General features: G+C 38.0%; 1 protein-coding gene across 1 annotated transcript; it reads right to left on the bottom strand.

The window, feature by feature from the left end:
* Positions 1 to 16,478: 16,478 nt before the first annotated feature.
* On the bottom strand, positions 16,479 to 61,168 carry LURAP1L (leucine rich adaptor protein 1 like). Its single transcript, XM_036434068.2, has 2 exons — positions 60,069 to 61,168; positions 16,479 to 17,244 (listed from the first exon to the last, which is right to left on the bottom strand). Exons 1-2 carry the CDS (start codon positions 60,369 to 60,371, stop codon positions 16,870 to 16,872), a joined length of 678 nt encoding a protein of 225 aa, XP_036289961.1. The 5' UTR covers positions 60,372 to 61,168; the 3' UTR covers positions 16,479 to 16,869.
* Positions 61,169 to 72,089: the final 10,921 nt, after the last annotated feature.

Raw genomic sequence — 72,089 nt, 5'->3', positions numbered from 1 at the left:
ATATAGCCCAGATGTTAGAATTTTCACACTAGAATTTGAAGCAGCTATTCCTTTGGTGTTCAAAGATATAAAGGATAATAGGTTTATAGTGAATGAAAAGATAGAACATAGTAATAGAGAAATATAATATGCCATAAAGAGCAAATGAGAATTTTAGAATTGTGATTTCAGACTGCTAGAAAGGGCAACAGGAAAACCTTTACTTCATTATCTTTATTTTTCACTTTTTATTATGGAAAGATTTTAAATTATATAAAAGGTAAATGCTATTTAATGGGCACCCATGCACCCATCACCAAATTTAAAAATGAAATTAATGTTAAGTAATTGTTTTGTGTATTCTCTCCCTCCTATAATTTTAGTAGAGCATTTTAAAGTAAACTATAGTGATCATGTCATTTTATCCATAAATACTTCAGTATATATCTCTGATAAGAAATTTTAAAATTGCATCTATTTTTACACATACAAGAATTATTATTAATTACTTAATATTATCTAATGTCAATGATATATTTAAATTTTCTTTCTCCAAGAAAGCTTTTCCAGCTGGTTTGTTTCAATTAAACTGTAACAAGGTCCACGTATTATATTTGGCTATTATTATTTTTTTGTTTTGTTTTGTCTCTTCTTTTGACAGTTTCCCTTTCTTCCCTTGCTTAGAGAAACTTAGTTTGGTCCCATAGAATGTACATACTCTGGTTTCGGTTGATTGCATTCTCATGTGCTATAACTTACTTTTCTACCTCTCATATGTATTCTATAGTGTGACAGTTAATTCTACATGTTTGATTAGTGGTTCCTGCTTTTATAGATACTAAAATTTAGGTGATGTTATTCACTTCCTATTGCATACCTTCATTAGGCTCAAAATGTCTGATTTCCCCAATTTTATCCATTACTTTTAAACTGGAATCTCACCAGCCTTCCTTTACATATGTTTTCTTTTCTATATATTTATGTTTTTATTCAAAGACTACATTTGTGGAGTCTTTTCCTAATTCTACCCATCTATTTTTAGAATAAGCAACTCTTTCCACTCTTCTGCCCTATCACTTCAAACATAATTTCTGACCTAATTTTGTGTGCCATCATCTTGAACTACTCGGCTAACTTTACATCCAGTTTCAAATACAGATGTGTTAGAGAAGCACACAAATCCTTCTTTTTAAAAAAAGCATTAAAGAGCTACCTTTGTTTTTATTGAAGGATGCTGATATCACAGAAGAGGGATTCCACTACTTAAACCCCAGTAGTACCTCCTTATAGTCTGACATAGACTTCCTTTTTCTTTATCAATTAACGATCCACTCCTTCTAACAGCTTCTTCATCTCTTAGTCTTTCTCCACAATTCTCTGGTGCATTGAAATTTAACCATTCTTTTTAATGTCTTCCTTCCATCATCATCACCAATCTGTAACCTGCATAATTCTTAAACATTTTTCCAAGTACTTGTATTTTTGCCACAAAGCTAATAAATGCCTCTCTGGGCTCACCATTTTGCAGCTACATCCATGACTTTTTTAAGGGGGAAAAAAAAAAAAAATATATATATATATATATATATATATATATATGCGCCGAAGTGACCCTCTGAATGGTAACTATGACACACACTGACCATCAAGGAGGCGGACACTCAATTAGGGAGCTGCTGAGCTGTGGTGACTTGGCAGCTGCGGTTCTTAGGTGACACACCCGGAACCAGAGCGGAGGGAGCCTGATTCCGGGATGTTTCACCCGAGAACTGTCCTCTGGCAGCCTGGGATCTCTAGGGGGGATGTTGGAGGTCCAGTTTCGGCCAAATCCCCTCAGGCCAGGCCTAGAGGACCCCCCTCCCTCCCCCCAGTGTACAAATCCATGCATGGGCCTCTAGTAGAAACTATATAATCAGTCCTTGCTTACAAATGATACTTCTTAGAAGGTCGGGAAAAAGACAAATATCTGTGTGTTTATTATTGTGATTTCTGCCACATTCATTATAGCTCTAATACTTTATCGTTGTCCTTTTTAAATGTGACTATAAACTACTTAAGATCAAATTGTGCTTTTTTTCTTTTTAACTTTACCTCCAACACAGCTGCCACCTCAGTTAGAGCACATCATAAATGAGTCTGCTGAGTAAATGACTACTTAAAAGATTAGATTTGTTTTCATAAAAAACTGTTTCTTATCTTCCCATGTTATCTCACTATTCTTCCAAATTTAAGTGTAGATCTAAAATAGATTAGTTGAAAATTCTGTGTTTTGTCAGAAATCCCAGCTAGTGTGACATTTTAATTCACATATTTTTTTTTACCAGTTTCCTGTTAGATGAAATTAGGTCTGATTCTTTTTGTTTTGTTTCTTTTACATCAATCTATATTCTTATTTAATTCCATAAACATACATAGATTAGGAAAAATGTACATAATAACAGTTTTCCAGTTTTCAAAGTTTTATAACTTTTAGAAAGGTTTATAGTTTTTCTTTATTCAGGTTTAGGTTGAATCATTTCTCATTAAAATTATTCTTAAATATTTTTTTCTTATTGTATGTAGTGTCTCCTGGCACATCTTTGAAATGACCTGACATATAACAAAATAATACATATATTAAAATATTGATCTACTCATTTACTTTATTAATTCCTTATTAACTTAAACTTTTAACATGATAGTTTTTAATTTTCTAACCACAATTTTTTATAACTTCCCTTTGTTTCTTTCTTTAATATGTTTTAATTCTGGCCTCATTTTTTTGTTTTTTACCATATAGTAGAGACAATTTGAATAATGACAACATGTTGATCATACTACGGTAATACTTTTTCCTGTTGATTTTAATGGCTGTTAAATCATTTTTTCTACTATTTAATAGAGTTTAACAATAAATTCAGCTAAACTAGAAATACCTTTGAACACATAATGAGAATAAATATTATAAATATGTAACATTCTAAGCAATGAATAGCTAAACATTTATGTTTCACCCTTAAATTGCTTACACATTACATATACTCACACACACATATATTCATGTCATATTATAGCAAATTATTTTTACTCTTTGCCCAAGGATGTTTATTAATTTGAGAGATATATAGAGAGGGGGGGAAGAGAGGGAGGGAGGGAAGAAGGAAAGAAGAAAGAGAGGGAGGGAGGGAGAAAGGAAGGAAAGAAGGAAAGAAAAGGAAAAAGAACCATTGATATGAGAGAGAAACATCAATCGATTGCCTCCTGTATACATCGAACCAGCAGTTGAACTGTTACCTTTTGGTGTTTGGGATGATGACACTCTAGCCAAATGAGCCACCTGGCCAGGGTTATAGCAAATTCTTAAGTATCAAAGCCTGTATATGGTCAATGAATATACAGGTTAAAGGAAAGGCTGACTGCTACCTGGAGAAGATAGATATTCAGAGATAAATGGTTTCGGATGGGTAGAGAGCAGAGGGAACGGCATTCCTGATGATGGAGAAAGCAAAGCAAAAGCATGGCTATTCTATTTTCAAGGCATATTCAGAGATCAGATAGGCAGACCAGTCTTCAAGGTGACAACAGTGCACATGATCCGTTCCCGGCTCATTTCCCTGGCTTAACTCTCTCCTGAGCCATGCCATTGCAGGTCTTTAGAACTGCCTACTGTTTTGAATAGTGGATGACTTTCCCCTCTTCCCCAGTTTGAATCCAAACCTCTTTCCTTTGTCAAGGCTGCGCACTTTTAGCTTTGTGTTCTGATGGAGTCTCTAGTGTGGTCTTTTTCTGATGATCTCCCGGCCTCTGGACCTTGGTTGTTTAGCATGATTTGTAGCTTTGCGACATTTTTATCATGGGCTTGCTATTGACATTTATTATCAAGAAAATATTTAGTAAGAATTTTATTATATGGTTTAATCTCTTAAATTTTTATGACATTCCTAATATTTTTGCTCTTCCCATAGGGAAGGATGTCTGCTCTTACTTTGCAAAGATGATGTTGGGCAGATGAAGCATATGAATGCTAAGGTAAGGAAATTCTGCAGTAGAAAGTTTTATTTGTTTGTTTATTGATTGATTGATCCATGTATCCTTATCCCCAGTAGAAAGTCCTTAAAGGGAGTGTGCAATAGTATAAAACTATAGAACAACTATGACTTAAAAGGACATTTTACATAAAAAAAACTATTATGTTTTATAGTTATTTCTTCAAAATGAATCTTATTAAAATATGAAATAGGATAGACTTTCATAATTAGAAACACAAGGCTCTGCAAGAATGTGTATGTATTTGCATTACTAAAAGAAAGAATGAATCACAATTTTATTTGAAAGTGAATTGTTTCATTTAAAACCAAGTAATTCCCAGGTAACAAATCACAGTGACCCCTGCGATTAGTTATCAGATTTCCCTGTAGAACTCTTAAGATACTATATATAGTTTTCATCACAGTATTGTATCTTAAGAGTTGCTACATATATACAGAAATTATATACCTTTCCAATTGGGCACTATACACTGCACTTGTAATGGTTTGGTTAGATGGTAAAAGTTCATAATGAAGAATTCCTTTAAAATTCCACCAAACACACAACATCACTTTTTTCGCATGCAAGTCAGGTTTTGGCGTGGGCTGCGGAGCCTCATTTTTGTCCAACCATTGAGGCCGCCTTTTCAAATTAACATACAGCACCCATTCTTCATCTCCGGTAACAATTTGCTCTAAAAACGGCAAACGGTTTTGACGAGAGAGGAGCGAACTGCAAATTGTGACTCTTTGATTACTGTTTTTGTCGGTCAACTCATGAGGAACCCATTTTCCAAACTTTTGGACTTTGCCAAGTGCACGCAGTTGATTGGAAATTGTTTTTTTGTGAACAATTTAAAGTTGTCGCAAGCTCTTGTTGGTTAATTTGAGGATTTTGCACCAAAAGAGCTTGAAGAGCTTCTGGATCAAAATTGGACACACGGCCTCAACCACTCCTGTCATCTAAATATATATATATATATATATATATATTGCATTTCTGTTCCCAATTCCTGAGTCAAACCTTGAAACTAAATTGAACCCTTAAGGCCTTCAAAGCCTGTAGGTTCAAATATGTTCCTCATCAAACACAAGAACATGAAATGGAAAAAGAAAGACTTTTTTACAGTGATTATTTTTATTTTTCCAAAACAGCCGTCAATGGACTTGTCTAGCTTTGCCAGTTCTTTGAAAAACTTGAGATTTTAGCATTTCTAATTAGTTGGTCCTCTTGCAGTGCAGAGATTTCAGCCATTTTCAGAGAACTGCCAGTCTTTCAGAATTTGGGGTTATTTTCATTGTGCCTCTCATTAACTCAAGTGGGAGCCCCTAGTCATCAATTAAATGAGCCTTTCACCCTAACTGCTGGCAAATATTTAAGCCTGGAACCATGCCAATGAAAATCTACAGGAATGTTAATGTTTCAAATTCTATGGGTAGTAAAAATTTGGAAGAAGGTAGAGTCACGATAGATTTTTGGTAAATCATTTGGTGAACTATTGAATTAAAATGATCTCTCTGATAAATGGTGTGTGTGACTATAAATGGTATCACCAGCCATCATTTAGTCACCTATCATTTTCTCACTGATTGATTTGATAAACCTAGTAGGAAAAGTAGGTCAGGTATGGTACATTTTTAACTGCACTCTTACATTGGGTTTGTTTTTCATTCTATAATAAAACTACCAAAGTAAATAATCATTTACCTGGTATTGTATCTATAAGGCACCTAAAATAAGAAAGTGACACATTATATAAATATTTTTCCATTTTTTAAAACATAGAGCCAAGTGAAATTTGAAACAGCAAATTAGCAATGTTTTGGAAAGTCTGGGATGTCTAAAGAATTTTCTGTGCACCTTGGTTGGTGCCCAGAAACTAAAATTTGAGAAAACAGCATCTGAATTTAGCATCTTCTCATCATTTTAAAGGCTTAATATTACTGTAAAGCATATACTATATAGGCAAAAATGTGTATTGCTTTTTAAAAATCCCCAGATTTATTAGCTGTATAATGACAACTCTAAAAGCAAACAACTGTGTTTCATGTGTGTAATTCATTGCTGGCACTGTGTTAACAGTCATAGAAATGCAAGTTGCACATTTAGTGCCTTTTCTCACAAGAGTTTTACAACTGCCATAGGAAATAAGGATGTTAGAAGCGCAGAATATTCCGAGTTCAGGAATGGTTTATATAAACAGCTCCAAGTCAGCAAAATGTTTTCCAAAACCCTTGTCAGATTTCTGCACACAACTTATTGGCCAAAATTTTCTCTCATAGCCCATGGCTAGCTACCAGGGTGGCTACAAATGCAACAGATTAACTTCTGCAATCTCTATAGAGGAGTTGTTTGGAAATGATTATTGGAATGGTCATACAATAGTATATGAATCTAAATTATATTCCCTAGGAGGGGCCTATCAGAATTTCTTCCTCCTTAGATATAAACGAATTCCTTTACTTAATTATTTATTATAATGACAGTAACATGATTTATTAAGTGTTTTCATGTGTAAGGCAGTATTCCAAGTAATTTCCAAATATTAACCCTTCAACAATTCCATGAGGCATGTTTCATTAAGCCCAAAGAAAAACGAAACACTTGCCCAGAGAAAACCGAGACACTTCTCTGTTCATGCAGCTAGGAATTGGCAGAATAGAAATACTCTCAAACCAGTGCCTTTTACACACTTCTACCACCCTTTAATTGCAGGTTAATGAATATCCATATCAGCCCTTAACTGTCTTTTTTTTTCCTTTTTATATTTATACTTTAAATGGAGTTTATTGTGGTGAGTATGGTCAGATCATTTTTTGAAACATAATTTAAAAAAAAAAAACTTGGCTCAACTGTCTATCATATAGTACAAGTTCCCCCAAATTCCTCATTTTTCTTATGCGAAGTGATGGATTACTCTGCATGTTCTCATATAGCCCTTCAACACCTAACACATATAGTCTCTGAATTAAAAAAAAAAAATAGATCTTTGAGGGTTCCAGCAGAAGACTTACCTCAGTCCACTTTTTATGACTGACAAAATTTTCAGATTGAAAATCATCATTCATCTGTTTGCAAAGAAATCTCAATAAAAAATACAAAGACAGTGTTTTGAGAGGAAAGCAAAGGGACAAGAATCTGGAATGCATCTGGGATAAGGGAGTAAGAGATTTTTATGAGTTCTCATATATATTCCTTTGCATGAGAAGGAAAATTGCAGAGTTGATAGCTAAAAACTATATTTAATTTATAGCTGGATTTGGCTCATGTAAAAATAATGTAGTAAATTACTCTGAGAGTAACCTAAAAATATGAAGAATGCAGCGTTTCCATACATGACCTTATCATTAGTTAAATATGAAATAATGCAGGCTCTGACAATTCTTCCACCCACGTTGGACAAACGGGCTCTGTGCATGATGCTAACAACTTGAAAGATGCCAGCCTTGGGCAGTGTTTGGAATCTGGCGCTCTAAGTATAGGTGGATGAGATAGGATCCCAGCACTGGCTCTGGCTTGGCTTGACCAAACCTTAGGTTAAGCATGCTACACATTAATCCCGAATGATGGATGAGGAGATCTGAAAGAATGTGTGTTTAATGGGAGTGTTCTATTAAACATTTAAACAATGATAACTATGATTACATGGAAATAGTGTAAAGTTGATGCACCAGTCAATAAAATCCAAATAGATACTATATCTTGCTGTGCAGGGAATTAAAACCTTGTGACAAAAAACATTTCTGTCTACTTCCTTTCTCTCCTTCTATAAGACCTCTATAGCATTTCTATACTTCTGCTTTGGAAAACTAGATTTAAATCTTTCTGACTTAAATGATATTGGACCATACCAAAGACATATTGGCTATAAGTATAACTGTATGCAGACAAATATTTTGATACATCTCAAGCTAAGAAAGACACATTGAGTCAGTGTAATGTTTTTTGTCCTATGATTTGCATGCTGTGAGAACTTTTGGAGTATGTGAAGCTTAAGTTAAAAATTTAGACCTGACCATTATGGTTTGAATGAACTTGAGTAATTTATTTTAGATATTTACCAAGGACAAAGATAGCATGGATTTGCTACCGTATAGGAGGTCATCAAAGTCTCCCAACAGAACTGTATTTTATGTGATGCATTTTCTGATATTCCATGTCTGATAGAAATCAAGGAAATCAGTATTTTTGTTCACTTTTTGTACTTATACTGATTCTGTTTAATAAATTCATCTTCTTGGAACAAATAACAAATGAGTGCTATGTTAGCATGGAATCTGTTGACAAACTCTAAACCATCAATTTATTAGCCTTAATTTAAATAGTCCTCTTGGAAAATGGCCCAGGATTAAAACACAATTTAATGGTGGTGACTAAGATTTATGCAGAAATGATTTTATTGTACTATGTTTGTCTTAACAATGAAAGTGTGGATAACATAAACATCCCTGAGGTATACTTTTGATATATTTCAAGGATATAATTTAGTGATTTTTGCATTAATTCAATAATATCTGTTTGCACATTGGACCATGGTCCTGATTTAGCATCTATCATACTATTTTGTAATTGACTTTCTTTATGTTTCTTTAGATTATAAGCTCCCTATGGGCAGGAAACATGTCTTTTTTACATAAATAACTAAAAATATTTTATAACAATTTTTATTTTTGGCTGTGGTTGAGGTAGCATTGAAAATAAAGAGAAAAGGAGACAGTGTTACTAGCTACAAGTGTGTTTTATTGAAACTAATAATTGTAAGTACTTTTATATATCCTTTTTTGACAGTACAGAAAATGTACTTGAAACTTAACAGGTCTCCAAACAAATGACCATCAAATAATAAACATTTCAAGATACAGTAACTCCAAATGTGTTGTGAATCATTAAATAAATAAACAAATGAAAATTATCTTACAGAAATTGAAATACCTAGTTTTTTATTTTTATTTTATTTTTTAATATCTAGTTTTTTAAAATTAAATATATTTTTATTGATTTCAGAGAGGAAGGGAGAGAGAGAGAGATAGAAACATCAGTGATGAGAGAGAATCACTGATCAGCTGCATCCTGCACGCCTCCTACTGGGGACTGAGCCTGTAACCTGAGCAGTTGCCCTGAATGGAGCCCAGGACCCTTCAGTCCACAGGTTGACACTCTGTCCACTGAGCCAAACCAGCTAAGGCCAAAATAACTAGTTTTTAAGAATGGCTGCTCACCTACTTACCCAGTGTGCTGGGAGATTGCAGGGCACACAGCTGATCTGCCTGATAACACGGTCCAACTCGCCCTCCTAAGCATGTGCTTCTCAGGAAGATATACTTTCAGGGCTTCCTCCCAGAGTAGAGGCTGATAGTAGTGACACTTTTGCCATGAGGAGCCCAGGAATGTTTATATAATCTATCATGTTTATCCATGAAGTCAGAGGAGTGGGAGTTTGGTCCCACAGGAGTTTTCTTAAAACATTATTTGTAAAAGTGTGGGCAGTTGGCCAAGTCTTCATCTGGCCTCTCCTAATTTAGCTCAGAACTCCTTCTTGTTCAGGTATGTATTTTCTTGTTTGGCGGTAAAAAGCATAGAATAAAACAGAGAAGGACACACTAAGGCACTGTATTTGTAAGGTAACACAGGGGAACATTCACAGGTTTTAAAGATTAGGATGGAGACAACTTAGGGATGTTATTACACTGCGTATCATAGTTAACTCTCTGTACCCCCATGATGCCTGCCCATTTCACATACAAATTGTATTCCAAATTTTCCATATGTCTCAATTCAATAAAGCCTCAACTTCATTGAGTTTAAAACCTCATTTAGATTTCATCATCTCAAAAGGCCTATACTTCTTCATCTAAATCATCTATCGTAAATCAAGTATGGGTGAGGCTCTAGGTTTAATCCATTCTGAGGCAGAATTCCTTTTCATGTTCAAAACTATGAAACTCAAGAAACAATAACTAAAATCCAATGGTAGGACAGGCGTGGGATGCCAGTTATAGAGATCTCTATTCAAAAAGGGAGAAAGGAAGGGAAAAACGCACCAACATCCCCAAGCAACTTTAAAATGTAAATGAAGCATCAATATTTGGTTTGAAAGCCTGGAAATAATTCTTTGTGGTTTTCAGCTCTCTCATCTGAATTTCTGACTTTCCCCGCTGAGGTTGAGAATCCAACCTCTAGTCACCCTCCAGTTTTCATCAAGGATAGCACATGTGTTTGATGCTGATTAGTTTTCCCAGCCTGGCTCCTAACTGTGAGGTTTTGGTGGGTTCTATAGCCTTTTTTCATTTTGATCTCTCCCTTCTAGTCCAACCTGGCAATGTTTCTGCTAGTATAAAATTTCAAGACCCTTATGAGTTTCTTTTGTATGTCACAGGAACCCACCCCATTAGAAAAGAACCCACCTCCTCAGTGGGCCTTTCTTAGATAATCATATCTTTATTTTTATTTATTTATTTATTTATTTATTTATTTATTTATTTTTAGATAATCATATCTTTAATCTTGTGTTCTGCTGACAAGGTTGAGGGAATCCATGAATCACGTGCCTATTCTCCTTAAAGAGACATCTCTGAGACTGAAATCTCACACCTTCTGAGTCTTCGGAGGCTTTAGACAAAGGCCGGCCAGCCACACCCTGGGCTTTGTATCCAGAACACTTCTTCTTAAAAGTGATGCTCCTGATTTCAGTGTCTTTGTCGATCTGGACAGCCAAGATTATTCCACTTAATCAAGTCCTGCTTCCTTTTTGATTAAGTTCTTCCCTTACCTGTACATCTTTCCTCTTGCATTTTACTGGAAGAAGCCGGGAGAAACCAAGCCACATCTTTAACCACATTAACGAATCACTACAAATTGAGTGGCTGAAAACAACCCTGTTGACACTTGATTTTAGCTGAGTCAGACCCATTTTAGACTTCAGAATTCCAAAGTGGGTGTCACTCTGCTAAAATCGGATGTCAACAGGGCTCTAGGGATTGCCCGTGTCTTTCCTTTTTTAGCTACTGGAAGCTTCTTGCATTTCTTGACTCGTGGCTCTTCTCTCACAGCCAAATGTATAACATGATCACACTTCTCTCCCTTACTCCACTGCCTCTTTTTTGTAAGGATCCTTGCAATTATATTGGACCCCCTTGGGTAATCCAGCATCATCTTCCCATCTGAAGACCCTTAACTTAGTCGCGTCTGCAAAGTTCCTTTTGCTATGTAGTTACAGATTCCAGGAATTAGGACCTGGGCATCTTTGGGGAGGTGCAGTTGGAGCATTATTTTTCATACCAAAGAAACATACTATGCAAATGAGGTCTTTAAAAGCGAAGTTTATGCCTCCTTTCTTTCTGCATCATCAGGACCTGGTATAGTTATTGCCTGGTACGTAGAAGGCACTCAGTAAATGTCAAGTAATTGTTTTAGTAAAAATAACTTGTATTTGGCATTTGCTACATGACAGACACCCTTCTAAGAGATACAGCAATGAACAAAACACAGTTCTCATTCTCATAGACCTTACTGCACTCTAGTGTGGTGAAGCAGAGAGTATATGCACACAATAGTCTTAAGTGATGGATGACGTGAAGAAACATCATCCAGGTAAGTGTAGAATTTGCCGGGTGTGCTATGTGAGAAGTCCTTTCAAACAAGGTGCCATTTGACTGGAGACCAAACAGAACAGAGGAATCCAGACTTATAAATATTTGGGAGAAGAAATATCATTAAGAGTAAATGGTAAATGAACAGATTTCTGAGGTAGGAACATGCAGGGGTTTTGAGATTTTTAAGGAATAGAAAGGATGCCTATGAAATTCATAATGAGAGGCGAAAGAATGGACTAAGAAGAGGTCAGACAAGTAGAAAGGTGGCAGATTTGGTAGCATTTAGTAATCTGTGGGAAAGAGTTGGATTACACTGAGAGGGAAATGGAAGTACATTGCATAGTTGGAACACAGGCTGGCAAAAATCTGACTTGTATTTTAAAAGGTTATTCTGGTTGCTATGTTGACTATTACCTGCAGGAAGGTAAAGGTAGGAGCAAGGAGACAAAACAGAGCTATTGCAGTGGTCCTGGGGAGAAATGATCCTGACTTGGCATAGAGTGGTAACAGTGATAATATGAATTTGTAGCTCATTCTATGTTTTATAAAAATTCTCACCTGATTATACTTCCATTGCTTTCCAAAGAGAGTGGAAGGAAAAGGGGGAGGTGAAGAGAAAGAGAAAGAGAGAAACATTACTGTGAAAGATACACATTGATTTGTTGCCTCTTGCATGTGTCCTGACCAGACTAGGATGCAACCTGCAACTCATTTTAGAGCCTGATTGGGAATCGAACCTGAGAACCTTCATTGCAAGGGCCAACACTCTTAACCAATGAGCAACACCAGTCAAGGCTCTGAATTTTTTTCTAAAGTAGAACACATGTGATTTGCATGAAGGATTGGTCATGGTTTGAGAGATGGCAGTTAAAAATGACTGCAAGGATGTGGGCTGAGCATTTGTTAGTGGAAGCTTCATGTTTTGAACAGGGAAAGACTACAGACCATAACAAATTTTCAGTTTTGGATATGTTTACATTCAGTTGCTGATCAGACATTAAGCAGAGATGCTCTGTGGGCAGATGGACTTGGAGACTTGAGTTCAAAGGAGAGACTGGGTCCAGAGGTGCACTTTTTGGAATCTCGGCACCTAGGTGACATTTAAAACTGTGGAGCTGGATGAAGTCCCAGGCAAGAGAAGAGGCGCTAACATTGAGCAGAGGTAGTCTCTTGTCTGAAGGTCAGAAATCTGAGAAGAAATGAGCCCCAGGGTATGCTCACAAGCAGGCAATGGGGAAGGAGGGGATCCAAGAGAGAGTGAGGCCAAAGGAAGACAGTCACTTAAGGGGCAAGCCTGGCCTGCATAGCTTAGTGGTTGAGCGTTGACCTATGAACCAGGAGGTCTCTGTTCAGTTCCAGGTCAAGGCACATGCCAGGGTTGCAGGCTTCATTTCCAGTAGGGGGCGAACAGGAAGGAGCTGGTCAATGATTCTCATCACTGATGTTTCTATCTCTCTCCCTCTCCCTTCCTCTCTGAAATCAAGAAAAAATAAAATTTAAAAAAGAAAGAAAAAAAAGGGGTAATCAGTCCTGGCTCTGTAGCTTGTTTGGCTGAGTATCATCCTGATTTGCCAAAGTTGCAGGTTAGATTCTTGATCAAAGCACATACAAGAATCAACCAATGAATGCACAAATAAGTGGAACAGCAAGTCAATGCCTCTCTCTCTCTCTCTCTCTCTCTCTCTCTCTCTCTCTCTCTCTCTCTCCCTCTGTCTCTCTCTCTCTCTCTCCTTCCCTCTCTCCCCCCTTCCCTCTTCTACTTTCTATTTAAAAGCAATAAGTTAAAAACAAATAATAAAAGTGATCAAATGTGTTCGCCACTGCTGAGATGCCAGTAAGATGAGTACCCCAAAATAACCCCTTAGTTTGGCATCATGGACGTGATTGTGTTCTGATGAGTTGGGGATACAGATGCCTGACTGAAGTTATTCATGGAACTGCAAGGGCCTTTATAATCCACCAAACAGCAAAGACTCCTCACTGCATTTCTAAACTTTGGCAAATACTTAAAACTATGCTATGGAATTTGGGGCTGACTGGTAGTATAAATATTGGAGTTTCTTTGAAGTTGAGTCAGGACTTCTGCATTAGTCATCTAGAGTTCATTTCTTTGCAAACCTCTCAAAATGTACTAGCTTTAAGCTGTCTAAATTCCTTACCTTCAATTATCTCCCCTCATAAGACAAACGAGTCTATAAAAATGGAGATTAATATAACGAAGGAAAATTCCGTTTTCCTGGGAGAACATGACTCAGTCCACGCAGAACAGTTTGGAAGGCACTTTTGCTTTAACATTTCTACCCCATTTCCTTATGGTGCAGACAGAGAGCGAGCATCAGATACTGCAGGTCAGGCATTAGTTATGGGGATTCCTTAGTAGAAAATGCATTTGTTCTCTTGAGACCAATGAATATGTTAGTAATTAATTAGTGTGGTATAAATTTCATAGTCCCATCCTCTTAGTAAAACTCAACCATCAAGTTGTTGGCTTAATGTGACTCCATATGTCAAAATCACTGAGTCCGTATTTGATATCTTTTGCAAAAAGTAGGCATAACTGTAAAGCACATAAAATATTGAAACTATTATAATAGAGCCAAAAAATATTATCCTTACATATGCTGCCAAAGTTTATTACAGGTTCTTTAAAATATAGCGTATAAATGAAAACTACTCCACATACGTCTCTCATAGTATATTCCTTTGCTTTTTCATTTCCTTTCTACAGAAGGGGGACTTCCAGAAGGTATGGCATAGACAAAAGCAGGGGAAGCTGATTGGAAAAAGGAGGGTGTAAAAGAAATTTGCCAGATTGAAGTTATCATCTGAAACTGTGATCCAAGGATGCAAATAATCTTCCATGTGTCTAGCATGATCTAGCCAAATGCTGGGTTTTGAGGGGATTAGAATTTGCTCTTGGTGCTTCATATAATCTTGCTCTTGGCCCACCTCCCTCTTATTGGGGACATTCTCCTTGCAGTGGTGTTGACATAGGGTTACATATTTCATTACCCTCTGTTTGAAATTTATCAGTCATATTTCTAAGAATGTTTTCTCAACTAGGTCATGTATGCTAAAAATTGCTTGATTTAACTTCAGATTAAATCCAAACAAAATAGCCAACCAACCAGCTTTCATTAAGGGAATGAAAAAGAAAACAGAAAGGGTGAAATATACAAGGAACAGTTGGCATGTGGTCAACTCCCTGATTCGCCTATAAGCACAAACCTGACTCCGGACATGTGATTTCAACAATGGGTTGGGAAGCTCAGTACTGGAAAATACTGATTGGAAGGGAAATGGTTGGTTACTTTTTTCTTTTTGTCACCGGCTTATATTTGCTTTCTCATTTGTGCTTTATTATTTAACTTCAATAGGTACAAAAGAGTCTACTGAGTATTATTGTTAGGAATAAGATATACCCAAATTCAAATCCCAGTTCTGACACTTACTAGGTTGATTTGACCCATTTACCTACCTCTGTATGTCTTAGTTTCTCAAACATAGAAGGTAGACAGTCCCAACATTATGAAATTGTTGTGATGAGCATTATGTTAAGAAGTTTTGAAAAAGGACCAGTGTAGAATATAGACCCTAAAGATTTTAATCGTAAATTGAGTAATATATGTCCTGGAAACAAACAATACATTTGACAAGTGTGTTATAGGTACATAGTAACAAAGGACATTTTGGGGAGACCATGTCTTGAATATGGTCATTTTTTGTTTAAATAGGAATACTTTTTTGATTCATACTGTAAAATATTTGTGCAGAAACATGTATCATTACATAACACAATTTGACATCTCAATAGATTAACTCACTAGGAATCATTAAGGTAAAGGAAATGTGGAGGAATAATAATATCACATCAAAATTAAGAGATTATTTATCCATCGCAGGACGAAATGATACCATATATGTGAATAGTGATTCTTATTTGCATGAACTATATTTATCCATCCATTCATATGTATTATCTAAGTTTTCATATATCCAATTGCAATTGCAAAATGCATATAAGTGAATGTTAACAAAATCTCAAAATACAATTAAATTTAGGACCCCTTAACCCAGGGGTGGGGAACCTTTTTTCAGCCAAAGGCCATTTGGGTATTATAACATTATTCAGCATATAAAGTTATCAACTTAAAAATTAGCTGTGATATTTGGTTAAACATTTAATTAACTCACCTCTGATGCCTTAACAGGGCCAGACCAAATGATTTTGTGGGTCTTATATAGCCTGCGGGCCAGACATTTCTCACCCTGAGGCTTGACTTCTAATCACATATCTGATCTCAATTATCTTTGAAATTTGGGAGAATCGAGTATTACCATACTACACACTCTACTGTTTCAGTTAGCATCACTGATGAGAAACCCTGACCAGTTTGGCTCAGTAGATGGAGCATCAGCCTGAGGACCATAGGCTCACAGGTTGATTCTAGTCAAGGGCAAGTACCTCTGTTGCAGGCTCCTCCCTGACCTGGGCCCTGGTGGGGACTCATGCAGGAGGCAAGCAATCAATGTGGTTCTCTCACATTAATGTTTCCCTCTCTCTCAAAATCAATGGAAAAATATCCTTCGGTGAAGATTAAAAAAAAAAAAAAAAAAGAAGAATAAATGAAAAAATCACTGATGAGAAAGTGCTGATCTATACTGTGAACACCAAGTTGAACTGAATAGATTTCATACAGTCTTCTTCCAAATGATTGCCATAAAAATGCATGAATAACAGTTTTGTTGATTTTTATGCTAAGAAGTTGTGGACTGGAAATAATATCTAACTTGGTCCCAAACATTTTGTTCAGTCTACTCTATAAATAGTAATAAACCTCAGTATCTTCTAGACAATGACACTTGGAATCATTTAGAAATTCAAGCAACAAAATTAGCTGTCATCAGACTTTGGTTTATTGCAAAATGTAGCAAACTTTTTTGATGTAATCCCTGACCCCTTGCTCTGAAAACAAAAGCGAAAACATAATTATTGCTCATTCTTTCCCCCTTCTTTATTTGTGCCACTGTAAAAAGAAGGGAGAGGGGGAAAAATCATTGTAATAAATAAAAATAGAGATGTAAGAGAGAAAAATAGATGAATCCAGATTAGAAATATTAGGAGCAACAGAAATATCATCAAGCAGTTTCAAAATATGCTTCTTTTTTTTTTTTTTTTAAAGGTTATCATGTAAAAAAAAAAAAAAAATCACACCAAAAATATAGCAGCAGAGAAGAGAGATAAATACAAGTTAATTGCACACAAATCCCATGCAAAAAACCTGGGTCCTTAGCCAAAGCAGTAGTATTCAGAATCCAATTTGGGAGGCTTGTGCAGCGCCTGCGAGTCCTCTATGACGGAGCTGTCACTGAACTGGTCCAAGTCCGATGGGGTGTGATGGCCTGGGACATCATCCGCCAAAGTGTCCAGATAGCTCCCCACAGAGATGCCGTCCAGCCCGTCGCTGCCGTCGTGCAGGCTGTTGTAGCTTCCGTGGAGGGAGGTGCTCTGACTCTCCAGTAAGCTGCACAGGCTGCCGCTGAGGCTGCTGCCTCGGCTGGTGATGGTGGCTTTCTCTTCAATCATCCACTTGATGGACTCAATGCTCTCATTGATGACAAGCAGCTGGCGCATGAGCCTGGCGTCCGTGGCTCTGAGATTAACCTGCAGAAAAGGAGGAGAGAGGAGAGACCTTCCAGTTAGTCTATGTTCTTGAAAGACCCAGCATTCATTCGGATTCTATCTTCTTCAGCCCATCATTTTAGATTCGTAGGCTAAATTCACTCGATCTTGGGATGTTTTGGAAAACTGCTGACCAAGGGCGGGAATACTAATCAAGGAACTCGCTTCCTGCCAGACACATCAGGCTCCAAAAGAGACAGTACAACTCCCACTGCACCCCTGACCCTGACCAAGAGGCCTGGAAATTTCATACTGAATAATATCAGGTTCTCAGCTTAAAAAAGTATGCTCTCTTTGGCCAGATGAATAGCTTATCCGAGTTCACTTGAGAATTTGTGTGTGGATGCTAAGAGGTGGGGAGAGGAGAAATGTGTAGAAATTAGGAATTATCCATAATCATTGTTACAGCTATTTTTTTGAGTGACAGCTTGCCAGACATTATTATAGAAGCTCAACCCTTGTTGTAGTAATTCTATACCATAGGCATATTATTTTATCCCCATTTTACAGATGAAGAAACAGAAAAGATTTGAGGTCTGTTCTCTTTATGATTTATGAACATATATAGTACTCAACGCCTTGTTTCTAAGAAGAAACAAATTGCTCTAATATTTCTTGAATCCAAAAGGGTACCATCATACTAGGCTGATACACTTGGCAAGATGCAGTGTACAGATAGTTTCTGTAGATTTATTTTGTTTCAAGTATATCAGGGGCAGCCCCAATCAAAATTGGGGTATGGAATTCCAAGAAGGTTCTAAAATTAAGAAGGTTCTAAGTGCCTTCTAGGTGTGTGTTTCTTCTGATAGTTCTAAGCTACCTTGGAGAAATCTGTCTTTAAAGCCACAAGAGATACTTTCTTTGTGGGTCTTATACTTTAAAGGGACATTTGCCAACATCAGTGTGTGGTGGTTCTGGGGAAGGTGGGAAAGGGGAGGCCTCAGGAACTCCATCATTTCCTTTGTTCTTGGAGTTGGAGAGATGTGGCTCCTATGAAGGCTGTGGTGCCTGGCCTGGGAGGCAGGGACACGTTTGGCCACCAGGGGTCCTAGTCACATTTTTTATGGTTTGAAATGGATTCCTCCTCCCCCCCCCTCCCCCAGTTGGAATCTTTTAACCCAAGAATCTAGGCTTTGCTAATTCTCTTTAACATCCATGGCTAATTCAAATTGATAGTTTTCTAGAATTATCAAAGGCACTCAGTCACAAGTGACTCAAGCCATAAGGGAGAAAGGAGCCTATTGTCTTCAACTATATGCATTCATTTTTGTAAAAAATATTTCCTGGTTAGGAGTTAATCCATAACTGGAGGCAAACTTTGCATATAGTGAATGTGCTGAACAAACATTAGGGGAGATGGAATTCCTACCAGGGACTTCAAAGATCTAAGATTACAGGGTAAAATATATATGTATGAATATAAAAAGCACAAAGTACAATTTAAAAATATTTCCTTTTGATAAAATATTCAATAAAGTGATTGGGTGATTTCCTTATCTTTTCCAAGAAAGCACTGAGAACAAATTCTGTGGAAGGTAACCAGTGAAAATCATTCCACTGAGGTGCTCACAAACAGAAGGATGTACACTTAGTAGGTCTAAGAGGAGAATTGTGTAGAAATTAAGGAATCATTATATCATCACATATTAGCTTTTCTATTTGTGGTGTCATCTCATTGACCTTGCAGTGACCTGTTGGGGAAGGAATGTTCCAGTTCACTCATACACCCCCATGAGCCATCAAGATACTGCAATATGACAAATATTTATAAATCAGCAACAATTTGCCTAAGTCCACTGTGGAGCTGAGAAAATCAGGATGAGCCAAAGTCTTGCAAACGTCTCCAGTCAGGCAACCGTAGCTGATAAAACACGCTGTGTCCGTTGCTGGTGCAATATGAAGGAAAGCATGTCCCGAGGGCTCCCCAAATGAGCACAGCTGCATCTGTTCGCATGCCCACCCTGTCCCAGGCGAGTGTCCCAGCCCAGGCTCCGCTCTGGGTGTGTCCCTGCTATTCCCCTCACTTGAAATACTTTTGCTCTCTTCTTCCCTAAATCCACTCCTTCCTTCAAGTCTCACTTCTTCCCTCAACCCTAATTGCTACTCCCAGCCTCCTCTGTAGTCCTATCTAATAAAAGAGTAATATGCATATTGACCATCACTCTGACACACAATATGGCTGCCCCCATGTGGTCAAAGATCCTGCCCCCATGTGGACACAAGATGGCCACCACAAGATGGCCAGCAGGGGAAGGTAGTTGGGAGGGACCAGGCCTGCCAGGGAGGGCAGTTGTGGGTGATCAGGCAAGCAAGGGAGGGCAGTTGGGAGGGACCAGTCCTGTAAGGGAGGGCAGTTGCGGGTGATCAACCCTGCAGGGAAGGGCAGTTAGGGGTGACCAGGCTGGGAGAGGAGGGAAGTTAGGCCAAACAGGCTGGCAGGGGAGCAGTTAGACATCAATCAGGCTGGCATGGGAGTGGTTAAGGGGTGATCAGGCTGACAGGCAGAAGCAGTTAGGGGTAATCAGGAAGGCAGGCAAGCAGTTGGGCAGCAGTCCTGGATTGTGAGAGAGATGTCCCAGTTGGAGAGGGTGCAGGCTGGGCTGAGGGACATCACCACCCCCTACCCCCCTGCACGAATTTCGTGCACAGGGCCTTTAATTAGTTTATATCTCACGGTTTAGCTTAATTTTGTATAGTCTTACATTGCTACCTATTATTGTGCGTTTGAGCTGTTTCTTTGACTAAATTTAAAGTGCCTTTAAGAAAGAAGCCATCTCTTCTATTTCTTCCATCTCTTTAGGTATGTCATAAGCAATGATTTTTTTCTTTTTCTTTTACAAATAGTCATAATTTGGGGGACCTCAAAACATAATAATTCACATTCCCAGGAAACTGTGTCACTCAAGGGTTAAAACACACTTAGGATAATATTTCAGCATTTTTTGCCTGAGCCACACAATGGCTGCATCAAATACAATTTAAAAAAAAAATCATTGCACAATATGAATAAGAAGGGAGTCGACTATGAAGTAACAAAAGCTTCCTTTGACCGTGACATGATTTATTTAAATAAAAAAATTCTTTTCTTCTGAAAGCAAACATTCACAGGCCATTGAACCACAGTTGGGGAAAGAAGCTGACGAAAGCGGGTCAGTTGGAACGCGTTGATCTGGCTGATAATGATTACAGACCGACTGTGTCTCCCTCTCTGTCCTTGGTGAGAGAGTAAACAGCTTCCCACTGTGGGAGCCCGGGGCCAGCCGGTTCACACGCTGCCCATCCATTTCCTGGAGCTGCAGGCGGTGGGCTTCACACTTACTGCTTTCTCCCGGAGCAAGGAGCGAGGCGTGGCTGGGCCACTGCTGATGAACCTTGGAAGAATGAGCAATCCACCACAGAATAAAGCACAGTCACCTCAGTCTGCAGCGGCTGCTGCCCCACCTTTCTCACTATTATTCATGTCAGTCCTTATGAAGTCTGAGTATTGATGAAGAAGAGAGTAGACAGAAGGGGGGAGAGAGAGAGAGAGAGAGAGAGAGAGAGAGAGAGAGAGAGAGAGAGAGAGAGAGAGAGAGAGAGAGAGAGAGAGAAACTGACTGACTGGCTATGTTGGCAGGAGGCCATGCAGTTCTTTCATTTGAGGTCCAGTAACCTCACTCTGAAAATGGCTAGAGGTGAGAGGCCCTCCTTATGATCTGAATCTGTGTCCTCGCTCTTTGGAGAGGGGATGTGATACACAGCCCCCAGACCACCTTTCTGGTTTTTCTGCTCCCTCCATAACATTCATCACTGGTTGAAATCATTCTGCTTCTTAACTTGTCTGCTTATTTTCTGTCTCCCCCATGGGCATGCGAGTGCCACAGAGTGCGCAGGACCTGATGTGTCCTCTTCACTGCGCTGTGCTCAAGACGTACAAGAGTGCTGGGCACATAGCCGGTGCTCAGTTAGTGTCATTCAGTGGCTGAATGAGTTGGTCAGATTGGACCATCAGGAGCGCCCCTCCCTTGAGCTCTGCTGTGGGCCCGTGACATGTTTGTTTCTAGAAGAAAATACTTTTTTGTTTTTTAAATTAAGTAAATGATGTCATGGTCAGAGGCAGCTTCTGGAAAGGGCATTTCAGTATTGACACGTTCCCAGCGTGCCACCCCACGCCTCTTCATTCACAGGCCTGGGACGCTGGGGAACGGTGCAAGGTCATTCCTATCTTCAGCGTGCAGATTGCGAGCTGGTATCTCCGAAAGGAAGTGGACGCCAAGGTGTGAATCACACGCCAAACATGACTGTTTGTTCGGAGGTAATAATGGGTACGAGCACGCCACAGGTGTTCTGCAAACACTTGCTGAAATGAGTTAAACAAAGGGAGCAAACACACACAGAGGACATTTACAAAAAAAAAGTTTGCACGAATTGATCCAGCAGAGTGGATGTCCTTTCCTCTCTCCAGCCCTGGCCCTTAGTTGCTGCACTTTAAACAAGGTGAATGCTGACATTTCAGTCCTTTTTTAAGCAGGAGGTGAGCTGGCTCTGTGGTAGAACTTGGAATGAAGGATCTTGAAAGAACAAATATTCTTAATAATAGACTTTTCCGGATCTATGTTTTCTCTCACTTTGATACTGAAAGAATTCAAAGGTTACGAATTGCCTCAGTGGGATCCCAGAAAGAGAGATGAGATGCGGTCAAATTTTCAGTTAAAGAGGGAGATGACAAACTGGTCCGCTTCTTTTGTGGTGGTAAATGAGGAACCTGCCCCTGCCTCTGCCGACCTACATGACCTTTGGGCAAAGTGGCCTGGCACAGAGGCCTGAGAACCACATCCTGGGTGTCCTCTGAGCGGCAGTGAGCCACAGGATTCAGGGGATGTGGTAAAACAGTCTGTGAACAAAGACTGATTTCTGCCCAGGAAAGGAGATTTCATTCAGCAGGGGGACTCAGCTGTCACTTGTGTCTGCTTCTGGCATTAAGATGTTATTTGATAAGAAGATTCTGTGGGACAGATCATCTCAGATTCTCCTCCACCCTGCCATTGTCTCCGATTCTTTGCCATTTCTGTGGCTGTTTGCTCACTAAACTGTTTCTGCTCTGAGAAAATTCTGCAAGTTATAGAGGAGACAAGTCACACCGCTTTTGCCGCTCAGGAACTCCAGCAAAAGGCTTAGCTGGCAAACACCCATGGCTAAAGCCGGAAGTGTGAGCTCCGTGTGAATGCAGTGATAGAAATTTTAGCTCTGACCATTTGGGTTGAAATAAAAATCAGATTGTGTTCTGCTCCAAGATAAACATGCATATCCTCTTTAACATGCCTGTATCTTGACTGCATGTGCATTTGAACTGCAGAACTGTGTCTTCCCGATAAGGACATTACTCTATCTTGTCAGACTGCAGCACCATGTTCTTCTATATCTCTCCAAGCTCTCTTTCACTGTGTCTCCCCTTTTATTTATGAGAATGGATTCATCAGATAAAAGCGAGCCATCTCGTAGTTATGCATTCCTACTGTAAAAGCTACAGTATCCATGACCTAAATGCCAGACGTCCAGCAGGCTGTCATAGGCATTAGAAGGGAGAAAGACTACTTTCCAAGCAAGTCCATAATAACGAACAAGCGGAAAGGAAGCCAGATTAGATTTGCTTTTTAACAAAATGCTCTAATCCCGGTTTCACATTGGAGGAAACCAGTCAACATTGTTTTCAAGATTTGTCGTTGGCGGAAGCTCTCTTTTCTAGCCAGATCCATTTCTAAATATACAAAAATAATCAAAAGCATCTGTATGTACTAAACGAAAGAGCTGTTTCAAATATGCTTGGAATATTGTTTTTCCAGCAGCTTATCCAGTCTATCTGCATGTTCACTTTGCCTAACCTTCTTGCGTCCAAATTTGCTCTCTCTCCAAATTCACCACATCCTCAATTTGAGGATCACAGATTTTCTGCCTGCCCACGGTAACATTTACAGGAGTTTTATTAATAGTTTATTTGTTAAGCACTCCTCTAACTCTTCTCGAAGAGGATGTTGTGAGTGCAGCCTAGAAGACAGTGTGCATTCCCCGCGCCCCCCCCCCCCCCCCCCAGCCTCTGCTTCGGAATGAACGCTTCAGGGGAGACGCCATCCACCAGTCCCTGCGGTTCCACCAACCAGAGTTCTCCTCCGTTTTCCCAGTCAGTTAAAAACGGACAATAAAATTGGCTTCTAATTGAGCAAGAGAGGATTCCGCTTTTATATCAAGTCAGCTCTGCCTCCCTCCATTTGTGTTGTTTCTTTGGGGAACTGAACGATAACTAAAACAGTTCACTCTTTTCCCAAGACCTTATAGAGGAGTTATTTCCCCAAAGACTAAATTACATACATAAAAACACCCTCAGCAGCACAGTTGACTGATGGATGTTGTTTTGATAAATTCAAAAGCTGCATCTGGTTTATGTGAAAGGGGCACATGTGACTCCCCCTTCTCCCTCCCTCCCCACCCCGTTTTATACATAAATTCCAACCACCCGGCCTGCTCCTGAGATCTGCACAGTTTCTGCTGGTTGGATAGGAGTTTGCAGTCTTGTTCCCTTAGGTTTTGGGTCCAGCAGATACTTAGATGTCTGTGAAGTCCATTCCTTTTCCATACCCTAATGTAGTGACATTGGTTTCCTGAGCACTTTCAAATACATACATGCAGAGTGCAGTCACCTGGGCTGAAATTCTTTGGAATGATGTAGCAGAAACACAGACTCCCCACATTTGTACCATGTGCATTTTTCTAACATGGAAGTTAAAATGGCATTTTTACATGGAAGACTAGGATATGTCAAGTGCTTCTCTGTAAACGAAGCAGCTGTGCTTACAGTGGGAGGGAAGGCAAGATGCAGGGTGGTGAGCTGGTAGATGTTTAACTGGCTCCCTGGAAAACCACACACACACACACACACACACACACACACACACACACTAGAAATTGTACCAGCGTAAAAGATGTGTAGCACACACTTTACAAATAACAGTAAAATATATAGAGCCTTTTATTGTGAATTTCATGTAACTAATTGAATCTCAGAGAATGCTTTTGTTCATTTTTGCTAACCTGAACCTGTGGTTGCAGTTCAACCACAACTCAACATATAGAACTCCTAATCCACGAACTCTTTTCCCAACAATTCTGTCATTAATTTTCATACGTGATCTACTGTTTGACTATTTCTCACGCCAGCACCAATTATATGTGCTAAGCCGAAACCTGTTTCAGCTGCAGCATTGTCATGTGCCTCAGCACTAGTTATGTCTGCACCTTGCTGGTTGGTCAGTGGTGTGAGCAACTTTGCTAAATTGGATAATGGGTTCTGAATATGTGAAGAACAGTTCCCTGTCTGTGTGTGCTGTTGATAATGTGATAGCTAAAGACTCGGCCCCCTTTTCAGTCTAATCTGCAGTATTCACATTTTTCCCATCCCTGCTTTATGACCAAAAAATCAAGGTCAAGTTCTGATTTATAGTGACTTCCAGTTTCTGTGCTGTTAATACTCCTCCCACGGTCAGTTTCACTCTACCAATGTGATATCACTAAGCATAGGGTTGGTAAGAGATTCTCAGCAGTGCAGCATTAGATAGTATTTTACCCAATAGAAACAATACATGTTTTTAAACAACCTCAGAAAATAACTAATAGTAAAATGCAGTAAATAATTACCAAGTGAAGTATTTTGAGTACTTATTACCTTACTTTTCATATAACTTATTCATTTGTAGGTTTATATAAGTACACACTTCAAGGCGTAAGAATGACTGTGACTAAAAACTAGTTTATAAAACTGAACATTTAACACACAGGCCAGTAGAAGTTGGCCCTAGTATCACACTGAAGGTGCAGAATAAAGGCTTAACCTAATCTACTACATTTTTTGATAAGTAGGTCTGAGGCTTTCATTTCTCCCTTAGGACATTTATTTTCCTATAAAGGATTAAAAGGCCAATGTAACTTTATCTTTTCCATAACTAGGATTTGAGGAAAATGTAAAACGTTTACACCAAAGTTATTAGTATTTTTTTAAAAATATATGTTTTTATTGATTTTAGAGAGAGAGGAAGGGAGAGGGAGAGATAGAAACATCAATGAGAGAGAAACATCAACATCGATTGGCTACCTCCTGAGCACCCCATCCTGGGGATTGAGCCCACAACCTGGGCATGTGCCCTGACCGGGAATCGAACTGGTGACCGCTTTGGTGCATAGGTCGATGCTCAACCACTGAGCCACACAGGCCAGGTGAAAGTTATTAGTATTTTTTTATGGAAAGATTTCAAATATTGAATATAGATTATTCATTTAAGCATCACTGAGATATAAAATGTACTTGGTAAAGGGATAATACATCTGAAACTCACTTAAGCATTTGTGCTTTGATATTATAATTTTTGCTGGATATATTTCTGATATAATATGCCACACACTTCTCTAGGTAAACAGAACCATGCAGAATCAAGTATAAACTGAGTATTTCTAGTGCATATTCAGCAGTGCCCTTAAGGGTGTTGAGGAAATAACATCGAGTCCCTTTTTTGATTCCAGGCATCCTTCCCACCCAAATATGTAATCTTCTCTTTCGGTACATTTTTTTCTTTTGTGCTTTCTTGATTTTAAGATTAGATCTGTTTGTCAGTCCTTACGTCTCCCTTTTCTTCCTCATTCTCTTAATTCTATTTCTAATCTGCTATCTGCAGCCATAGATTTTTCCTATGTGTTGAGGAGGGGGGTACTGGGCTGCAAGGAAGACTTACCTTTGCCCTCATTAGGAAGTAGTATTAACTGAGTAAAATTAGGGAGGAGATATTCTCTATAACAGGATAAGGTGCGTGGGGCTTGCTCTCTAGAACAGCTCTTCTCAACCTTTATTGCATATACCGATCGCTGTGGAATCTTGTTCAAATTCAGATTCTCTTCACTGCTCTGTCATCCTGCATTTCTAACAAGCTCCAGGCTGATGCCTGTAGAGTTAGCAACCTCTGAAAGATAACCCGTCTTCCCTGGTGTATCTACATCTTTGCATAGTTCCCTGCCCTTGTTTGTGAATTGGCCTATGAGCTTGTTTCTGAGGAACAGAATGTGGTGAAATGGTGGGATGTCACTCCTGAGAAAAGGTAACAAAAAGACTGTGGTATATTACTGGGGCATATTACTTGCTCTAATGAGAGCCATCTGCCAGGCCGTGGGCCGGTCTCCTGTGAGATTTACATGATAAGGAACTACTATTACTGGACAACAGATAAGCGAGAAGCTAGGCTGCCAGCTGCTACAGGCTGTGTGAGTGCTTTTGGAAGCAGGTCCTCCCTGAATCCAGCCTTAAGGTGACTGCAGCCCAAACTGATGTGGCGATTGCAGACTTGGAGCTAAGAAACTCTGAGCCGGAGGCACCCAGTGAATCTGTGCCCAAACTCTAACTCATAGAAGCTGTGATATAATGTTTGCTGTTTACCTGGCCGAGTTTTAGAGTTACACAGCATGAATAAGGAATACACCAATGCTTTTGGTTAATGGAGCACACTTTGAGTAGCAAGTGCCTAGAGATCTTTTTACATGTGGGTAATTTTCGGTAATGGCTGATGGACCACTCTACTGATGGAATGATACTCTGCTGATACATTGTTTTATAGTTTGAAAAAAGTAAAGCATAGAGTAAATAAGTATTTATTGATGAAGACAAAAAAAATGTTCATTGAATAATCATTGGCATCTCCCATGGGCTAACCTTTCTTTTTCCTAAGAAAGGGTGGTTTAATACCCAAGGAGAAATGACAGACTCAGATATGGCACAGATTTTGGAGTTATTAGACTGAACATTTAAAATAGTTATGCTAATATGTTAAGGGATCTAATAAATAATGGGCAACATGCAAGAACGGTGGATAAAAAATCCAGAAAGATGGAAATTCAAAGAAAGAATCAAAAAATGCTATAAGTAAAAAAACACTGTAATGTAAATGAATATTTCAGAAGGCTGGACACAACCTAAGACAGAATGAATGGCCTTGGAAATATGTAAATAGTTTGAATGTCTCTTTGAGGGCCTTCGAGGTCCAGCAAACCATTATTTTAATTATCCATGGGATTACCCTATGTAACCTGCTATTTACTATTAATTTGGCCCAGATTTTTCAAATTAGAACTTGGCTTATAGATTTGTGTCTGGATGACATGAAAATGACTTTTGTCTAGCTAAAAAATAATCTCAAAGGTTATGGTTTTACTATCCTGCTGGACATTAAACATTTGCTCAGACAAACTCTAACTTAAAATGATTTCATATGTCTTTTTCAGAAAATATATCAACCTTTCCTCTAATTCTTTTCTGAACAAACTATATCGTCACCAGAAAGAAATCTCACAGTATGATCTGATCACAAAACTCCTAACTGGGCAGGTGATGATCGCTAGTTGTATGCCTTGGGCATACAAATTCTTTAGTAAAAGGTTTATCTTTGCCTTAAGCAAGCCCTGCACATTTTTTGAATGCATCTAGGGTTAACCACACCTTTGGAATAAATAGAACCATCCTTAAGAGAGCACATAATCTTGTTAACTACCCGTTAATCTAATCCCCACCTTACTTGGAGAAAGTAATCTTCCTTGTTAATTTCAAAACTGCCATTCCCTAGAGCGCTTGAGATTTTGCTTCTCAGCAATTGTTGTCATTTTTTGCTCATATAAACTCTAATATAAAATTCTCTACATGTTTGGACATTTCTCATGTCCACACCATCTTGCTGGTTCTCTCATTAAATGAGCTAAGAAAATCTGTGACATGTGCTCCCTCTGGGTTTGTATGAGAGTCATGTTTTCATACTTTTGAACATTGTACTTTGCTTACCTGTTAGGACTAGTTAAATAGAGTTGCCCACAAAGAGACTTCTGGAGTGACTCATCAACAGCAACAGAACTTGACCTTTTCTGACATTCAGTTTTCTTCTGGTCTGGTTCTTTCTGTTCTGGTTTGTTTAGCTGCTGTTGTATCAGATTCTTGACCAACAGTTGGTCTATATTGTTTGTCTATTGTGCTCAAATCCTCACAGAAAATATTCTATTTCCACAGATTAGGAGAACAAGCATTTGAAAATGTGTGTTCTGTATTTTCTAGTGCCCTGAGCCTGAGGTGGTAGAATTGAAGTTTCAAGTCCTGTTGATGGTCTAGCATTTAATCAATCAGGGGGAAAAAACACCTTTTACTGCTCATGATTAGAAAATGAAATATTTTTCTTCTTCTAGAGTACATTAATGAATTAAATTAGACAGTCTCTTAAGAAAAAGAATTTTCTAATTATAGAGGCTAACAAATACTTGGAAAAATGTAATATTACCAGAATTTCAAGGAAAAATAAGAACTCTAATACACTGAATGTACTGACCTATTAAAGGAGAAACAACTACAAAACTTACTTACAGACAATACTAATTCAGAAGCATTTTTGTAGAAGAATCAAAGTGAATCTTTTTTTTTTAAAGGTACCTGTCAGCATTGTATTCTTTTTCTTTCTTTCTTTCTTTTTTTTTTTAAATATATTTTATTGATTTTGTACAGAGAGGAAGGGAGAGAGATAGAGAGTTAGAAACATCAATGAGAGAGAGTCATCCATCGATTAGCTGCCTCTTGCACACCCCCCACTGGGGATGTGCCCGCAACCAAGGTACATGCCCTTGACCGGAATTGAACCTGGGACCTTTCAGTCCCCAAGCCGATGCTCTATCCACTGAGCCAAACCGATCTCGGCCAAAGTGAATCTTTAGAGATGAACTATTTTAGGTTATACAATAAATAGCTAACTGTCTTTTTCTTGATTTCTTCAGTATGGTGAATAAATATAATTTAATTTAATTTTTTGAGATTTGAATTTATTATCTAATAAGGAGACTAGTTAATTTTAATTTCCTAATTTATTATACTGGTTTACTGAAAAGTTAATGTGACCTTCATATATTATGTAAGATTAAGAAAACAATGCAATTATGTATTTTAAAATATATGTAATTATAATTCTTAGTCTTTTTAATTCAACTGTAATAATTTTCTGTACTGTATCAGGTTAAATATAATTTGCAAGATATTTATTAATTTAGAACTTGAGTAATATCAGGTTAATAAACAAAAACATATGGGTATGTGTATAATTTCTAAGGAGGATAGATTATTGAAACACTGGTCACCAATTGTTATTGATATCTTTTCAGGATATTTTCCCATTGATTTTTAAAGAGCATGAGGGAAGAAGAGAAACACAGAGAGAAATATAGATATGAGAGAGACACACCAATTGGTTGCCTCCCACACCCTACCAGGGACTGAGATCAAGCCTGCAAATGAGGTATATGCCCTTGATTGGAACTGAACTAGGAACCCTTCAGTCCTTGGGTGGAGGCTCTCTATCCACTGACTCAAACTGACTTGGGCTTATATCTTTGCTTTTGATTTAAAGTAATAAAGTGACTATATCTTTGGGTCATTGCCATCTACAAAGGTGTGAAAAAATACATTTTTGGTTGTGGAAGTCTTATAATGTAATATGTAAGCTTTGCTGGACAGCTAAAATGCTAATATGTATATGACAGACTGATTATTCTACAGTTTCTCTCTGAAAGATTTGTAAATTGGATTAAAAAATGATAGCTTAGTTGTGTAGTTGAGACTACACTGGGAATAATCATGGCAAAGAACTGTAACAAAAATATGGTTTTGTATATCAAGAAGGAGAGTTTTGTTAATTAAAATTGTTCATTTTCAAAAATATTTTTATTGATTTCAGAGAGGGACAGAGAAATAGCAACATCAATGATGGGAGAGACTCATTGATCCACTGTCTCTTGCACATCCCCCATAACCTCAAACTGAACCATGACCTCCTGGCTAATAGGTGGATGCTCAACCACTGAGCCTTGCAGCCAGGCAAATTGTTCAGAATGTGAAAGAACATAGTGAAAGACAGACCTTGACTTGATATTGAAAACTGAATAAAAAAACACACACATAAAATCTGTGTTTGCCTTGACTTATATATACAAAGAGTAATTCTGCAAGTAATAAAATATATAAAAATGGTATCGATAAAATTTGCTCAGTTTAGATGGACTTACATGGAGAAGTTGTCAATAAATGTATTAATGCAAAGCTAGGACTATTTTTCTTTTCTTTGTCCTCTGTTGGGGTGAAAAATTGGTTTAGAAGAATTTAGTTTGCTCTTATGGAGATATAGTACAAAGTTATTTCCTGTTATCTGCTCAGATAGCAGAGATTCCTTATCTAACCTGAAAGTTTCAGTGCTTTGTCCTGGCTTTAAAAAAGAGAAAGAGAAAGAGAGAAAGAGGAAGAGAGAGAGGGAAAGAGAGAGGGAGAGAGAGAAAAAAAAAGGAGGTTACTTAAAATTATGTTGTAAACTTACTCCAAACTTATAGCCATTCCTTGTTTTCAGACACATCTGAGAGTGCTTTAATCAAATAATTAAATCTACTCAAATAAAACTTAAGCCCTTTTAATTTTGCCTTCCAAAGAAAAAACCCTAAATTCAAGTGGAAAATCATTTAAGATGTCTTTTACCCCCAAACTATTTTTTGAGGTCTCTGCAAGGCCCTGGGCACGTGCCTTGGATGACTGGTAGGTAGCAGTCTTAGTAAATAATTGGGCATGCCTGTCCTCCAATAAACATTTTTACAAAAACAGGCAAGCTGTGAGTTAGACATTCTGTTGCTGTGGCTTCCCAGTGTTGCAGGTATAAAAAGAGGTACTTCCGCCGAAACCAGTTTGGCTCAGTGGATAGAGCGTCGGCCTATGGACTGAAAGGTCCCAGGTTGGATTCTGGTCAAGGGCATGTACCGTATTTTTCGGACCATAAGACTCTCCGGACCATAAGACGCACCAGTTTTTAGAGAAGGGAAATGAAGAAAAAAAGATTCTGAAACAAATAGTGTCCTAAAATATTTTATGTGCATTAAAACCCAACATCACAGTCATAAACACATGTAATCAACCCTGTAAAGTAAACAGCAGCATTTAGAACCATTTTAGAGCCGGGCAAGCACACAGAGCCGGGCAAGTAAAAAAACTTTTTTTTTAAAGTATATGTGTAGGCTATATTTGGACCATAAGACGCAGGGACTTTTCCCCCCCACTTCTGGGGGGAAAAAAGTGCGTCTTATGGTCCGAAAAATGCGGTACCTTGGTTGCTGGCACATCCCCAGTGGGGGGTGTGCAAGAGGCAGATGATCTATGATTCTCTCTCATTGATGTTTCTAACCCTCTATCCCTCTCTCTTCCTCTCTGTAAAAAAATCAATAAAATTATTTTTTTAAAAAAGGGGGGGGTACTTCCTAGTGAATTTATTAACCCAATGGACTGTCCTCTCCTCCTCTATTCCTTCCTTTCCCCATCTTTTCGATCATGATGGTTCACCTCACTAAAGAATTAAATAAATAGCCGGGACTGGTTTGGCTCAATGGATAGAGCGTCAGCTTGGGGACTAAAGGGTCCCGGGTTCTATTCTGGTCAAGGGCATGTACCTTGGTTGCGGGCATATCCCCAGTAGGGGGTGTGCAAGAGGCAGCTGATTGATGACTCTCTCTCATCGATGTTTCAAACTCTCTATCTCTTTCCCTTCCTCTCTGTATAAAATCAATAAAATATATTAAAAAAAGAATTAAATAAATATTTAGTATGTATGTGAGTTGTTTGTATGAGTCACGTTTTTTACTGTTAATTTGTTGTTGTTTTGAAAGAGGTGGCACGAAGGCATTTGGGCCCCGAACAGCACAGATAAAGCAGGTGATATAAAGAAACCTGAAAGTGTTGCAACAAAAGTTTCTGTTAAGTATCTGTCCTTAGTTCTTTTTTTTTTTTTTTTTTTTTTTTTTTAACCTTTAATCACTTCTTATCTTCTATTTATTAGGGGAAAAAATTTACCTGTATTGCATCAGAGAGCATTTAATACCCTAAATTTTAATATTTCCAATAAGAATAAACTGTCTTCTCAGTGTGAACCGAGGTGAATTCTATGAGGAAAGAATGGATTTGTTACTTCCAGTGGATTTAGCTCTCTGATTATCTGTGATTCAGCACATACAAGTACTGTGATGACTCAGTGTTCATATCCACGTTTTATTTTCCACAAATAGCTTTATGATATCTCTGGCACTTGCAGATTGTCAAGGACTAAATTTATGTGCTACTCTCTTTAGTCTTTTAAAATGAAAGTGTTTAAACTATTCCTTTGCATAATACCATTTAAAAATGATCGATTTATTTGAAATAAAATGTATTACAGACATTAAAATAGCATTGCCTAACATATTACATTCATTTTTTTTTCCAATTTAGTATTCTCCTGCGTTTTCACTCTAATTAATGTAAATTATTTTATCTGGATATGTGAGAGTTTGCTCTCCTTTACATGTGATGTAATTTGTCATGTTTATATCGATATAGATCCATTTCCAGAAGAGATGATAATCAAATAAATTTAAAACAGAGGTGATGGCTGATTTGTTACTTACACCAATCATGCCTGTGACCCAACTACCAATTGGTGATGTAATTTAGTGAGACTGGCAAGGAAAATAAAATTTTGGTTCTAGTCTTGGTTCCATTACTAACAACCAGTGACTTGTAACAAGTTACTCAACCTAATCTTCCTAAGCCTGTTTTTCTGTCTGTTAGATGAGAATACTGGAGATCATCTTTAAAATTCCTTCCAGCCCTAAAATGTCTCAGTTCCTGGGTATAGCATATTAACAGTGTATGGTCAGCATACAATTTGCACAAAAAAAGAGATTTATCTATCAATATGTGTCTAATGGAGCATAGTTAAAATGATCTTAGAGTTTGATTCTGAGAGATGACTACATTAGAAAAAAATTACATATGAACAAGGGAATTTCCAAAATAGAGAAATTTTAAAGATATGGGAGAAACAAGCACAGAGGTAACAACTGAATATAAAGGTAAATGACAAAAATGTGGTAAGCATGAACTAACTCCTCTAGTGCAGTGGGTCTATCCTATCCATTAATCCTACTTTCTTTCATGTGTTTTTTGTTTTGTGTGTGTGTGTGTGTGTGTGTGTGTGTGTGTTTAATATGTTTGTATTCATTTCAAAGAGAGGGAGAGAGGAATTGAAATATCAATGATGAGAGAGAATCAGTAATTGGCTGCCTCCTGTACACCCCCTACTAGGGATTGTGACCTGACTTGGAATCAAACTGTGACCTCCTGCTTCATAGGTTGATGTTCAGCCATTGGGCCACACCAGCCAGGTCATCAATCTTAGCTTCTAACTAGGATTATAGTACATGGCAAATCAGTAAACATATGTTGAGTGAAGAAATGGATGAGAGAGGGAAAAACAGGTATATATGTACATGGTAATGTACCAGAGGATGAGCATCGGTTAATGTTCTTTGGGAAAAGAATATATGGCAATTGAATAATTTTGAAAAATGGATCTGGATAGAGAGAGGTGGGTAGGGGTGGCCTATGCTAAGAAAGACCTAATTATTTGAAGCTGCAATGAGGAAAATAAGTGAAGGCCTAAAGAAGTAAAAGTTCAATACATACATACATACATACATACATATATACATACATACATACAGTAAAAGTTCATTTTGTGCTCAGGAAGTGGCAAGCCAGGAGTACCTAGAAGACTGAGGATCTAGAATATGGTGGGAAGGTAATCTGGAGGCATGCCCTATCTGAAGTGTTGAGCAAGATTCACTCCGCAATGATGTTATGGTCCATCCCAAGTTGTCTTCAACAGAAGCTCACTATCAAAGTCCTACCTCACTGCTGTGATCTGGGTTACTGACTTGGAGCTGACTTCTAAAAAGCGTAAAGGGGTTTCATTAGGATCTCAGACCTGTTAGGGCAAACATTCACTAATTGCAACAACAAATTATATTACAGAAAAAATAACTTGACTGTCTAAGGAAGCTAGACAAGGACTGCAGCTTAGATTGACATGGGGCCATTGCTTTCTGGGACAGATGCTACCTCTTCCAAGAATAATTTTGCTAAACTGTGAGTAAACAATTATTTCATTCTCCAGAATCCAAAGTGGTAGATTCAGTCTTGGAGAGAATCTGCTGAGAATTCAGAGTCCATCTGTGTATGTGAAGCAAGACTATTTTCCATCAGAAGTAAAGATGGGGTGAAGTGCTTTTCAAGTATCTGACATAGAAAGGCAGAGGGCTTGACTCCAAATTCTTATTCTGATCTCCCATTTCCTGCTCGTAAACCCCATCTCATTGTTCTTAAAATTCTCATGACAAATATGTTCTTCCTCTTGGGTTTTGACTTGGTCTCCCAATTTAGGGACATACTTAAGTTTCTCTGAAGGTCTGTGTATTTTTCCTGTTTTGTTTTTTTTAATGGACACAAAAGAAGTTTGTTCTTGCCTTTCAAATGCAATCACATTAACTATTCCTCACCTAATTGCTAAACACACTTTGTTTTATTTGAATTCATTTAAAAATTTTCTTAAAACAAACATTCCTTGTAAGCTGTATTCTAATAGCAGTTTAATGAAGATAGTGTAGTAAAAAAATTCTTAAAATGATGGATGATTAGAGAATCCCATGTTTCCCTTTAAGAGGGAACAAAAAAAATGGTCTGGTGCTCCATGCTAAGGAACAGGATACATATTATTAAGAAATACTTCTAGGTACTCCTAATTCACATCATGAGCAAGTTTTGGAACAGCTTTTGCCGTCTCTAATATACTCAACTATCATTAAAATAATATCCCGATGCTACTTCAGAGAGGTGCAGCTACATCCATAGCTTGTGATGATTATTTATAATTATAACAATTAGTAATAGATGGTTTTGAATGAAAGGTGCTATGTGGAATTGCAATATGATTATTATAATAATGAGATCACTTTCTCAGCTTCTACAACTCGTAAGGAAAATATTTTTGTAACAACTATAAGAAGTACATAATTATCATTATGTAAAACTCTAAATATTTTCAGTTGCGTTTATACCCTAGGTATCACAATTTGCTTTATGCCTAGTCAAAATTAAATTTTATTTTCTGTTTGAGCTTGTCAAGAGAAACTACCATTCAGACACTGTTTTGTTTTTGTTTTTTTTGTGGGTTTTTTTTTCATTGTGAAAATTACAAAGATATTAGAGTCAGATGATCTTAACAGATTCTTGATCATACATTGATTATGCCACTCTAATCACAATATAATTTAATATTATGTTTTCTATCATAATATAATTTATTATAATCATATAGAATAGTTTACCTAAGTGCTTTCTGTAAAATCAAATAAAACAATATATATGTGTGTATATATATATATATATATATATATATACACACACACACACACATACACACACACACACATATTGTTTTGTTTGTTTTCTTTTTGACTCAGTATGTTTGAACATTCTTTGCTAAATTCTTATGGAGGCTAAAATAAAAACAGTGTAGAAAAATGGTATCCCAGACAGACTGATACTCTAGACAAAAATATGGGTTTGGATATTTAAAACCAGAAATATCATACAATTCTTCCCCTAAGTAGCTTCTTAGATTTTAATATTTTCTCTACATCAATTTTCTAATCTATTTTGTGGTCTGATCAGTGTAGTATTCACCTTTAATATTCTATCAACTTTCTCTTGACAATTTAGGATTGGTTAAAAATGAATCATCTTTTAAAAAAACAACAACAAATGCAATTCTAGCTCTAACAGGTTTAGATAGAATGTTGGCCTGTGGACTGATGGGTTTGAGGTTCGATTCCAGTCAATGCCTGCGTTTCGGGCTCAGTCTCCAGGGGGTGTGCAGAAGACAGCTGATAGAAGATTCTTATCTTATGTTTCTATCTCTCTCCCCTCTGAAATCAATTTAAAAAAACATATTAAAAAATAAAGATACAATTCTATAACTTGGATTAAACAGGCACTGGCCTGCATAAGTATTCATTAACTCTAGGGGCAAAAGTAGATTTACAGTTGCTCATAAAGGAAATATATAAATAATACTTAATAAGTAATAAACTCATGTACTCACACCTGAAAACCTATTTTTGCCCACTCAATATGATACCACTTTGATTTAATTTACTTTGATGTAATCTCAACATATTTTACAATCAAGAGTCACTCCTCACATTTTGCTGTTAAAGAAATAGAGCTATGTCCAAGTAACCATAAGTAGATGAATAGATAGAAAAGCAGTGGAACATCTGCACAATGGACTACTCATAAAAAAAGAAGGAATTCTTACAGCATTGATGGACCTGGAGAGTATTATGCTAAGTGAAAACAAGCCAGTTAGAGAAGGACAAATAGCATAAGATTTCATTCACCTGTAATTTAGTGAACAAAATAAACTAACAAACAAAATAGAAATAGACTCATTGATACAGAGAACAGACTGACAGCTTTCAGAGGGGAGGGAGGTTGTGGGGCTGGGTGACATAGGTGAAGGGATTAAGCAAAGAGGAAAAACTTTGTAGATACAGACACTAACATGGTTATTACCTGGAGGAATGGGTGGAGGGAGATAAAAGAATAGATATAGGAAGGAGAAATAATGATGGAAGAAGACACAATACAACATACAGATGATGTATTATAGAATTGTACACCTGAAACTTACATCATTTCATTAACCAATGTCACCCCGATAAATTAAATGAAAAGTTTAAAAAATGGAGTTATGGAGATACTACAACTATCTAAAAGTCATACACCTATTCAAAAAATGTAGCTGGGAATACATTGTCATTTCTATTCTTATCCTCTTGTATTTCCTTCTATCTGAAAATCACTTCTGCCAGATTAAATGGTTTGCAGTAACAGTAAAAATTAGCATAAATTCAATGTTAATTTATCACTTGTATCTTTGAAGGATCACAAATGAGAATGATAAAAGCATATGCCTGGCATATGGCAACAGATGGGTCATACCACATTTAAAAAGAACTAGTGGGAGCAGGTTGGTTGCCTTTTCTCAGTTCTTACCACATAAGGTGGAAAGTATGGGGAGGAAAACAAGGCAATGAGGACTTAATTGGATCCTAATTTTCTTATAGTTGTTAAATGTCCTATTAAAACATAGGGCTTGCAGTTTGCTATTATGTTTCATGTCACAGCCATGTAGAAAAATCTATCTAGAATGAGTAAAGGTAGATATATAGGTGGGAATCTACTGTACCCACTGACGAGCTATGGCAGCCGATGGCAAGAATTATTGGAGCAGATGGCACATGATGGATGCATCAGGACAGGTCCAGACACCCAGATTCATAACAATACCAAGTGTTTCACTCTCTTTGCTCAGGTGATGACTTTTCCTACATTGAAAATTTCATCTATGAAGCATTTAAAATTTTATATTATAATTACACATGCTTTTTATTATAAATCAAACATAAGAATTATGCTTATGATAAAACTTTGACTCAGTACCCATAAAACATTATATAAATATCCTATGATGGAATGCTTATCCAGTCAACTAGCCCCTAAATAACTATTCATTTTTAAGGAATATTCCATTTTTCACTTGGAATTCTTTCCATAAATACAATTCATAAACTCAGATGATAAAAAAGAAAACCAAGTATTTATATTCATACACATTATACTAAATAATAGCTGGGTTTTACTGGATATAACTACTTGCCATATAATTAGCAAAGATGATGCCAGATCATGTTTTCTCTTAGGTATGAATTACCTAAATAAGGCTCTATTTGGGTTGATTTAATCTCTCTTTATTAAAGAAAATATATGACTCCTATTCAAATAAAATCCTTAAAGAATTTTCTGAAATTAAAACTTAAAAGTTTATTCTAAATTATAATACAGAAAAGAAGACAAAGTTATAGCAATAAAAGCTCAAACTTTACCTAGAATTCAACGTTATTTTCTACTAATTAAAATCTTGGTAGATACAGCTTAAGCAGTATTGTATTTGGGTGTCTACATTAGTAAAAGTAATGGGACAGCCATTTTTTCTTTCCCTACTATCTGTCTTTTGATTCAGAAATGTAACTTCTGCCTAGCTGGTGTGGCTCAGGGGTTGAGCGTCAACTCCGGAACCAAGAGGTCACTGGTTCGATTCCAGGTCAGGGCACATGCCCAAGTTGCTGACTTGATCCCCAGTAAGGGTGCATGCAGCAGGCACTCAATCGATGATGTTTCTCTCTCATTGATGTTTCTGTCTCTCTCTTCCTCTCTCTCTAAAAATCAATAAAAACATTAAAAAAAAAAAAAGAAAGAAAGAAAGAAAGAAATGAAACTTCGCAATCACCTAAAACTTGGCATTGGTCTCTCCTAACACTATGTGTGCTGCTTTTATAAGTTAATTAGTGTGGTTGCTATTGTCAATTTTTGGTAATAACAATAATGTCTTTCTAGGCTGTTTTGCAATGATCAGAATTCACTACACAGGAAGTAGGTAAAGGATACCTGGAGGTGGTGTATGAATTCTAGGAAATAATCATAGTTCTCACAGGTAAAGGCCCCGGGATTGATGGCAGATATAGGAAGAGTCCTGGTAACAATGCATTTTAGCAATAGTGGGGGCATTTGCTCTTTTAATTATTGTGTATGTAATCTCACATAGAAAATTTTAACTAATCCAGGTTAACTTCCATAGTGACAGCAAAGAATTCCAACAACATTAATAATAGCATAGACAGTAATAACTAGCCTTTAATAAAGCACTAGTTCCAGGCACTATAACAAGTACTTCATATACTTTTTTTCACCTAATTTTCATAAAAACTTAACAGTATATTTTATTAAATTGCAACTCAGAGAGAATCTGTACTTTGCTAGTGTCATACAACTATGACATGATGGAGCCAGGACTCAGACTTACATCTACCTGTCTCAGAATGCCATGGCCTACATGTTCCTTTCCTTATGCAAGAGCCCAGAAAACAACATTCATGAACCCCTTAACAAAAATCTACTAGAAAATTCAGTTTGACAAAATAATAATAATAATAATAATAATAATAATAATAATTAGAAAATCATATTGCAAAAGGAATGACATTTATTCCCTCAGCTTAGGAATTGTTAAGGAAATAACCTGAACTGTGTTATCATCACAACAGAAATATAAGAAACAAGTTAAATATCCACTATCAGAGAAATGCACAAAAAAATGGAGTCTCACTCAAGCAATAGCAATTAGGTTTAAGAAAATCACATCGGAAAAGGTTTATGATACAATGCCAAGCAAAAATATGGGCTCTACAAAAGAGAAATATATAAGGTATATATTTTAATTTCAACACTGCAAAGGAAAATTACAGAAGAAAAATAATTGAATATAATAAGAAAAAATTATATAATAATGGCCTTGAGTAATATAATCATTATTTTTGTCTTCCATTTAAACTTATGTAGTTTCTAAAATAACTATCAGGCATGTATGTTACATTTTAATGAGAAAAACCTTAATAACAAGATAAATCACATAATCATAAACATGGAAATTTATATAAATAGCTGATCATTCATTGACAGTTGAATGTTTAAAACATTACATTATTAAGTTTTTTTGTTTAGAAAATATCAACATTCTAATAAAGGCAATTTACATTAATTTATCATGTAATTATAAAAACTATGGAATTGTGGAATTCCAGGAAGAGAACAAACATTTTGGAATATTTATATCTTGAACAAGTATAACCTTCTCTCTTTCCTGTTCCAAAAATAATTTTGTCATTTTTTATTTTATTGCATACTTTCATTCCTTAGTAATCAACGGTACGCTTTCTTGTTTATGAGTATTTCAAAAGTACAGCATACTTTAAGGATCCCATAATAAAAAACACATGGAACTGTTTAGTTCTCAAGGAGAAAATCTCAAGAAAAAAATTGAGTCAGTATGCAAAAATATAACACAGTTTTTATAACGCAACTTCCCTCAAATAACAACTACAATTGGTCCTTATTGCCTACCCAACCATATTCAAGCTTCTTAGCTGAGAATTCTCTATTAACTATGATTATTTTACCTTTCCTATCTCAGCACACTGATTTCCACATAGCCTTCTCGCCTACCTCAATCATTCCCCACAGAGATTCCTAAGTAACAAGTGCTTATTACCCCCAAATTTGCACAGGCTAATTTTCCCTCTACCTATGGTAACCCCTCTACCTAACCAGTTCTTTGCAGGGCACTTTCTAGACAGCTTTACTAATTCACTTCTCCAGTACTGAGCTCTTATACTCTGCTAAAAGTATAGAGATGAAATATATCGGGCATGGCTTTAGCTGTACAAGAACTTACATTCTGGAGAGGGATATAAAAAGTAAAAAATGAGAGAAAAAATATACAGAACAATGTTACCCGTGCTATGACTTGGAGAATGAAAAGTCAGAGCTGAATGGATGAGGTGTGAGGGACAGCACTGGGAAAGGAAGAGATATCCAGGCAAAAAGAACAACCCATACAAATGTCAAGAAATAAAAGTATACATGGCACATCTGAGGAGCTTAGGTGGGGCTGGCGTTGTACATGAAGATGTAAATGACCAGGTCTTAGGCACAGTATTGAATGGTTATGATATAATTTGCTTGATATAAAAATTATATGTTATTACAGATCATGGGCCTTTGGAATTAGACCAGAATTTTTTAATACCATGATGGGTTAAATATTGCTATTGTTTTACTAATAACCTCATTGGTTTGCAAGTAATCTGAAATCCATGTCTTCAACTGTATTTCTTCTGGGGCCTATACTGGAGTGGGATGTGGTTTGTGCTTAAAAATATGTGTTGCACTCACTTGATTACTGTTAGAGTAACATTTCTAGAAGCAGAGGTGGTGAACCGTGCCCGGGGTGGATATTTACATAGCTAAATGGTGTGCAACTGAGAGTTTCCATCTGTCTTTAAGGCCCAGCAGGGGGTAAGGATTTGGAAATATGTATATTTCCTATAGATATGCATCATTAGTGTTTAATTGGAGCAACCAAAGTTTTTGGCTGAGTCAAAGCAATTTCATGTGTAAAGTCAAGAGATGGCAAACAGATTCTTGTTAGACATTTCCAAGTATGTGAATCCTATAATATGTACTTATTTGTTCTCAGAAGAGTTGGAGAGGATGAGTAGCACCAAAACCTGCTTACAAAAAGACACTGCCTTATTTTCATGGAGAGGATAGCTTTTTCAAGTGATTTGATATTGTTGTTACAAAATTAACTCAATGATGTAAAAACAGAAAAAGTAAAAGTGTATTACTCCTTGAAGAATTTTGGGTGAAATCCAAATAGAATCAGTTTGTTTTAAGACTGACAGAAAACAAAAATAACCCAACCCTAAATGTTATGAAACTGCTGAGCATCCCCAGTAACGATGTCTGGACTTCTGGAATTAAAGTGCAAATGCAAATTCTTTCCTCTATTTATATTGGCCTCTCCATGACACGCAAAACAACCAATTTGGAAAGTAGAAAATCCTGGCCTTGTCTTTATCTACTGTAAATCACTCCCTATCTCAATTTCCAACTCAGTAATGTGAGCATTTGATAGTGCTCCTATGAGACTTACTAGTTAGTGGTTTTAAATAAAACAGTGTTACAGAGTCTAACAATAATCATTTCAATCTACTTGCTTATCAATGCCAATAAGATAAGATGGTTATGCTATGATTATTTAAAAGGCTCCAATACAGAAAGTGGCATCCATTTATGAGTTCATCCTTGCTATTTATTTTCTGACTGCTAATGATCATATTCAGAGCTCATTTCATTATTAATTAAATAAAAAATGTGCGAGCGGTTCCATTTTGTGCTGGCAATATGCTTCCAAGCATGTTGATTTTCCATGTCTGCTGCCAAGTAAAGCTATGGTTCATGAAGAAGATTACTTTCTATCATGGCTGAAAAGCACTGCTTGAGGAAGTTTTTTCACTTCCTTGCTAGTTGCTCTTTAAAGTTATAGTATTCATCATTATAATAATATAATAATTATAATAAGTTTATAGTGTACATCAATGTAATATGTGATAACCATTAAGATCCTCTCAAAATTCCTGACCTCATCACGTATGAATCCACATAGAAGCACAAGCAGTTGCTTCACTACATAAGTTTTCTGTGTTCTATAAAATTAGTCTTTTAATTCCACTTATAAATGTAAATTTTTACATGGTTGGAAAGGAGAGTAATAAAAAATTACTGCCACTGAATAACCAAATACATCCAAAAAATACTTAGCATCACATAAAGAATGTTTATCAGTTTAAATGTACTCCAAGGTACAGATCAAGATCATGGACAACACATATGTTTGCTAATAAAAGAACAACTCGATTAGGTGATAAACTGAAGATATCATACCAATAATACAAACACCTAAGACAATAGTTTTATTTTACATTAAGTGTACTGATGTAGACAGACAGTACAGATTTCATTTTCCTGTGGTGCAAGATTACCTTGAAGGAGACTACATGTTTATAGACATGAAATTTACAAAATTTACATAATTTTCAAGGCTACTACTGAAGGATGGCATTGGAAGAAGTGTAACCGACAAGAGTAGGGGTACATTTTATGATCCATTCTTGAGTATTTAAGTTTGGTCCCTATTAAAGTAATGCATAGTCTGCATTCATCATGAAATCCAAAATTTACCAAAAAAATCTTTGTCAAGTTCTAGTTCATTTTTTCCCCACTGACCAAACCATATGTAAAGAAGACCATAAATCTCTTAGTTATCCTGACCTTCTTCTCACATACTCATTCTGACGTGCCCAAACTAATTTTTAAGAACTCCCAAGTAAGGGATAATTGGAACAAATACTACATCAAAGACAAACACAAATTTAAAAATAGACTAAAAAACTCAAAGTTAAGAAGTGGAATATGAAACTTAAAATTATATTTCATTTCATCGGAGTTGGCAGGGCCATAGTTTGGGAAAACTATGAACATAGCCAGATTAAAGAAAAAACAAGTGTGTGTTTTTCAAGAGTTAATTCAACATAAGGATATTACTATTAAATGCAACCCTCAAAAGGAGTTTAGCACATGATGACAGTGATAGTATAGCTTAAGTCATTACCTCTTTGATCAAGTCACTATAGTATTAGGCAGAAGACTATTATGAATAGTCCCATTTATTGGGCAAATACAGTATTCTAGCAAATATAACTACAGACATTCCATTGAAACATAGGTAGCAAGTGTTTTATATTCATTGTTGAAGCGTTATAACATCATTAACTCTAGGATTGAGGAAAGAAGATACCCTATGTGAAAATGCTTTGTAAACTACAATGTATAGTGCAAAATAATGACTCATAGGGGACATCTTTTCTTAGACAAAAATGCTGTAACATTATATTCTTTTCCTGTGACCTTTTCTCTCACTTAACAAAACTGGCTCTTCAAATCCTTGTTCCCATACAGTTCAAATACTAGAAGGCAATAGTGTTGTTACTATATCCAGCATTCAAATGTATTTACTGGATACCCAGCTGCTACTTCATATTTTCATACGGAACATAAGCTCTGGCTGAAAAGATGATTTTGTGAGAATAGAATTTCTGGCATTAAGTCAACAGGAAGTTGAAGCATACTAGGGGTATTTTCCAATTGCCCCTAGTATGCTTCAGGTAGACCTGTTATATTGTCTAACTGAATACTGGTCTGATGGATGTGAAGTAGCCACTTCTAGCATTCTTTCAAAGATATTCTTAGGGAAGGTCTGAACTCAGCAGGAAAGGATGGAGGTCATTCATTATGACTGTGATTCTGCAAGAGGGAGGAAGGACATTTCTGCCCCGTAACTGTTCTTGTTTATGAGAAATACTCACTGAAGTATCGTATTTAGAAGTAATAGCATGTCTGCCATGTTTTTCTTCCATTCGGAGAGTGTGTTTATGAAAGCTGGGGGCAACGAAACAAGAAAGGGCTTAGGGTAGAAGCAGAGGAAGAGAGAATGGCTCCCTAGAAAATGATAGGAAAGAAGTGAATGAGCTGTGGCAGGGCTGCTGTCAGCTCACTGAAAAGTCAGAGAAAAGGGGGCCTTGAAACCAAGTTCATGGGTTAAGCCTGAGATGAGTTGCCCATTCCTCCCCTGGTTATAACTCTCCTGGGACCCTTAAGAGTTCAGGAGAGAAAAGTCAAGATGCATGCCTCCCAGGGAAGAAAGGTGTAGGTGCTCTATGGATGGCCCCCTTGTCTGCCACTTTTTAAGGTGAAAAAAAAATTTTTTTAAAATATATTTTATTGATTTTTCAGAGAGGAAGGGAGAAGGATAGAGAGCTAGAAACATTGATGAGAGAGATACATCAACCAGTTGCCTCCTGCACACCCCCCACCGGAGATGTGCCCGCAACCAATGTACATGCCCTTGACCGGAATTGAACCTGGGACCCTTGAGTCCACAGTCGCTCTATCCACTGAGCCAAACCGGTTTCGGCAAGGTGAAAAAAATTTAAGGAAGTTTGTGTGTGTGTGTGTGTGTGTGTGTGTGTGAGAGAGAGAGAGAGAGAGAGAGAGAGAGAGAGAGAGAGAGAGAGAGAGAGAGAGAGAGAGAGGAGAGGAGGGAGAGTAGGGAGGAGAGAGAATGAGGTCAATGTAAATTGTTAACAGGTGGGAGAATCTGGATGAGGGGTATATAGTGATTTTGGGTACTATTTTTGTAGCTTCTATGTAAGATCTAACATTATGTTAAAATAAAAGGGTTTTAAAAATGCCTGCCAAATATCTGGAATTCCTCCTGTGGAGTGGATAACATACATAAGAAAGAGGCAGATTAAAAGCAGCAAAAGCCCATTAGTGTAGCTTTAGGAAGGTGGTAAAAGAATGCCGCTGGGAAAACCAGGGTTTAAAAAGCTTACATAGGGACAAACCGTCCAGAAGGAAGCCCGGACTGTTGCTGGTTTAGTAGCAATACTGGAATATTTGATAGCTTTTTTTTTTTTTTTCCATCTTTTGAGACTAACTCCAAATTAAAAACAGAAAAATGGGTTGATTCCTTGGAACTCCTTTCCATTTTGAATCTTATAATGAGCACTCAGGACACGGAGCTTTTTTCTTCCTGTCCATCCAGCTTACCCATCAGGACGTCGATAATGTGATGCTCACTGAAGTTTGCTTAACTGCCTCAAACATGTAAGATACAGTGTGCCCAGGTCACATTATACTCCTAAGTCCCTGAGGCCGTCCAAGAAGAGTCAGATAATTAATGCCCTGATGACTGATGCTACCCAGGTACTAAACTAGGCTGCCAAAATAAATGATCACTTATTGGTGGACTGATCAGAGAAGAACCCTTTCATTTCTATGGTATGGCAGTGCCCCTGAGAGCAGTGGCTCTTGAGACTGACAGTATCTCGGGATAGAGTAGATCGTGCAACCAGGAAGAAATTCTGCTCTATTGCTTCAAAAAAGGCAGGAAAGTTCTCTTTCTTTCCTTCTTTCTTTCTTTCTTTCTTTCTTTCCTTCTTTCTTTCTTTCTTTCTTTCTTTCTTTCTTTCTTTCTTTCTTTCTTTCTTTCTTTCTTTCTTCTTTCTTTCTTTTTAAATAATGAAATGTGAAAATTGAATTGGTGTTTCTCTGGGCAGGATGATTCCAGGTCCTTGTCTGGGTGGATTCAAAGAATGAAGCCACAGACAAAAGGTGGTATAGGAAAAAGTGGGAATTTATTGAGAAATGAGGGCAGACTCCTATATGGGGAAGGGGAGAGAAAGACCCGCTAAGTCCCTCCTCCTAAGGTTTATAAAGGCTGCAGTTCTTTGTGTCCTGATACCCCCTCTGATTGGTCACTATAGCAACTCCAAAGCTCAAACCTCATGTGAGGTTCCCCTCCTCTTCTCCCTTATTGTTTTTCTATTACTTGTGGCCTTCTTCTTCCCTCTCTGTATGAGTGGCTTCCTTTCCTTTATTCTGTAAATGTATACCTTCTGCAGCTCTCAGCTCCCTTATTCTAAGGAAATGTATACCTTCTGCAGCTCCCAGCTTTACAGCCCTGTGGTTCTCCCCATAGAGCCCCTTATTCCTGAAACTTCCTAAGCCTGCCTATTTTATCCCTAAAAACCCCTTTCAGTAAAGTGGAACGATAACAAATACTCAAAAGATGCTTTAATATTTCTTCAACCAATAACCTAAATTGCAGGTGACTGGGTTTGGCTGGTGGAAGGCAGGGAGGGACTGGTTCTATGTTCCATTAAAAAAGGAAATGTTGCTAAAGCATTCCAAACACAACACTTAGAAGCAGGACTAAGGTGTACTTCAATTTAGATGTTCAGTGCTCAATCCCTCAATAATGGCTGGGCATTATGGAAATAATAGATAGAAGCCCAGTGCTCAAAATTCATGCACTGGGGTAGTGGAGTACCTCAGCCCAGCCTGTACCCTCTTACAGTCCAGGATCCCTTGCTCCTTACCACATGTGTACTCACTGCTCTTTACCACTTGGCTCGCTGCTCCTTAGTGCTGAGGCTAGTGCTGCTGCGGAGGCATGAGAGACTCCTGCTATTGCTGCTGCACTCGCCAGCCATGAGCCCAGCTTCTGGCTGAGTGGCGCTCCCTCCGAGGGAGTGGACTGACCATCAGGGGTCAGCTCCTCTATTGAGCATCTGCCCCCTGGTGGTCAGTGCACATCATAACGACCAGTCGTTCTGGTCATTCCTCCATAAAGGTCACTTAGGCTTTTATTATATAGGTAAGCATTGAATAGTCATAGCCTCTGCCCTCAAGGTGATAATAGTGAGGGAGGAAAAGGTAGTAATATTATTCACCAAGTTTAAATATATAGCCTAAAACTTGCAAAACAGGAAAGTGACAAATGAAATTATGTACATAGAATTTTGTCAGACTTTTGCTCCTGGGAAACATTTAATCCTAGAGATAAATAAATGCATTTATAAACGTATTTAGTAAATGTGCTTTTACTGCAGAAATATTCTTTTCCGTGAACAATATTTAGTCTACCATTAAATCATTAAGTTTTATAGTGTGACTAAAATCACTGAACTCAGTCTTTAAATTAAGTGATACTTGGTAGTTCCTCATGTATTATTTCTTTGCAACACAATTTTATTATCGACTTTTAAAATGATAGAAGACTAGAAAGTGGTTTGAGATTCTTATGCTTTTCTGCACTTTGAACAGAAAATTTTCTCTCTAAAAATGTATATAAACATCTATCCAAGTCCTAATATGTTCCACTCATGTGAAGAGACTGTTGAATGTGTGTAAATATTGCTGAGAGTAGCGGTCAACTTCATCACCTTCCTTTGGTGAATTTGCTCATGTTTAGCATCAGCCACTGTGACTAAAATCCTGAGGGTCTATCGGTTTTTAATGCACCTTATTCTACAGAGAGGACGTTCCTAAATTGCAGTGGCCAATTCTTACTTTGGCACTAAGCATTCCAGGTGTTACTTCTGTGCAAGGGCGCTTAGTGACAAACTTAGCAACTCAGACTTAGTACGTGAAGGACAAGAAGCTATTTCGCATGTAGTCGCACTCCCTTCTTCTTTGAAATGGAATAAAGGGAAGAAAGAGAAAAATGAATAGTAGAAGCAATTCTAATCTCATCTTTTCTTACAAGCACCAAAGAGTTAAGCTATTAATCCAATGGGAAGGACAGAAAAACTAATGCTTAATGAGCTCTTTCTGTTTAGCAGGCCGAATGCCAGCTATTTTATATATTAAACTCATTATGAGCTTAAAGGCATTTAGCTGATAATTCACTTGATTTCAACTCTACCTTATTCTGAAGCACACATTATTTAATTTTAAAAATTTTATCTGTCATTTTTTTTCTTAACAAAATACAAAATATACTCAGTGTAGAACAAGCATATCAAACTCAAAGGATAGCATGGGCCAAATAAAGGTTTAAGTTTATGTGGGCCACAAAAAAACAAACAAAAAAAACACACACAAAAAGCTTCAATTTTCATAGCAATGTAGGTTTATTTCAATAGGGATATGCTGAATACAAAGGGCTGAAATAAATGAGTAATTGATCATGAGTATTTGTTGTGGACTGTATGTGGCCTGCAGGTTGCAAGTTTGACATGGTTGGTGTAGAGGAAATGGATGAAACAAGAGCTCAATAGAAAAACAAAACAAAACAAAAATATATATATATTACCTATAAACTCTACCATCCAATGATACTACTGCAAATATTATAGGATATTTTTATTTCCAACCTTTTCTCCTAAGCATATTATATCCAAAACTGTTTTTGCTGTTCATAAATAATTTTATCAATATAATATAATTTAAATAGTTAAATTTCTATCATATGTATTGTACATCAATAACCTACCCACCATTACTGGTCTCTGAGATTACTTTTATTTTTCGTTCTTGAATAATACCAAAATTACAGACTATATTTTTGTGTGCATATTCATTATTTCCTTAGGGTAAGTAAATTGCTATATTTGTCCTAAGTATTCCTGGCACCAGAATTGCTATGTCAAAGGATATTTTTTTCCTTTTTTAAATACAGTGTCAAGTGTACCTCTAACGGTACCCTGAACATACACACTGCTAGCTGCAGTGAAGAGAGTGCCTGTATCTCTCCACTCTTGCCAAGACATGGCTTTGCCATTCTTTTCTCATTTGGCAAGAAAATCCTTTGTTCTACATATATACACAGAAACCCAGGAGGAACTCATGGGGTTTTTATTGTGTTTTACACTGGAGAGCTTTCATTTTAGGTTATAAATCCATGGCTTGTAGACACACATGCTAGAGCATTTTCCCCATAGAGAATGACTATGAGTTTGTTTTTTGATGAACAACTGGAATTGCCAATTAACAATTATAATGAATAGAAGTATCTGAACATGGAATGTTCTGTCTTGTGAGCTGGGGAGTACCCATCACTGAAGAAGTTGAAGAAAAAAAAATTACCAGCTGATTGGCATGCCAAAAGGGAATTGGTCTGTATGACCTCTATAGTTTCTTTCTACCTTAAGGTCTTTGATGCTTTTTTTCTTTGTTGTTGTTGTTGTTGTTGTTGTTGTTGTTATTATTTGTAGAGAAGCAAGCAAGAATTTATTGACCACCAAAAAATATACATAGGACAGTAAAACAAAGAAGGGCAAGGAAGAAGCAACAGGAGAGCCTAGGCTGGGCTGCCTTGGCTCACCAGGAAGGCAGAGAGAAAGGACCGTGGAGTCGGGTTCAGGGGGTTAGTTAACCTGGGAGGAGCTGCCTCTGCCCATTGCTCCCCTGGTAGCAAGTCTCAGAGTTCCTTGGAGTTTAGGAGATGCACACCTGTGGGGAAAGGAGAAGGGGAAGGGAATGGCCTGGGTGTGCTCCCTGGAGGGAGAGCAGCCTGGGACCTAGCTGCCCTGTCCATTCCCCTGCCTGTGAGTCTCATGGGGTCCCTTAGAGGTTAGGAGATATATAGTTATGTGGGAAAGAGAGGGGGGAGGGAATGGCTAGAGAGAGAGCACCCTATGATGTTCTTTTCTATTTCTAGAGATTATTGACTCTGAATTTTCACTTCATTACAATATTTTTATATTGATTGTCTCTGACTGCTGTACTTTGTCAGTAATCTATCCAAAGTGGCAGCACTGTAAGTTATGCTTTGGAGCAATATATATCTATAATCAATACCAGAGTGTTTGCTGAATCTAGAAAACTAGCTGCAACACGAGCTCCTGAGAGTTTCAATTTGAAAAGTATGCATGCACGTATAGTCACAAAAATATATGTATAATTATAGCTAAAGTATGTAAGAAACCAAAGGTATGCTTTCATGTGTTCAGAAAATTTCTAGGAGGGTACATAAAATACTATTCTTAGTAGTTGTCTCTAAGGAGGGGAAATTGGGTAAAGGGATGTGGGGACCTTTTATTTTCCACTTTAGATCTTTTATATGGTTAGCATGTTTCAATGACTGCATGTTAGAATTTATTCATCATAATTTAAGATTTTATGAAAGAGAAAATTTGGAAACAAAATTAACTTCACTCCAATAAAAAGCCAATAGGAGCTATTTATCATGAAATTGTCAGTAAAGGAACTACTGGTATCTGAATTGAACAGTCTTACTGCCTAACTGCCTAACAAAGTTGAACTTAAACACAAACTTGTGATAAAGTGAGTTGTGAGGAGGGACTTTTCTTCTCAATACATGGAAAGTTGGAGACTTAAGTCCTAAGTTACCATACAGAGAGAAAATTCCATAATTTTAATTACAAACAGATAATTCTGACCATTTTTTTTTAGCTTGCATAAAAAGAATCCATGGTATACATCAAATCTTTTTTAAACCTTAAAAATTATTCAAGAAAAACTGATGCTGATAGCAGAGGAGGGCATGCATGTGAATGCGATGTGCCCCCTAGAACTTAGAACTGAGGAATTATCCCCTGAAAATCTAAAATTAATCATAAGGCATCAGAGGTCAGGATTAAACTATCACCCCTAAAGACAGTCCAGTGTGCCCGACTCCTGACTGATGGAATTCACATTTTGAAGACTAAGAAGTGTTAGAATATAGGCTTCACTGCAATGGGCATGTTGCCTGAGCCAACCAAGGCAGCTTTTTAATTAGTAACTGGTTGAGGTTGATATGAGAAGTGACAAAATAGGATAAAAATTAACTAGATAAACATTTCTTAAGTTCTATCAGAAATCTGTTTGCATTACCTAACACCCCACAGTGCCTACCTCAAAAGTGGGTGAGGGGTAAGAATATAACAACATATAGATGAAAACTTTTCACAGTACTACCTGACATAATGTAGTCATCCAATGCATGTCAGATGACATAATAAAGAAAATGAAATATATAACACCAAAATTATGCAGGCAAAGACTTAGAGAAAGACCTGAGAGGATTCATACTAAGCTTCCATAGCAGTTTCCTTTGGGGTATGCAGTAATATGGGGGAGCTAAAGTATTGAGGATAAGTGAAGGGAGACTTTAGTTTTCCTTTTTCAGTATATCTATATTTCTGGAAGTTTTATAATGCAAGAGCCTATCTTTAACTTCTAAAAAGGAAACAATAATGTGTTTGAAGAAATACCAAAGGATCCATTGGTAGATGTGAGATGAAATTACTGTAAAAATGTGCATTCACAATAAATGAGCACGTTTCCTGGTACTCAGATATAGTATGATTTGCGAGTAATTTGGAACCACCATGTAGCCAGGCTCACAGTGGTTCTTGTTTGAATAAATGGCTGAGAAACCACTTCTAGTGACTTAGTCAAGTTACTTAACCTCTGTAAGCCAGTTTCCTTATCTATAAAATGCACATATGCATATATGTGTAACCCGTGGACACAGACTAGTGCAGTAAAGGCCTGGGATGGAGGGAGTCAGTGGGGAGGGAAGAGGAGGCCATCTCTAATACTTTGAACAATAAAGATAAATTTTTTAAAGAGACTCGTTGGGCTGGTAGCTCCATTTTTTTTTCTATGACACATAAACTGGTGAAAAAAGTACATGTTGGTATAGCCATTTTAACATACATAGAAATTTGATAATAAATAGACATAATAATAAAAATAGCTACATATAAACATCCATGTCTTTAGTTATTCCTCCTGGGAGAGCTTATGGTAAAGAAGCATATGGTTTAAACTATTTAATATTTTGAAATTCTGAAAGAAAAGCAGATATGTAATCCTGGGTGTCAACAAAAGCATAGAGGTACTCTGAAGCATGAAATGTAATGCCACATTCATGATTAAAAGCTCAGATCCTGGGGGGAGAAGGGAGGCTAGAAGAGTTCAATGTAGAAAGAGAGGGTACAGCTATAGTACTTTCAACAATAAAGGTAAATTAAAAAAAAAAAAAAAAAAGCTCAGATACTGACTACAACCTAGCTGATCTCCTTACTATCTTGGTAATCTTAAGCATCAACAATAAACCTCAATACTTTACAAGATAACTGTGAAAATTATGTTTAGTTATGATAACTATAAGGTTTCAATGAGATGATACATATAACATGTTTAACATAGTACGTGGCATATAGAAAGATCTCATTATATGGTGATGGAAGACCTGACTTGGGGTGGTGAACGCAATTCAATATGTAGATGATGTATTATAGAATTGTACACCTGGAACCTATACAATTTTATTAACCAATGTCACCCAAATAAATTCACAATAATTGAATTGAATGAATGAATGAAAGGTCTTATTATAAGTAACCAAATAATAGTCTCCAGTTCCTTAGACTACCTAAGATACTGTAAGTAGGCTCATTAACCTAAGCTACTATACTCTGCTTGCACTCCAGCTGGGGAAAGACTGCCCATATTTCTTTTTTTGCTTTTGTATAGAAATGTGGTCCCTATGGAAGATCTAATGACATGGTTGACGCTATAACAGTTTGGCAGAAGAGGTGCCTAAGCTTTCACCTGTCACAAAGCCGCATTGCCCATCTAGGGCTACTTGTCTAAAGTCAACAGAACAGCCATGTAATTGACATAAAACCTGTTAACTGCCATCATTCTCACTGTTTTTGAATGCCTGTGTGGATAACTGGTTTTCTTATTTCATTGAGTTAATATAGTGCCTTGGTAGAGATGCCTTTATCCCTATGTGAGAAAGAAATTGTATTATAACTTGCTCAGTGCCACATACCAGCGAGTGCGAGAGCAAAGGCTAGAATGAGGGACCATGGAAGATGAGCTAAAGTCTGCAGGGATAGAGTGCTGGGCCCAGCCAGCCTGCTGGGCCCTGTTGGTTTGTGTCCTATCTTCTAGATGTGACTGAAGTCCTAGCTTGTCTGATTCCAAAGCCGGTGAAGGCTCCAGCAAACCAGAGGTCCACCACATGAGTAGTGAATAAACAGCCTTTACAGAACAACAAAAACATGTCCTTTAGAGAAATAGAAACACATTCTCAGGGATCCCAGAGACTCCAGACATAAATCCCAGTTTCAGAAGTTGTATCTTAAAAGCTAAAGTCTTGGTGTGTGAAAAAGTCTTTCAATTGTTTCTCACCACTACAAAGTGGAAGGTAAAAAGGTATTTTGATGCAATCACCCAAGTGAACATAACCAGTTTTAAAATTGGCATAAAATGTGGTCTTTCGAGATCAGGGCAGTATGGTTGTATAACTTGAATAAAAATGGGAGGCAATTCTTTTTTTGTCAGAATATGTTCCTCATGAGTGTACCGATCATTCAACATACATTCCTAGGGACAGGGCGGGGCTCATCCGGTTTTTGGAAATGTCACTGTTTTCAAGTTATGTATAAATCCTCAACGTTCTGTCTGTGTAACATTACTATCTTTGCCTGCACTGCCATTAATTTTGAGCCACTGTGTTAGGAAACATGTTTCAACGAGATTTGTTTACTAGAGTAAGGAAGTTTAATAACACTCCATGCACAATATGATGGAAGAAACTACTGTTAAGAATCATATTTCCTGATCTCCTTTATGTCTTTATCCCTAATATTAATCAAGCCTATAATTTACATAGTTATTAGGACTTTTAATTCCTTGCACAAGGCACATTTGCTGTGAGAAATCTCCTCAGCTTTATCTGTTCGTCTCAACATATCTGTCTAATTGTCACCATGGCATCACACACCTGCTGATGTATTTGTTTGTAATCTTTCTCTGGCCAAATTATGTTTCCATTTTATCTTTTCATCTCTCTTGTGAACTCATCAAGGAAGTTGCATTCTACTTTCAGCTTCTCAATTATATATCAAAGGGCTTTCCTTAAGTTTTTGTCCAACTTCTAAATTTTAGCACCAATGATATAAATCTTGTTGTCTACTTAAGTTGAAGCATAGCTGATGCAAGTGTGAAGTTCATGTAGTAAAATTCTTTTTGAGGGTATATAAGATAACTTTTCTTTCTTTTTCAATAAAAAATATTTCATTGATTTTACAGAGAGGAAGGGAGAGAGATAGTTATAAACATTGATGAGAGAGAAACAGATCAGCTGCCTCCTGCAAGTCCCCTACTAGGGATGTGCCCACAATTAAGGGACATGCCCTTGACCAGAATTAAACATAGGACCCTTCAGTCTGCAGGCCGAGGCTCTATCCACTGAGCCAAACAGTTAAACAGGGCAATAATTTTTCTTTTTACTACAAAATAAGCCATTTAACACAGGGAACACACATAAAAAAGATCAGTAGGAGAAACATTTTTTTTTTACTATTTTATATTATTATTTTACATTTATCTTTATTGTTTAAAGTATAACAGGTATCCCCTTTATTTTTTTGTTTTTCCCATTGATCCCCTCTATCCTGTACCTGCCCCTCCCAGGTCTTCACCATAAGATTTGTCTGTGTCCAAGGGCCTTGCATATATTCATATGAGTTTCCTGCTAATCACTCCCCAACCTCCCACACTGCCTTCCCTCTGAAAGAAAACATTTTTATTTATGTTCCAATATTATTTGATATGTTTGTGTCAACTACTGTATTTGCCTAGAAAACTTTATTAAAGCAAGAGCTGATGAATTGGATGAGGTATTTAAATGCTTTAATAGTAGAAAAAAAATAACTAACTTAAGATTGGTTTTTACCTCACTACTACATAGCTGCTATGCAAATAATTGGCAAAAATATGGAAATCAGGACACACTATTTTCAAATTAGTTTTTATAGTGGCACTGCATAATAAAGAGTTGTCTAAAATCCAAAATATGGCATCAACAGTAATACGTACTTCTTTACAAACTCTACTTTGATTTTGTAAACAGTAATTATGTAGAAAGGCTAATGTGGGAAGGTGTATTAGACTCCTTCTAATTCCAGGTTCTAGTTCTTTAGTAATTGCTTTTATAATCTCCTGCATTTCAAATTACTTCCAGAGTAAATTGATGTAGATAATTTTCACTCTCAAACTAGATGTACGATATGGATGCATTGAAGTAGCACTAAAACTCTTTAGGCGTATTGTAAAAGTGCAATATAAAATTAATCACTAAGAAGTAAAATGCAGGTTCTGATAGACATTATAATTATTGGAAAAGATTTGGATATTCTGAGATATTCTAGAACTTAGAGTAATACTATTTGATAAGTAATGCTTAAATTCCCACTCTTAAGAAAATTTTGCAAAAGGAATCTCTTACGCACTGAAAGAAGTATAATATATAATACTCATAACAGTGTATTGAGTATTATATATTTAATATATAATACTCAATACACTCCCTCCAAAAAAAAATGAGTCTTTGCATAGAGAGTAGGAAGAAAATTTCAAATATAACAGACCTTGGATGATCGGCTTTTTAAGGTAGGCATTTTGTCCTATATTCTCAAGGACTTGAGGCAGACCTGGTACATAGTAGGCACTCAATAAATATTTGTTGGTTGTTGAATGAACCCCTGTCTGAACCCCAGACATGCATCCTGAGGGATTCTTTTGATTGGTCTCTTAGTACTTTAGGGGATGATAAGATATCACAGATGTATAAAACTATATTTTGAAGGGAAATTATTGGGATACAAGACCAGAATGGTCATAAAAACACAGTACATGGATTCAGATGATATAAGTTAAGTTGTGATTCTGTCCACTAGTTAGCTGTGTGACCTTAGCCTGCTTTCTCAACCTTCTCTTAGCCACAGTGGTCACATTTGTAAACTATGAAAGAAAAGAATTCCTCTCCCAGTATCGTCTTAGACGCAAATGATATGACAGATATTAAAACACTCTGTGAACTGAAAAGTAGTCAGCAAATATTATTGGGCATAATTTGTACAAGAGGTCTGAAATCTCTTTCCAATTTTATCATACATCTCTTATGTGTAGCTCTTTTTTATTGTATCGTCAAATGTCCTCATCTTTAAATTAAAAATAAAAATACTTTATACATTGGGAAAAGTTGCTCCCTCCCCCAAACATCCTGATATTTCTGAAAAAAATTTTTTGCAATATTTTCCTTCCCACATCTCTATTATGTATGGTGCTATTTATGTTGTTAATAAGAGTTTCAACATTAAGAAAATTGATCACAGAAACAGATTCTCCTCCCCTCTTCAATCTTTTTCAACTTTCTTCTATTACAATGCATTTCATAGGCCTCTATGAGCATGGATTATAACATTAACTAATAAGAGTTAAAGAAATGATTCATAAAAAAGCATAAAAGGAGATGAGAGAGACAATGATAAAGTCGTATGCATGTAAAGAATCTTAAGACTACTTTCCTATAAGGCTAGACTGTATCGTGTCCATGGTATACACATCCATTCTAATAGGAAAAGTAGGAGGCTAATTCCTGGAAGTCTCTAGAATGGAGTGTGCATGACGAAGGTATTTCTTAGGAAGGAGTTATGAAGGCAAGATCAAAGCCTGATAATTCTAGACTATCCAGAAGAAAAATCTGTGAACAACTCAAAATAATGAGCATAAACTATGGGGTCGAACTTTAACTCAATGCTCATGGTAGAGGATAGACAAAGACATACAAATCATGATTAAGAGATTGTAGCTCAACTTCTTTACATGGAGATACTAGGGAAGATAGGAAGAACTGCATCTGTTCAGTGTTTTTAAGAAAACTGCCAAGTCTACATGAAAACAAATCTGTTGCTTTTGCAACTATGCTAAAGCTGAGCAACCAAAGAGTTATGTAAACTGGGGGGAAACTCTCTCATTGGCCAGGGAATATACCTGTTTTCAGTCCTTTCTCTCTCATGTCTCATGGCCAGTGTTATCATGTGCTCAGTGGAGACCTTTAATAGAGCACAAAATTGAGCACAAGTCATCTGCTCTGGCATGAATTCTCCTAAGTGCATAGATGCTTCACATAGAAATATAATGAATAGTCAGTTTAGCAATGTGCCTCTGCTGTTACTGTTTCTACTTGCTTTTTAAAGTTTATTTCTTAATATACCATAATCATTATATGTAGCAAGATCTGGTTTAGGGAAACTGATTTTTATTAACTCTATGATATTTTCATTAAGAGAAACAGATATATCTAGAAAGTGTTGAAGAGGAACAGAATCATGACCTCTATATATACCACTTTGGAATTTAGATTATTTAGAGCTGAAGACAATCAAGACCCAGCAGGCTGGAGAAAAAAATGTTACTTCTCCCTTAACTACCTAAAAGAATTTAGATAGGGGGCCTGGTTCAGAAAGAGAGCTATTACCAGAGATAACTTTTATCTGAACAACCGGTCTGTAAGCCAGCAAACATCTAATTTCCAAACATCTGCTCTTCTTCTTGGCCTGAGAATACCTTTTTCCCCTTTGAAGCGCTAGGGCCCTATCCCACTACTTTTCTCAGAGAGGCAAATAAGCCTCAACCGCCGAACTTGACCTTGTGTCTCACATTTTATTGGGGTTACCGTACATGTGAAATTAAATTTGTTTTTCTCTTGTTAATCTGTCTTATGTCAGGGTACTTGTTAGACCAGCCAAAGAACCAAGAAGAATAAGAGGAAATTTTCCTCCTTAATAGTGTCTTTAGTTGTTAATAACCAGATGTGGGTGTTGGTTTTTTTGTTGTTGTTTGTTTTTTCCCTATAGAGTTACAGAACACATTTTCACATTTGACTTGATATACTAAAAATAATAAATGGCAAATGAGTACAAGAAATTGGAGAGCCTTAATAGAGAGGTCTCCTTGACTTTTTCATTTTGCATTTTCAGCAGCCAGTAAATTACCAGGTATAATAAATGCTTAGTAAATATTTGTTGAATAACAAATATATATAACCTCTCTCTCTCTCTCTCTCTCTCTCTCTCTCTCTCTCTCTCTCTCATATATATATATATATTTCAGTAACAGTAACAGCAGAGGCACATTGCTAAACTGACTATTAACTATATAACAAATATATATAACCTCTCTCTCTCTCTCTCTCTCTCTCTCTCTCTCTCTCTCTCTCTCATATATATATATATATTTCAGAAACAGTAACAGCAGAGGCACATTGCTAAACTGACTATTCATTATATTTCTATGTGAAGCATCTATGCACTTAGGAGAATTCATGCCAGAGCAGATGACTTGTGCTCAATTTTGTGCTCTATTAAAGGTCTCCACTGAGAAATATATATATTTCTCACCTGAAGATATGTTTATTTATTTATTTTTAAATATCTATTATATTGATTTCAGAGAGGAAGGGAGAGGTAGAGAGAGAGATAGAAACATCAGTGATGAGAATTATTGATTGGCTGCCTCCTGCACACCTCCTACTGGGGATTGAGCCTGCAACGGGGCATGTGCCCTTGACTTGAATCCAACCAGGGACTCCTTAGTCCACAGGTTGATGCTCTATCTACTGAGCCAAACTAACTAGGACTGATTTCATTTATTTTTTAAAGAGAGAGGGAAGGACAGAGAAAGAGAGAGGAGAACAATTGCCTTCCAAATGGGCCCCCACTGGGGATCAAACCCGAAACCTAGGTATGTGTCCTGACAGGAAATTGAACCTACAACCTCTTGGTGTACCTGAGGATACTCCAACCAACTGAGACATGGGGCTAGGGCTATAGCTATATATTTTTAAACCTCTGGGCATTCCATGTAGGGAGAAAATGAATACTTGAGACATACAAGATACAGAATAGCTTTAAAGAACTTGAGAGAGGTTTTTAGAGTATTTCCTGGTGCCTTCATGCGGTGAAAATTCTGAATATGGGACTTTTATTGAAGACTGGCTTTTTGTGTTCATACGATTGCCAATATTACTTTAGGCTGTGGAATTCATTCCCTCCAGAGTGTTCCAACTGCAGAAAGAGGAGGGAAACACCTCTGGTGACTTCTTTTTAATGCAAAGCTCCAGCGGATAGCATCATTTATGTAGAAAATCCTTCCAACCATCCCTTGAGAAGCCACCGCCCCCCCTTCCCCCCGCCATTTCAACTTTCCTTCTCCCAAACCTGATAGAAAATGCTGTTGATTTGTTGTCATTTTCCTCAAAATATTCGGGAAGGAATCCTTTCCTCCAATCACTTCATTGTACAAATTAGCTGAGGCCACCTAGAAGTGACTTGCACAAGAGCTTCTGGCAAGTGCCTTTATCTAAATCCACCCAGAATAATGAGTGTTCGTCCCAGTACTCCTCCCTCCCTCCCTTTCTCAGGCTAACTGTAGCATTTGCAAACAGCAGGGAACACAACTGCAGATTGAGGGTGGAGGGGGCAGGGTAGGAAGTGGTGATTAGCAGATCCTTGGGCCTGGAGATCACCTGCTCTCTCGGATCAAAACAGCGTTAACAGGCTCTTCATGAGAACATCCAGGGCGGGACGAGTGGACCATTGTTTTGAGAGCCAGCTGTGCAGAAGCCACTCAGCAGTGGCCTTGGAGCGGCAGCTGCACGGAGGGGCGGAGGCCACGGAGGTGGGAGAGGAGGGAGCCAGCGAGGCGGGCCGGTTGCGGGGACCCAGCGGCGCCACCTCTCGGCAAACCCGGAAGTGTTTCCCTAATAAAAGTGCAACGGCCAGAGCCACCTCATTGAACCTAAAGTGGGAATGGCTGGGAGCAGGCCCCAGATGCTGCTGTCCTGACCGCAAACCTTGGGGTCACTGGTGCCCGGGAGACTGCGCTCCGGCCGCTAAAGGGTCAGAGCCGGGGAGCACCAGGTCCTCGCGATCGGGAAGCACACAGGACGGAGCAGGCTCTGCTCTCTGGGCGAACCGTGAACCGAGCAAAGTCCGGGGTAAACAAGCCTTGCAACGGCTGCCTCCAGACCTGCACCCCCTGTGTGCTCCTCTCCCCCTCGTTTCCCACGCATCGGAGCCCACCCCTGCAGCCCCGGCCACCCTCTCTCCCAGGCCCTATCTTTCCATTTCCGATCTCCCCATTTTGGGGGCAGGTTCGGGGAGGCCCCCATGCCCACACTCACCATCTCTTGCCTGAGGAGGTGCAGCTTGGTCTCCAGCCTCTCCAGGGTGCTGGAGTGGCTGCGTCTTCCCGGGGAGCCCGAGGTTGGGGAGGACGAAGAAGAGGACGACAGGGAGGGCGGGAGGCTGCAGCAGCTGCTGCTGCTGCTGCTACAGCCGCCTCCGCCGCTCCCCCCGCAGGGGTCCCCGGTCCTCTCCGGGAGAGCCGGCTCCTCCCCGCGCAGCGAGCGCACCAGGCTCTCGGGCACTTTGCGCCCCAGCTTCAGCTCGATGTCCCTGAGGTCCGGCACCGCGGCGTCTTCCATGGCTTTTCAGGAGCGGGGATGACGGCGGGGAAAGGCTGCGGCTGCGAGGTGGCAGCGGCTTCTCAGCGGGGCCCCGAGGTCAGAGGGCCCCTCCAGCCGCCGGGGTGTCTGTCTGTCTGTCTATCCGCGGCGGGTCCAGAGCTCCATCCGCCCCATAGCCACCGCCGGCGCGTGTCCTCCCACCCCGCAGGCTGCACAGGGCGCGGGGTCCCAGCCGCAGTCCCCGGTCTGGTCGCCGTCACTCCCCCGGCTCTTACCGAGGTTCTAGAGCCCCATCCATCCTCTCCCCTGCCGGCCCCGCCGCTGCGAAGTTGAGTTTAATTGATATTGCAGAGCCCGGGGAGAAGGCAAGGGCTACAGACGGGGAGGAAATAGAGGGAAGCGAAGCCCCAGCTCCAGCTTTCTTGGGGGGAAATCACGTTATAAAACTGTCCATCACGTCCCCGCGCCCTTCACCGGCTGCCCATCTGGTCCCGCGCGACCCAAAATAATGATGTGGCCGTCCTCCAGCAGCGTCGTTTCATTTTCCAGCCATAAATCCCCCAGCTTTCAGAGGATCCTCAGAAAATCGTCTCTGGTCAGCGAGAGAGGAGGGCGGGCGGGTGCAGGGGCGCAGGCAAGGAGGTGGTCCGCAGGAGTTTAAGGGCTTCCTGGGTCCGGCAGAAATAGCCTCCTGGGCATTTAGGCTGTTGGATCCAAGTCACTGTGCTCCTGCGAGCCTCAGAAACTTTAAACTGCGCTGGCAGGTGGACCAAGCCAGGGCCAGCCCCTGCACCCCTGTACCGTATATCCTAGGCGAGAGGAGCAGCACGTTTCCGCTCCCCTGCTGCCCAGGGGTAGTTTCTGCGCCCTATTTTCGTTGGGAGTTCCTAATAGGAGTATTAGATTTCAGTTTTCCCTGGCGGGATTGCCTGGCACCTACAACCTTTACAACAGTTAGGGAATATTGGAGGCAGAATATTAAGACTTGACAGGTTGTGTCATACCCCACCCCACCCCATCTTCCCAAGGCAAAAAAAAAAAAAAAAAAAAAAAAAAAAAAAAAAAAAAAAAAAAAAAAAAAGTAACTTTAAAAGCCTTTCCTAATAGTTTTATACGAATAAAAAGTAGCCAAGTGAGAATGCACAATCAAATTAATGGGCTTAGCTAATGTAACAGTATGTCACTACAGGCAGAAGTGAAGAAATAAATAGCCAGAATAATGCATATGGTTAGTGAAGATAGCTATGGATTTTAAAAGGGGGGAGTTGCTGAGATGCTTTTATGTTAATTACGGAGGGAAAATATTGAGCATAACTAGTCAAAAAGTTGTCTTTGATAATTTATATTTTCAGCTATTTAAGGGCATGCAATCTGTTAATCTGAGATACTTTTACCAAGGAAGTTATTATGGATTATAGGTGTGATTCAATATGGAATTTATGTTAATATCTTCAAGTGGATGATACCATTTTCAATGCAGTAAAGTCTAACTTTAGGGTCCCATTGGAATATTTTAAAATATGGCCCTCCTGTTTCTGGGACAAATAAGTATTTGTGGTATTGGTCCTTCCAACCTCCATTCCCAGAGAAATCACTTGGGTTTTGTCAACGCTTGTAAGTTCATAGGCAGACATTTCTGAGAATTTGTTTCTAGACTCCTCTACAAAGTCTAGGGATAAAAAACAAAAAAAACAAAAACGGGGCTTCTGAATGACATATTTCATGTCAGGGAGAAAGTTGCTGAAGTTCTCTTGTCAGCATGTCAAATATTTGTGTTATTACTCACTCTTAAAAAAAAGTAGAGAATAGTTGTAAATTAGGTGGCCCTTTTTAAGTTGGAACAACCATTTATGGAATCAAAGGAGAACAAGACTAAATCTCAACTCACTGATAAAACTACATGCTTTGTACTAAATTTGGAAAACCACATGCCCGTTGCGTAAGAATTGCACTGTGACATGTAATTATGGAAAGCTTGCATCTCAGTCAGGAACAGGTTTTTTGAAAATGATAAAACCCTTACAAAGTTCACAATGGAGTTGGCTGAGAAGAGTAGCTTACAAATACAATATCTACCTTGAACTTGGTCAGTTTAAAAAGTTTATTGTCAAATTAACATCAATATAATCTACAAAAAATAACACTTCCTTTGCTGTGAGTCACAGACAATAAAATTAGTATTTGATACTGGTGAAAACTCAAAAATAGAAAAAAAAATGTTTGCCTGTTAAAGGTCAGCAGAGAAAATTCCTCTGAAATTAAAAATATGACCCATTTTGAAAGTAATACTTTGTGCCGTACAATATAAAACAAATGTTAAGACTTACATTTTATCAATTTAATGCTTTATGACATTTAAAATAGAGACATTTTGCCCTAGCTGATTTGGTTCACTGGCTAGAGCATCAACCTGTGGACTCAAGGGTTCCAGGTTCAATTCCAGTCAAAGGCACATGCCCAGGTTGCAGGTTCGATCCCCAGTAGGGGGCATGCAGGAGGTAGCAGATCAATGATTCTCTTTCATTTCTAACACTTCTATTGAAGAAAAAGGGCAAATAGCAATGATGAGAGAGAATCTACCTACTCCAGGACTTCTGTGAGGCTCAAATGAGATGAGGCATGTGAAAATGCTTTACAAACATTTGGTTAAACTGTAAAATGTTTGCACCTGGCTATAAAATAAATCGGGTTCCTGAGCTGAAGAAACTCCAAGGGGGCTAGTTGCTAGGGAGAGGAAGCCGGGCATTGCTGAATGACATCATTACCCAGCACCCACAGTGACCATTTTTGGGCTGGGCTGGGCTGTGGACTGCATTTTGTGCCATGGGTTCTGGCAGGGTTTGCTGCGATTTGGTGGGGTGTCACTCCGGGTTGGTGGCGGGGCCTGTGTCCCACTTAGGGGAAGCCGAGTGTTGGTTTTTCAGCGCCAGGTTCCTGGTGCAATTTATTTTTAAATGACCAGTGCACGTCACGGCAGCTGCTGCATTGAGCATCTGCCCTAAGGTAGTCAGTGTGCATCATAGCTACCAGTCAGAGGGAAGGAAGCACTCTTAGCCTTTTATATATTAGATGAGTCAGTCTTAATAGCACTTCCTTCCTGATTCAGCCTTTCTTGTCCATCTCTAATCATTTCTTATTTCCTTAATTAAGAGCACCTGCCAGCAATAACCTAAACTCAGGGTATTTCTCCAAGGCTGATATGTTGAAAAATAAATTTATGAAAGTAGTTATTGTTTTTGTGTTTGTGGTACATTTTTTGGACCTAGACTACTTTATATATGCTTCCTTTTCTAACTGCCTTAAATATGAACTAGATTTGCCTTTGTTTTCTATTTAGACTAAGGAATCTAAGCATGGGTATTAAACTATAAGGAACTTTAAGAAACGGAATTTCTTTCCCAGTTGAATTGTGTTTCCAGAGAAGGAAAGGAAGCCTCTTATTTATCATTTCAAAACACACACACAACACAACAAAACCCAGTGTCTAATTTAATAGGAACGTGGATGAACTCAGATGACAGGTTTTAAAAGAATGTCTCATTCCTCCCAAAACAGAGTGATGTGGTGTATGCTTCACACATTCCACGCTTAGAACATTTTCTGGTATTAGACTTATAGCAATTGTAGACTCAGTAAAGACTGTATGGTGTGAGCAATGCCACTCCTTACTCTGCTGGCATTGTGGTTAAAAGAAAAAAGACCTTCCACCTTCTCCCAGGCACTGATTCAAGGCTTTTCAGCATTCCCAGATCTTGCTGGCACCAAGTTCAAGGACTAGGGCAGATTCTCTAACCTGAGACTCCATTCCCCACAGTGCAGAATAATATCAAGCAGCTTACTGCCTCAAATTACTCTTAAGAATTTCAAGAAGTAACTACTTAAAGGGTATCAGCTTCTTTGGATCTTTGTTTTAAATGCATAGGGATGCTGTTTTTATAAATATTTTTGTTTAGCTGATGATGTGCTTAACAAGGAAAATGTCATACAAAACTAAAGAACATTGCCCTAGTTGGTTTGGCTCAGTGGACAGAGTGTTGGCCTGCAGACATGTTACAGACTCAATCCTCAGTAGGGGTGTGCAAGAGACAGTCAATCAAAGATTCTCCCTCATCATTGATGTTTCCATCTCTCTTTCTCTTTTCCTTTCTGAAATCAATAGAAATATATTAAAACAAACAAACAAAACAATAACAACAATAAAAAAAACCCTTAAAGAATGTTGATCGTTTCCATACATAGTAGACATATATTTGCTAAAGCTGCAAAGATTTTATTCTGTCTATTTATAGGGTGATTTCACTCACCTATTTTGTAGTTGGGTTTCTTTTACAGCATAAAATCATCTAGTTTATTACCAACCTGAGCTACTTATGCATGTATATGATATATATATATATCACTGCTAGCTATCTATCTATCTATCTATCTATCTATCTATCTATTATCTGAAATGCTTCTCCCTAAGAAACACAGATCCTTTAAATAGTACTCTGATTGGAATCTAATTAATATTTATAATCAGAGCTAAACACTTCCCTGAGAGATTTAGTAGACAATACTAAAAGTAGGTCACCAGCATCTAAGTCAGCCTTATCCCCTCTTCTCAATCCCTGTCAAATCGCTCTGCCTTCATTATGTGTAAAGAGTCTTTTATTTGCTTTTACTTGTTTGGCTGAGCTCTGAATTCCTTCTGAAATGTGCATAGCCAGGGCCCAGGAAAGAGACCTCATCAGTGAAGCTAACCTGGATCTCTTCCTTCATTGCCATCCCAGTTTGGCTTATAAAATAGACAGCAGGTTGTATTTCAGTGGCATGCTGATAAATGTTTATAACTATCTCTCTGAAAATATATAAAGAACTGATTTGTAGCTTTTGACAATTTTCATGACGTAACTATTCCACTGTGGCTGATTTCAAGCTATGGGGGCAGCCTTGAATGCTTATGTAAAGCCACAGGGAAGAAATAGATAACGGGCTTTTTCCTAATTGGGAAAAAGGTATTAAAAATGACAGGCTAGTTTACCCCTTTAGTCATAATCACCTATGGTTAGATAATAACAACTGTCAGCTTCTTATTAACGTATGTTTTTTAATAGGCTAGAAAACTTTGATTACAGACATAATCTTATCCTGTAATCCAGTGGCATAATTATGGACAGAATTGATAGAATCCATCTTTGATATCTTTTATCAAACACCTTGATGACTTCTAAAATCAAATATGAGGTGGGTCTAACAATAGATAGTGTAAATACGAAAACAAACATAAAGGGCCTAAAGAAATCTCCTGTTTCCATGTCCTAGCTTAGAGACATTCTTTTGGATTTGATTTGAAAAAGACTTCACAGATTTTATTTGAAGTGTTTGATTTTATACAGCATGGAGGCTAAGCATGTTGGTCTAGAACCCCAGTGGGGGCAGAAAAAAGCAGGATGATCACACACAGAGAGGATGATGTCTGAGAAATTCAGAGAGACCTATGATGTTCCACAGAAGGTTTTGACCTGTAGATATGGTATATGCCGTAGAATTCCCATGGAGGTCATGGCTTCTTTTTCAATGCCCATTTCTGGCAGTGTCTTATGAATAGCTCAGTTCTTCTCCATCGTTCAGGCTTCTAGCTTCTCATTAACGGAGTGTTATAGTTGTGGAAGGCAAGGCAGAAATGTTTTTCAGTAGTCTCAAAAAGAAGATAATAAGAACTACATATTTATATGCATTTTTTAAAACTTTATAAACATCAAAGAGATTCTATGTGAAGACACACATGAGGAAGTTAGCATTATTTGGGAGTTAAAACTCAGTGAGTCCCCATATTAGAATTTCAGATGGTAGTCTTATGAGTTAAGAGCATTACTCTTCAGTTGAAAATTAGCCTTCTTAAGCTATTAACTAGCCTTGCTGGATGCATGGAGAGGGGAAGAGGAAAAGGATAGAGAGAGGAGGGAAAGAGAGAGAATATGAATGTCATTTTTCTTTCAGAAGTAGGTATGAGTCAATGTGAATACTTTTGTGACCATAATGAGATATTTTTGAGTCTATGTACCTTATATAAAAGATAAATACTGTAATTATGTCTTTAAAATATTAAGGTAGGTAGTTACTGGTTATTATATTCATTTGATGCATCAGCAAGAACATTTTTTGAAGTAGAAAAACACTTTTAAACCAGAGCAGCACAACTCACAGTTTTTGTATCATTTAAGCCTCATAACAACACAGAGAAACAGTGATAGTAACCGCTCTCATAAGATTACTGTGAAACCCCAGAAGGTGAAACTACTTGCTCAGGGTTCACTGGCATCAAGTGGGGAAGCTGGGATTTGCCTCAAGTTTTATTTTACTCCCCAACTCATCTTGTTTTCATTACTTACAGATGGGCATGAGCCCTCCTTCAGAATTTTTAAGGGTGTCTACTGCTGAACATTAAAAAATATATGTATTTTTTAGAGAGAAGAAGGGAGAAAGATAGATAGAAACATCAATAGGTTATGTCCTGCAGAACCCGGTTTGGCTCAGTAGATAGAGCATCAGCCTGTGGACTGAAAGGTCCCGGGTTCGATTCCAGTCAAGGGCATGTACCTTGGTTGCGGGCACATCCCCAGTAGGGGGTGTGCAAGAGGCAGCTGATTGATGATTCTATCTCATCGATGTTTCTAACTCTTTATCCCTCTCTTTTCCTCTCTGTACAAAATCAGCCGGGACCGGTTTGGCTCAATGGATAGAGCGTCGGCTTGGGGACTGAAGAGCCCCGGATTCGATTCCGGTCGAGGGCATGTACCTTGGTTGCGGGCATATCCCCAGAAGGGGGTGTGCAAGAGGCAGCTGATCGATGACTCTCTCTCATTGATGTTTCTAACTCTATCTCTCTCCCTTCCTCTCTGTACAAAAATCAATAAAATATATTTTAAAAAATCAATAAAATATATATATAGTTATGTCGTGCATGCCCCCGAGCCTGAAACCTGGGCATGTGCCTTAACCGGGAATCAAACTGGTGAAATCGGTTCATGGGTTGATGCTCAACCACTGAGCCACGCTAGCTGGGCCAAACTTATATTTTTAAGAAGCCAGTATCAAGTTACTGCTTCTGATGTTTACGGGGAATTCATATTCTAAGTGAGGTAGAGATAAAAATTAAAATGGATTCTAAAAGTAAGCGCATTCATGGAAGGTTTATATGTAATGACTCATTAAGGGATATTAGGATATTTTACGAAGCTGTTCCCATGTTCCACCTCTGATTTCATATGAATCATCCTTTCCTCCTCTAGCACAGGGCCGGGACTTGAGACTGAATGTGGCAGTTAGTGGACCCCGGATCTGAATAGGTGTGGGGGCTAACTCTTTGGTTTACAAGGGGATGGCCCTAAGGGAAATGAAAGAGTTGGAGGAGCAAAGCAATCATGAAAGGGTGCTGCATGAGAGCTTGTGCAATATCTTGGCTGAGCAGAGGGTTTTATGACCTTTTGACCAGGGACACTTCCCTTGCCAGCCTGATGTGGCAAATGCCAAGGGCATGGCAAAGTTACAGGGGTGGGGGAACCCACGGCACCCTGCCATTTCAGAAAATCAAAGGCAGCGAGAGTGCAATTGCTTACCCAGGTGTTGTAGCTGATTTTGTGGTGGCTGACCCTCAATTCCATAGTAACCTTTGGCTTATTATCCTAGGGTATACTTTGGTAGTTCAAACACGTGGACGTTTGTTTTAAGAACATTGCTGAAGTCATTTATATTTCACCGTGTTCTACCAGAACCACTTCATATTTTGATTGTGAGTCAGTGCTGGTTCTTAGGGGCCAATTAAAGAGATGTGATTGTAAGTATTGGAGGTGCCATAGCACAAGATATGGCCTCAGAAAGGAGACGGGGAGAGGGAGGGAGGAAATGAGGAAAGAAAAGGGTGAGGGGAGAGAGAGCAAATGTGGGAGAAAAGGGGAGAGCTTTCCTGACAGGTGAAAACCCAACAGTTTCACACAGACAGGTCTGGTCACTCTTGCTATAATAGCAACCAATCTCATGTGACAGCTATGTAAAAATTTGGACCAGAAACACCTCTCATCCTCATTTTCTCTCTCAGTTCTGTTTTTTTTTTTTTTTTCCCCCCCTAGAGATGATTTAGGGTGAATAATGGATTCTGAAAAGACAAATTTTGATTACTTGTAAGAAGGTTGTTACAATTTCTTTGCAAGAAAAAAAAACAACCCAGAAAGCAAAGTATTTACTTATTTATTTACTTTCTTTAAAAAAAAATATTTTATTGATTTTTTACAGAGAGGAAGGGAGGGAGATAGAGAGTTAGAAACGTTGATGAGAAAGAAACACCGACCAGGTGCCTCTTGCACACCCCCTACCAGGGAAGTGCTCGCAACCAATGTACATGCCTGACCAGAATGGAGCCTGGGACCTTTCAGTCTGCAGACCAACGCTCTACCACTGAGCCAAACCGGTTTCGGCTATTTATTTACTTTCTTACAACTTACCTAAAATTTAAAAATACATGAGTTGTGATTACATCCTGGGTAAATTAAATATATTCTTGGGATGCATGTAAACTTTTTAGAGGACCAATGATCACATTTTAAAATCAGGCATACCATTAGACTCAGCAATTTCTTTCCTAGAAATGTATCTCTAAGAAGACGATCTGCAATATGTAGAGATTTATTTATAAATCTGTTCAATACAATCCCAAAGAAAAACGACCAAGCAAGCAAAAGCAGCTATATAAATGTCTGGTCATAAGCAATTAGGAAAATAAATTATGTATAGTGTATAGTCTCAGCTTGGACAACTCTGCAACCAATGATAGAAATACTTAACAGGACTTTAGTTAACAGTAAAATGAGATATATTGCCAGTATGTTGTTAAATCTTTAAAAAACTAAAAAAAAAAATGCTCATGTCCACATGTTCAAATACACACACACACACAAACACACACATATATACACATATACATGGAGTTATAAAATAGTCACCTAAATTCATATCAAATATGTATGCATAGTTATCAAATAATCAAGAAATTTTTACTTTGTGGTAAAATTATGGGAAGGTTCTCAGAACACTGCTTTAAAATCTTTTTTTTAGCACTTTCTATTTTATTATTACATGTTTATGAATGCCTTTTATAACAGCTGGGGTTTTTTAACCTTAAAAAAAGAAATTAATTAGGATATTTTTAAGGGGAATTCTGGGTGTTTAAATAAATGCAAATGTCATTTAATAACTTAATTTGTTAGTTTTCTAAGTAGCCTTTGCTAATATAACTATTAAAACCCTAATGCAATGGAGTGCCAATACTATCATTGATCGCTGCCTACCTCATGGCAAATTTGTGTTCTACTTCTCCCATGATGAAGTAGGCTGCCTACTCTGGGTCTGACTGGAATAACTCCTTCAAGTACGGAGCAGAGGATAACTCTAAAAATTGGCCAGGATTATTGCCTGATGCAACATAGAATAATATAGTCAAAAGCAGGCTACATGTGACATAAAATAATGAGTTCTCTCTATATTTAATAAACTGGAGACCCAGTGCATGAAATCCTCCATGTGTAGCATCCCTAGGCCTAGCCTGCGATCAGAGCCATGTCCACCGCTCCCTGACATTGCTCACAGCTGCCCTGCAACCCTCTGTGACACTGATGCTGCCCTGCAAGTCCAGTCCTCAGTCCTGCTCCACTGCCACCCAGCCCAGTTCCCATGGTTCCCCATTGGCCATTCAGTGATGGGCCAGAAAGGTGGTCAATACAACTCATAGCTACTAGTCAGTTGGTCATTCTAGTCATGATGCCTGGCCTTTTATTATTATAGATGATCTAGCAAAATTATATTCCCCACAGCACTGCCACTGAACCTTATTAAAACACACACACACACACACACACACACACACACACACACACACAAAACAATACCTTTCAATTTAAAATATATTAGCTAGAAATTCAATCCGTGAATATTCAGGAACTCTTTAGTCTCGTTTGAGTTAATGCTATGTTGGGTAGCAAATAATTGCAAAGGAGGAATTGAGATACAAGATAATATTATAACAAAAGGATCAAGCCAAAACTGTGAGTCCTTGGGTCAGTACATCTGGGTGTGTGGGAGGTAGTGAGGGTTGAGATGTGATGAGTCATCAAACATAACACAGATACCACACAATTTTCCCTCTGGCCACCCCTGAATGTTCATGTCTTAGACATTAAAAGTTTGCAAAAGTCTCGGGTCACTAAACGTGTAAATCTCAATCTGTATGAAGATATTCTCAGCTCATGAGAAAATTACATTAAGTCCTAACTCAATGAACTGTCACCATTCATTCATATTTATTTTCTAAGCATAATGTGAGAAATTAAATTATTTTTGGTTCCTGTGTGAGAACTGCAGTAAACTATAATAAATAGACTACAGAGTGTATTCATTTCTGTAACATGTCATCAACTTCAGATTCCTTAGGCATTTTTGTTAGAGATTCATTGGAAGAATGGTTTAGTTGACATATAACCTGGCATTACCTCATTCTAAATTGTGTCTGAATAGGGATTATAAAGAAATATTTTCTAGTTTGCTGGAATGTGGCCTCTGTTTTATAGAACATAAGTTTCCTGGTGTAATATAATATCTTTACTTTGTATTATATACCATTCCTAATTATAAAGTGGACTTTGTTTAAAATAATGTATAAAGGGCAAACCGTGTTTGACTAAGAAGACTTTCAATGCACATTATTTAAACAAGCGTTTTTACATAGCTATATAAATATGAAAAAAGAAGGCATAGGAAAGAATGAGATGAAGTCATATTTCACCCTATTAGTCAATGCTCATATGGCCAACACCCAGGCCCTTTCCTACCCTATCCTCTGCTCCCCAATTAAGCTTTCCAGTGAGTTTTCCATTAACATTTGTTTCCAGTTTAATTCAGAATTGTATTTTATTTTGTCCTGCTTCTATTTAAATAACAAAGAAATTATATATGAAAATTTCAAATTGTAAGTGTTAATTTTAAGAATCCTTTCCTGGTTCTCTTTTACCACTGTTCTCTCAAAATTTTCTGTCACTTTCTCCCACATTTTTATCACATTTTCTCCTTCTTTACCTGTCCTTGCTGCTGTCTTGTCTCTATCTTTCCTCCTCTTCCTTACCTTTCCCTCCCTCCCTCCCTCCCCATTTTCTTTTTCCGTTCTGATATTTAAAGAGAAATTAGTGGTGTCCTCATGCTGATTAAAGTATATTTCATACTGTTTCCTTTTAAATAATGTTAGCTAGCATTTATTGAGTACTTACTTTCTACAATTATAGAAGGTAGATCTTCTTATTGTACCCATAATACAATTTGTGGGCTTAGCTCAATTCAGTAGTTTTCCTATGGCCACCACAGCTAGGAGCTGTGTTTTATTCCAAGATGAACACTTTTCTCTCTGATTCCAGGGTCCATGCATTTAATCATTGTCGAGTGCTTTCTCCCCTTTTTATAAAAATTCCCTGTGATCAGGCCACTTCCTTCTCCTTGGTTCTTGGTTCTAGCTCCTTGCAGATCTGTTATAACTCAGAAAGCCGTATGTCCTTGTAAGCCAGCCTCATTTTTTCCCTCTTCTACCTGTTAAGATCCCTGTTCTCTGTTAGCTGAAGCTTATAGAACAGGTAGGTTACATGGTTAGCGGGTGTCTTGTTCTTATTTTGTAGTTAGGAAAATAGAGGGAATAGGTTGATAGAAGAAAGCTCAGCC

This window comes from Pipistrellus kuhlii, unplaced genomic scaffold (assembly GCF_014108245.1).
Source record: "Pipistrellus kuhlii isolate mPipKuh1 unplaced genomic scaffold, mPipKuh1.p scaffold_m20_p_12, whole genome shotgun sequence".
Lineage (NCBI taxonomy): Eukaryota > Metazoa > Chordata > Mammalia > Chiroptera > Vespertilionidae > Pipistrellus > Pipistrellus kuhlii.
The sequence above is the reverse complement of the archived record's forward strand: the minus strand, read 5'-3'. Positions and strand labels throughout refer to the sequence as shown.

What these genes read in the sequence shown, in the direction of transcription:
- LURAP1L (XM_036434068.2), bottom strand. Translation starts at nt 60,371, where the DNA reads ATGGAAGACGCCGCGGTGCCGGACCTCAGGGACATCGAGCTGAAGCTG. An exon ending in ACCTCCTCAGGCAAGAGATG is followed by an intron (nt 17,245 to 60,068) that starts GTGAGTGTGGGC and finishes CCTTTTCTGCAG; the next exon opens with GTTAATCTCAGAGCCACGGA.